General features: G+C 40.9%; 2 protein-coding genes and 1 long non-coding RNA gene across 3 annotated transcripts; 1 reads left to right on the forward strand and 2 right to left on the reverse strand.

Moving 5' to 3' along the window:
- Positions 1 to 1,064: 1,064 nt before the first annotated feature.
- LOC141570058 (uncharacterized) lies at positions 1,065 to 9,723 on the reverse strand. The gene is made up of 3 exons (XR_012493825.1): positions 9,366 to 9,723; positions 2,835 to 3,016; positions 1,065 to 2,693 (listed from the first exon to the last, which is right to left on the reverse strand). It is a non-coding gene; the product is annotated as an uncharacterized LOC141570058 (long non-coding RNA).
- A 48-nt stretch (positions 9,724 to 9,771) lies between these two features.
- Positions 9,772 to 32,409, forward strand: TIGAR (TP53 induced glycolysis regulatory phosphatase). Its single transcript, XM_019756943.2, has 6 exons — positions 9,772 to 9,927; positions 18,706 to 18,743; positions 22,808 to 22,929; positions 26,915 to 26,992; positions 29,364 to 29,474; positions 30,375 to 32,409. Exons 1-6 carry the CDS (start codon positions 9,896 to 9,898, stop codon positions 30,804 to 30,806), a joined length of 813 nt encoding a protein of 270 aa, XP_019612502.1. The 5' UTR covers positions 9,772 to 9,895; the 3' UTR covers positions 30,807 to 32,409.
- Positions 32,410 to 42,115: 9,706 nt separating this feature from the next.
- On the reverse strand, positions 42,116 to 51,629 carry FGF23 (fibroblast growth factor 23). The gene is made up of 3 exons (XM_019756923.2): positions 51,340 to 51,629; positions 45,567 to 45,670; positions 42,116 to 44,070 (listed from the first exon to the last, which is right to left on the reverse strand). Exons 1-3 carry the CDS (start codon positions 51,533 to 51,535, stop codon positions 43,627 to 43,629), a joined length of 744 nt encoding a protein of 247 aa, XP_019612482.1. The 5' UTR covers positions 51,536 to 51,629; the 3' UTR covers positions 42,116 to 43,626.
- Positions 51,630 to 71,853: the final 20,224 nt, after the last annotated feature.

The following is a 71,853-nucleotide window of genomic DNA, read 5'->3' on the forward strand; positions in this document are numbered from 1 at the left end:
GCGGAAAGGCCTGAGACCCTCCCTCCACTTTTCTACCCCAAATGTAAAAGACCCGCACTCCCCACTAGGCTTTGTAATCTCCTTTATCTCTTTATGGGTTTTCAGTCATTAGATAACTGGGGCCTGGGCCAGATTTTTGAAATTCCTTTGAGAGCAGAGTCGTCAGCCCACACTGAAGTCACCAGGTGGAATGGGTTAAAGACCAGTTTTTTTCCCTCTATTTGTTTGTTTTTGCAGTCGCTTTTAGTTCTCATGGCACCTAATAAGTCCATAAGACAAACCTGTGAGATTTTTGCATCTGTTGAAAAAAATGCAAGTCTCATGGCTATGCATCAATCATCCCATCTATCACAACGATGACTTCTCATTGTCCTCTTCCCCATATGGGGCTCCTGGGCTCCGCTCATTCACTCAACAGAAAAGGGCTGGTTGTATGCCAAGCACTCTGCACCAGACACCTCATTCAATAAATGTTTCTTCAGCGCCTGCTTTTCCAGGCACTCCTTGATTTCAATGGCTAATGGCAGAAACAGACAAGAAATCACACGACTGCTACTTAATGTGGTGGTAAAGAACACAAGGGCTCCAGTGGACTGCCTGCTCTAGACACGTTCCTTAGCCCCTCAGTGACTGGTTTCTTCATCTGTAAAATGGGGTTAAATAATAGCAGTACTGCCTGGGTTCTTTCATCTTAGCACTTCCACGTACCTGGACATAGCCAGAACTGGATAAATGTTACCTGTCGTCACGGCTAAAGCAGAGGGCCAGAGAGGCACCTAATTCAGTCTTTTTAAAAGTTAATTTTACGGACAGGTACCAGTCTTTTAACTACTCAGTACTGCCAGTTTAGGCATTGAGGTGAGGGAGACTTTTTAGATAATTAGCAGCTAAGTGCATTTTGTAGTGTTAAAAGAGTTTTTTCACAAGCGTTTCATGTAATGCAACCCCCTGATGAATTTGAGACCTCATTTTGTAACTGAGTGAATTGAGGGTCACCTAGCTCACAGTATGGAGTCAGGCTGGGACTGGAACCCAGATCTGGCTGACTTCAAATAATACGCATCTTGCACCACACAGGAGTGCTTGATTTATTTGTACTTTGTTTACTGAGAATTGAGTCAAAAGAGTGAGGCTTTCAGCCAAGGTGGGGCGAACTGGATGATGGTATCGTTGAAATCATCGGAAGAGGGAACATCACTTTCAATGTAGCCAAAGTCCAAGAAGAAAGAAAAGAGCCTCACAATCTAAGGAGAAGTTTTTCGGTGGGTTTATAGTCTGGAAGTAGCATTTTCTTTCCCGGCATTTTTTCCTTGCTTTTTTATTATTCTTCACAGTAATTCTGTTCAGGTTTCTTCCAGGACATGTGGCTTATAAATGTGTAGCCACTATGATTCGCAGCCTGATCTCACATGTGCAAGAATGTCACTGTGGGGACAGAGTCCCAGAGAGCAGTTTCCAGGCTCTCAGCCTCATGTGGAAAGGTGCTGGCTCAGGTAGTAGACGGCTGTCAGCTGTGACTGGTTGGCCATCAGCTATAACCAGTTAGCCATTGGCCACTGATATAACTACCACGGCTGCGGTGGTCGGTGAGTCGGTCGGTTGGCAGGCAGAGAAGCGGGCAGCAGGTTGCAGGTCGTGTGGATCCAGCCTCCAGTGAGACTATAGTGGTGTGACTCCCCTACCTATGGCTCCGTGGGTGTTCCTTTTTGGCCTCACCATATCCTGCGTTCTTATGAGGGGAGTGGGACCAGAGACCCCGCAGGCTGCCTCGCACGACAAATGGCGCAGCGAGCAGCATCCCCCACACGACAGTCACTCTTTTCCCCTGAAGTTCTTTTTGACTGGAAGAATCTGACTCTCAGGCCATTCACAGTTTGTTTTCCCTTCTCCCCAGGTCTGCATTCTAATTTGGGTTCGCCTGGCCAGAGCACTTGGAGTGGATGGAGGGGCTGGGGTGGGCATCCACTTCTCCTTGTGTCCTTTCTGTCATGTGAGATACAAGAGAAATAGGCAGCCTGCAACCGGAAGAGGGCTCTCACCGGAACCTGACCCTGCTGGCAGCCTGATCTTGACTTCCAGCCTCCAGAACTGGGAGAAATAAATGTTTGTTGTTTAAACTATGCAGTCTATGGCATTTTGTTATAGCGGCCAGAGCTGACTAAGGCAGAATGCTTGCAGCATTTGGGGTATAGGCTGTGTATTCTGACATAGTTTAAAGATTACAAATGTTGTAACTGTGGCTTTCTTGACTTTGTTTTTCCTCTTGGATGTAAAATGCATATTCTGCTGCCCCCACATCATGCTGGGACTGGGAGACCAAAGGTTGTCCCAGTCGAGGATGCTACACAGCCACCTTTTCTCTGGGGTCTTGCCATCTCCAGGGGAGTGCCATGTGGGAAAGGGACATGGGTTCTGATTTCCTCCCAAACCCCAACATATGCCATTTAAAAAAAAGTCTCCAGTTTTTCCCTGTTGCTCAGGGGCCCACCAACATCTATGCTCATATCAATTCTTTCCCAACACTCCCCCCCCCCCCATTCAGCCCAGAGAATTGTTCTGGTCCAGGGGGCAGGGAAGCCCCTTGTTCTTCTCATTCCAGTCCCTCAAGCCTTTGTTTATGTCAAGGTTCCTTTCATTATCTTCTGGGGAGACAGATTCTTTTCCTTGGCTCTTTTATTGTCACCGTCCCTTCCCTGAAAAAGGGGATACAGAATACAAGGGTGAAAAAATGCAGGGCAGACATACTGGAGGAAAAACACGGATTACTATTTCAAAAAGCATCCTACAGCAGATGCAATGTCCTGAGGCCCTGCAAGGGCTCATGCCATTCTTACTTTAGGATCGTCCTGTCCATGGAGGCATTAAAGTAGTTAGAGAACGCTTGGCTTCCGCAGGTTTCCATTCATGACTCAGTTCAATGAGACTCTGATTACCTTGGTCAATAGTTTCCTGGAAAGTCTCAATGCCGAAGATGTGTAATAATCAGCAAGCATTCACTTACATTTTCCGTATGTCTCTGTGAAATCAAAATGAAGGCACAATGGGAGATTTGCTTTGATACGGTACTTCCTACCACCTTACTTGCTTTATTCCCTAAATGTTTTCAGGAACTAGGGCCAAGGGATCAGGATTTTAAGGCCCTAAAGCTCTTCTCTTAGCATTCTGTCAGGGCTGTGGCAAAAGCAAGGGCTTTAGCCTTCCCAAGCAATATCCCCCAGTGCATGCTATCTGCTTGGAGTACTGCTGACTCTCTCATACATTTATGTATTACATACAAATTGTCACAAATACTGTGACAGGGAGAGTCAGGATGCTGTAGTGGAAAGAGAGTTTCACTTAAGCAAGATCTGGGTTTGAATCCCAGAGCTGCCACTTTCTGGCCTGAAGAGCTCTGAGCCTCTGTTTGTTCTTTTATAAAATACAAAACCTCGATGGATTATTAAAAGGATTAAATGAGGTAGTCTGTGCCTCATTCAGTAAAGTGCCTAATACATAGAAAGCTTCCACAAGAATATGTGCAAACACATCAAGTACTGTGTTAACTATTTTTAAAGGAGTTATGCATGCAAATGTTAACAAAAAGGCAGAGGTGGAGGGGACATCATTTGTCTGCGGATTCTGATGGAGGAGACTGCTTTTGATCCCATGGGAGTAAAACCATAGCATTTACTACTTTCATAGTATGCCCTTCATGCTCTGGCCATGCTTCCAAAAAGCAATGAACTTGGGCTTGGGGAGAGACCTTTTTTCCCACTAAGTGACAGGCTAAAAGGCAAGGCATGAAAAGGGATTAGGGGATGCATGTATTCAAATAAAGGGGAGTTCCCCAGAAGCGCGTCAGGCCGAGAAGGCATCCTTCGACAGTCCATCAGCAGAAAAGCTGTTTGACTGGCAGATATGAGTTTTTGGAAGTAGCAATAATGGGGAACTATGGGTGACAGATGTCAGATGTTGGCAGGGTGGCTGCCAAAACAAATCTCCCTCCACCTCAGACAAGAAGCTGATGGAGGGCTGGGCACAGTTGGACTGGCAGCCCCTTCTCGCTTGGATCATTGGTCACATTATTATTTCTGAGCTGCTGGACAAAGCAGATGGTTTACCATGTATTTGTGATTTTCTGTTGGCCGAGAAATTCTGTTCTTCCCTCAGGGTACAGCATGTAATCAATTATGACAGTAGGTAGAGCAAGAAAATCCCTGCCAGTAAAAGTCCAAGACTTTCCCTTTTGTTAAATTTGCATAAACCACTACAATTTCCAACTTAAAAGCAACAGAAGAAAAAAGCAGAGTAGCAGTGTTAGAAATAACTTGGGTAATTGCAAAATCACAATTCTCAGTTGGTCCCAAAGACTCTCGGTCGATACGAATATCTGATGTCAGTTTTGTCCATTTTTAGTCTTAAACTTAAAATCTCTCTGTCTCTATCCTTGTGAGTCTTAAAGAGCTTTACCTTTGGATCATAAAACAACATACTCAAAAGTAAATAGAACAAATGCCAAGAACACATACCCATCAACTAAGAGTGTTTTTGACTATTCAGAGTTGTACTCTATTAAATGGTAATAATAGTAAGTTGGCTTGTGTTAGTAGTTATGAGTGGTCACATACATAGAACAATATATGTATTCTCCCCTCTCCATCCTCTGGACAATTTTCTTTGTGAAAGAAATCTTGCTTAATTATATGCATATATCACTGGAAATAAACCCTTCAGTAATAAAACAGCACAAGCATTTTGAACATTACAAATATTATCAGAGAAATCCTTGACACAAGTGACGTTTTTTTCTTGTCTTTTAAAAAATGTATGCATGTTTTCTTATAAAATCAGGCTCATAGTGAATAGGTTTTTGTCCTACCTTTTATTTTTTCATTTAATCACATATCTGGGGAATGCTATCATATCATTAAATATTATTTAGAAACATGATTTGCAATGACGGCAAACACTGATTGGGCTCTTACAGTGTGTCTGGCTCTATTCCAGACACTGAAGACATAGAAGAGAACAAGACAGTCCCTACCCTCAAGGAACTCACATTCTAGCAGAGAGACTGGAAGTGAACCTGCGCAAATAGTAAGTAATTGGTATAATTTAAGATCTAAGTATATAAAACAGGAAGACAGTGACTGTGCAGGCTACTTTGCTTGAGGACAGGCCTTTTGAGGAAGTGACTTTTGAGTTAAGCTCTGAAGCCTGGCAGGAGATAACCATGCAAATACCTTGGGAAAGAGCTCTGTAAGCAGAAGGAACAGAAAATCCAAAGGCTCTGAGATAGGAATGATCATGACGTGTCTAGGGACAGAGAGAAGCATTATGTCTGGAGTTTGGTGAAGAGGAGACATGAAGAAGGAAATGGCACTGGAGACCTCGAGAGGCACCGTCACCGAGGCCTTACAGGAGTTGGGTAAGGGGTTGGGACTTTATTCTAGTTGGCAACAAGAATCCATCAGAGAATTTTCCAGCACGTAAGTGACATAATTATCGAGCTATCACTTTGGCGGCTGAGTAGAGGATGCTTTATAGAGCACGAGAATGTGGGCAGCAGAGCTGTGTTAACAGGCTGTCACAGTCATTCAGACAAGAGATGATGGAGGCTTAGCATAGGATGTGGTAAGGTCACAGGAGCAGTGGTGGATTCAAGACATAACTTGGTGATAGAGCCCACAGACGCTCTATTTTTTTTTTTCCAGTTTATTTATTTATGAACGAAGGTTTGAGCACCACAAGAAAAAAGCTTGGTTTTGGACATATATAGAACTCCGCACCCAATAATGAGTGAATCACACTTTTCCCACCCACATATGAAACATTTCTACAAAATGACCATGGACTAGCTCATACAAGAAGTCTCCACAAATTTCAAAGATATATCTTTAAAGATCTTTGAAGTCCTGGAGATATAAGTCTGTAATAACTATTTTAGTCTCATGATCAGAATAAGAAGAAAACTTTCAGTTAAAAATTATAAACAAGAAGGATAAAAATTTCACTGACTGTGATTAACCAATAGGCCAGAATTTGGTCACAATAGAGTTAATTTCACCCTTAATGCCATTGTTGAAAGTATTTAAATGCCTGGGGAACTAGTGCCAACCCACACTCTCCTCCCCAATCCCACATTCCAAGTAGATCAGGTATTTTCATACTTGGCTTATCTTCTGTGAAGACTATAATTAAATCTTTATTTGAAAACATGAGTAAAAGTCCAGCACTCACTGCATTATTGAACCTACAGAAATTTGTGATGAATTTGATGGGGAGTGTTAGGTTAAGGTGAAGAAGCAAGGATTACATGAGCAGAGAGGGAGATGGTTTTGCCATTTACCAAAATGAAGAGGACTTGAAGAGGAGTGAGCAGTCTTTGGAGGTAAAAACTGAAGTGTCTGCGTGGACACAGTTAGCTTGGGATGCCTACTAGAGACCCAAGTGAAGATACTGAGTAGGTAACTGAATAAATGAATGAGGGGATCAGAGGAAAGTTGCAGCCTTTGGATATAGACGAGGTCTATGCACTGGATAGGATCAGCTAGGAGACTGCATGACTGAGGAGAGAAGCGGGCCCAGGGCAGAATCCCGGGATGCTCCAACACACACAGTATTTGTGGCATTGTCTACTCACTGAACATGCGTATGTTCCCGCCACATGTCCCATCACTTTTGCAGTTAGGAAGGGCCATGTGAGTAGTTCTGGACCGCAAATAGAGGAAGCATCGAAGGACTGGTTCAAGACACTGAGTCATTCTCCTCTCCTGCCCCAGTAAGTATGAGTCTATGTATTGATGTCAATGTGTCTGTCAACCCTAGTCCCTGAGTGACTATGTGGAACAAAGCCCCTTTTTGATCCATGTCAGGCATGTAGCATGAAAGAGAAACAACATTTTATGTGTTAAGCCACAGAAATTTCAGGGTTAATTTGTTACCCCCGCATAACCTGGACTATCCTGACAAATTCAGATTTCCATCATATGAGGTACCACAACAAAGCACCGTTTTTCATTAAAAAAAAGAAAAAGGCATGTGATATGATACCTTGTCCACAAAAGTGTATCAGTGGTTATTTCTAGCTTCTATCTAAACAAAATTTAAATGACCTTCCTGGTCATTTTATAAGCTGAAAGAAATCCCTGAACCATTGTGAATAATGCAGGATAATGTTCACTCTTTCAAAGATCTGCATTTCTCAACTACCCACCCCTGTCCCCAATTTTTAAAGTTATGAAGACATTGTTTTTATATGTATTTCTTGGATAATTTTTAAAACAAATATTGGTGTTTGATAATTTCCCAAATTTCTCCTAAAGCAATCCTCTCTTATTTTATCAGCCCCTTTTAGATGTATGGTTCATTTGACAAATTGATCATAACAGATATTCTTCATTCATTCATTTAACAAATTTTAATTGAGTCCATCCGTACTATGTTTTAAAATTTTGGTTGGAGCCAGGGAAATAATGAAACAGAGCCAGTATTTAGCCTCATTGTTATAGTTTTGCTACCACCTGGAGCATACTTACCTGGGGCCAAACACAGTTCTGAGATCTTGAGAGATGGGAGATCAGTTAACCTTTGTGTGCCTAGTTTCTTCATCTGTAAAACTGAAATAATTCATACCTTGCAGAGTTATTGTACTAAGTAAGACAAAGTGGAAGGCTGTTTTTGGTTAGGCTTTAGAAATGCACTCAGACCACCTTAAATAGAAAGGTGTTTTATTGTAAAAACCAGAACTTACAAGTGTCTGGGCCTCTGGCATCTTGAGGGACCAGGGACCAGGTAGTCTCTGCATTACTCACTTGTATCTGTCTCTGTGTCTACTCAGATCTTCCGTTACCTTTGCTGGTCCTTACCCTCCACTCTACAAATCTATCCTCAAGCTTTTATTATTTGTGGTTTCTGTTTTTGAATTGCCTCAGTCTACACGCTCCCTCATAGCTCTAATATGTCGTGGTTTCTCTCTATGCCTTCTTTCTGTTTTAGACCTCACAGATAACTGCCTAATTAATTTCATTTTTCTAGGTCAAATTTCCAGGAGAATCTGTCGGTCTGGTTCAATCATGCAATCATTCAGAACATGTATATGGAGTCTCCACTATGTACAGGCAGTGTACCCCCATGGCAATCTGGGCCCTACTATTTAGGGGCCCCTGAATGATCCCTCCACGCGCATCCTGAAAACGCCTCATTTCCCTGGGAGGTTGTTAGAGATGCTAAATTTGGCCCGCACTCCAGACCTACTAAATCAGAATCAACATTTTAACAAGATCCCCAGGGGATTTGTGTGCGTGTTCAAGTTTGACAAGCACTGCTTCAAACTTCTAGCTCTTAAAACTGGCTGCACACTGGAAACAGCTGGGCATTTTAAAAAAATTGTTGATGTCTGGGTCCCTCCCATTGAGGTTCAGATTTAATTTTTCTGGGATATAGCCTGGAATTAATAAGGTCCCAGATGATTCCGGTGTGCAGGTAGGTTGGAGAACCTTTGAATTAGTCCTGTGTCACCACTGACCAGCTTCGAGCTTAGACAAATTGCTTAGTTTTACTCTAGGCCAGATTTCTCATGTCTTAAGTGAAGATAATATAGCCTGCACTGTCTTCCTCAAAGTTGTTCTGAGGGCTAAATGGGATTATAAACGTGCAACTGTTTTGAAATGTGTGCCTATTGAAATGTTCCATGCATCACTTAAATTCTCTAAACCCATCTTTGCATATATAATTGGGGATCCAAGGAAACAAATGTATTATTAAATATGAGAATCTAGGTAAAAAACAAATGCACGGAAGAGAATGTAAAGGTCGCATTAAGCTTTACCAATGTGCAGCGAACATTACTAAGCTTTACCTGTGTGGTGACTACTGTTATCCCACGTTACCTACCATGTAGTTGAGGGTGTGAGAGGTTAAGGAACTCTCTCAAGGCCCTGAAAGCTATTAAAGAGACCTTATTCACTAGATGCTCTTTAAAAAACAGGGGGAACAGGGAAGATTCTACTCAAGACCACTGCAGTAGGAGCAAGACTATTGCAATAGGGGCAAGAGAGTGAATTTAACTCCGGATACAACAGGGACCAGTGGAAATTTACAGCCAGGGGTCGCGGTGAGGAAGAAAATGGAAAATTACTAAGAGGAACTTGGTTAAAGATCATGGCGGAAAAGGAGTTTGATTACAAATCAAGGTTTGAAGAGGAGACCCAGTGTGAGGGGATTCTCAATAAGCTGGCTTCGCAGGATTCTTTGGGAGAAACCAGGCTCAGCAGGCCAAGAATGAGGCCTAGTATTCAGAAGAGGGCTCAGAAGGGCCAGACTGAAATTTGCTCCGGGGACATGCCTGTCAAGGTGGCTAGGGGACTGACACTGGGTCCACAGACCTTGCTGATCCGACGTCTCCCGTGTTACGGGTGAACAGCTACACCTCCTAGGACCCAGTTCGTCTGGCGCTGGATACCCACGAAGTAAGAGTACTGGCTGCGTCCCAGCCTCAAATCAGATCAACCCCAAATCCGAGGATTGGTTTCCATATCTCTACTGAGCCTCCAACACACAGGCTTGGCGGGGCAAGAGTCGCCTCCACCGCGGACTACAGGGCGGGCCCCGCACGCATCCGCCGCGCGCCAATCACAGGCCCGCGCGCAGGGGCGCAAGCGCTACGGCCCTGGGCGGGGCCTCAGCTCTCACCAGTCTCCGACCACCTGCCGGCCCCTCACCGCTCTGATTGGCCTTCCAGAGATGACGTCAGCGGGCGCCTCGGCCTATAGCAGCGGAGCCGGCTGGCTGGCGGGGGTTGGCGGAAGTGGTGTGGGCGAGGTGAGCCTGCAGTGCAGAGAAGCGGCGCGGCGTGGTGCAGGGTGTGCTGTCCCAGCTGTAGCCATTGCTTGTCCTCGCTCTGAGCTCCAAGAAGATGACGCGCTTTGCTCTGACCGTTGTCAGGCAGTGAGTATTGCTGTCGCCGGGTGCCTTTCTCTCTTGTGCGATGAGTGTGTTTTGGAGTCATCCCTGCCCCTTCGGAGACTTGGCTGGGACGGGCTATTTTCTAGGTGTTTTCGTCTGTGCTATTTCATTTCGACTCCCTCCTTTCCCCAGCGACGCTGAGCGTGGAAGGCATGTGTCAGATAACATCAGTCTCGTGTTCCAGATGAGGAGAGTGAGGTCTGGATAAGTAAATGATCAAGGTTCCTAGCCACTTGGTGGCAGAGCTGAAGTCCGGAGACTGCCTTGTCTCCGGACTTCTCGGTGCACCATTTTGGTTCTTAGCAGATTCCGAAGAGTTTGCAGAATACCTCGTCCAACGCTGATGGTGTTGATGCTGACTGCCTTCCACTATCCCCTTTCTCCGTCTCTGCTGTTCCCCCTCATTTTCCCCTCGTTTGCCAGGGCAGTCAGCCCCACAGACACGTATCTGAGATTAAACCTCCCTCCAGAGGTTACATTACTGGAAAAGAAAGAAAGGGCCTTCGCCCTCATCTCAGCCGACCGCATCACCCGGGACAAATAGTTTTTGTTATAACATTACACGGAGCTAAATGTGCATACGTCTTTATGTCTTTTTCCTTCTCAGCACTTACTTGCCTACTGTTAACGGGAAGTGAAATTAGGGTGGTTAGGAGCAGATTTTTCAAGCAAGATAGACCTGGGTGAGAATCGGGGCTCCAGGTAGGGCCTTGTAACCTGGCTCTCTGTTAACTGAATCTTTCCGACCTCAGTTTCCTGATATGTAAAACGGGGAAAATGATACATAAAACTCACTGAGTTAGTGTGAGAATTAAATGGAAGAAAGGTAAAGTGTATATAGCACAATGGCAGGGAAGAAATATCTGAGAATTAAATAACTTCTCTTTCTATAAGGACAGCTCTAATAAAAATATAGTTAATCCCCAAATATAGTTTAAATGGGGTGTAGTTTATCAGAGCAGCATTTTGAGTAGGTACTATGTACCAGTTGACTGGGTTACACAGGTAAATAAGATGCCATTTTTAATTTCATGGAGCTCACAAAAAACACTAATATGGTTTAATCTTGTCAAGCCGACTTTAACTGCGATCTTTTCTGTCCTGTTCTTCTTTTACAGGAAGATAATCTTGGGAATCATCTGAAATTGCCCCTTTAGGATTCACAGGATTTTAATGAGTAAACTAGAAATGGAGTTCCTCTGTATCCCCTCTTCCCATTCCTCTTCATTTTATAGAAGACTTTCCGACCATTTACCACCTACTTAAGGTCGTACAGCTAGTCAGTAGCAGAACAGGAACTAGAGTCCTGATTGCCCTTTCTCCCAAGGTTGGAGCACTTTCTGGCTCCTTTGGTCCAGGCAGCACAGTAGCTGGCGTATAACTGAAGCTCAGAAGTTGTAGGAAATCTAGGCTAAATCACCCCTTGAAAAATCAGGTGATCTCTGTTTAGATTTTTAAAGACAATACTTATATGAATGTAGATTTTATTGCCTCCCTGATTCTTAAAAGGGGCTTGATTTTTTTTTAATTGATTCATTGTAGGAGTTCTATAGAAACCAATTAAAAAATGCCTTAATAAATTATGTGCCAGGCACTGTTGTAATTAAAATTTGGCAACAATCCAGTGAGGTAAAGATTTCTACTCAATTTGCAGGTAAGGAAACAGGCACAGAAGGCATGTAATTTGCTTAAAGGCAGGATTTGAACCAAAATAACGTGACTACAGCCCATCCTTTTAACCACTGTACTCTTCTTCCTATTAAGTTAAAGACCAATATTTATAGATTACTTGAATATCACCAGCCATTTTAGAAGCTACTTTTTATTTCTCTTAATATAATTATAAAGGGTGATAAGAATAGTTTGTGTTGTTCTGTTTTATTTGTGGGAAAGTGGAACAAAAGTGTTGATATAACTAATAAGTTTATGGTAAGCTGCCTTCCTGTCTGGACCATCTCTCTTTTCTCCTGCAGAACGCTCAAAGCTAAAAATTGATGATTCTTTCAAGAAAAGATTATTTCAAACATGATTGATAATCACCATAGTTAAATATAATGACTCTTATTAGAATCAGCAAGATTGGGTCATTTAGCATAACATTGGGAATAGGCAGTTGAGTTTTCTGTCACCTGATTCTGTATAACTCTGTAAGATAAACACCTTGAAATATCATGATGGCATGGTCGATATTTTATAAGAGTTGGATAATTTTATTCAACAGTACCTCTTCAGGTAATGCAAGAAAGCTTTTTAAAAGCAATTTCTTTAAATTCAACCAAATCCTTTATGAATCTTGTGTTGTCCTGTATGTGTGTTTACCTTTCTTCATCATACTTGGAAGTGAAAGTACGTTGTGTGTTATTTTAGATATAGAATGCCCAAGATTGCAAACTTTTGGTCCACTAATATTAAACGGTAACTTCTCATGATCTTACAGCATGGCATTGTTGGAAACTCCAGTATGTAGGTTGGCATGTCTTCCATCACCTACACAATGTGTTGAAGGCCCTAGTTCCCTTGAAATGTTATTTGTAGGTGTTTGCAATCAGTTGCTTACAAACCATCCCATTTCACTTCCATGTTTAACTAGCTCTTAAAACTTAAAAATTTTTTACAAAAAAATTTAGTGACTTAAAGATGATGGATTAATAAACTTATTTATAGAAAGACAGATGTTTTCCTTACACTAGCATCAGTTCACTTACTTTTTGTTGAATGCTAATCATTGTTCTGGTCTTAATAAAGCAAGCAAAATAAATATTAGATCACCGGTAAACTTTTATAAAGATAAATTGTAGTTGTTATGTTACTGTGATATTTATTTCCTGGGAATGGGATTGATCCTAGTTTTTGCACTTAGGACCAATCTATATATAAACAAAAATATATCAACAAAAATATACCATGAGTTGGGTATTACGTTCTTTCCCCCCTTAAAATATCGAGGGAAAAAGGGCTAGTAACATGAAGATTTTTCCCTCGATATTTTAGGGGCGAAAAGAACATTTTTTATGTGTGTGTGTGTGTGTGTGTGTGTGTGTGTTTTGTTTTTGTTTATTTTAATTTTATTGGGGAACAGTGTGTTTCTCCAGGGCCCATCAGCTCTAAGTCGTCCTTCAAACTAGTTGTGGACGGTGCAGCTCAGCTCCAAGTCCAGTTGCTGTTTTCAATCTTTGGTTGCAGGGGGTGCAGCCCACCATCCCATAGAACCGGCAACCTTGTTGCTGAGAGCTTGCACTCTGACCAACTGAGCCATCCGGCCGCCCCTCGGACAGCTCAACAGCAGCTCGTTGTCTTCAATCTAGTGGTGGAGGGTGCAGCTCACTGGCCCATGTGGGAATCGAACCTACAACCCTGTTGTTTAGAACTCGCGTTCTAACCAACTGAGCCATCTGGCTGCCCCTAAACTTTCTGTATTTTCAAATGAATTACTTGGTGTAGAGGACTCAGGATAAAGCTGTTCATGATTAATATCAGGTGAGGTTTCACATTTCCATGTATGCTAATGAAAACTTGCCCCAAATATGCGCTAATTTCCCATGATTTGTCTCTTTTGGCACACTGAGTGCTTATCTGTTGAATTTGAATTCTTTAAAAGGATACACTTGGGAAATTAAGCTTTTTATACCATTTCTAAAGAAATGCCATAGAATATAAACCAGAGCTAACAAAATCAAATACCTTTTTAAGTGAAAAACAGTGTCATAATCTACAAAGTGAATGATATGTATTTGTAACCTATAAATGGCTGGTCATAAGACTTAACTTCTTGGCAGAAGCGTTGGATTCTTGCAGAGTCGGGCGTTCTGTTTTGGAAATGGATCACACTGCAGATTTTGAAAATGAGTGGTGTTATTCCTGACTCCTTCAAAACATATTCCTCTGACCTTTCAGCTCCCTCCACCTTCTCTGCCGCTGTCACAAGCCAAACTTTGGTTAAGGGAAACAGCTTAATAGTAAAGCTATTTTATCCACCTACTTTTCTTTCCCATTCCCAAAACAAACTAAACAGTTGCTTCAAGGATTTATATAAACCTGTTGATAAAGCTGATAAAAGCTGTAAAAGTAAACATTTGTGAACGTTTTTGGGAAAAAAATTCTATTTCTAGATTCCTACTCTGTCATATTTATAAAGTGATTTGAAGGCACCAGTGACCAGTAGAAATGCTAGTAATTGTTAAAAATGCAATAATGTCTGCAGCAGTCTCTATTGACTTATCGCTAAATGAAATCCTTCATTATATCATAAGTATTTTTTTTCCTTTTGCTAAAAATGGTTTGATGGTGGGGCAGTGCCATTGCAAAACTGTTAAAGTACTGGGACTCCATTTTTTTACAGGATGGCATTTTGATGATGGAATCTTTCATTCTGAGTTTTATCATATCAGCTCTTGGGATTAAATTAAAACCTTGAGCTATCTTTTCGGCAAGCATACAAAAAGTTATCTGAGTTTGTGATTTGTAAAGACATAGGCTGGCAAAATTATTAAATTTCTCCTCACCCTTGATTTTAAATTTATAAAATGAGTAAGAGAGTTTGTGATCCACATAAACTAGGCAAAACCTTTTGAGGTTCCTGTATAAAACGACATATGGGATGAGGGGGTTCTTTGAATTCTGCTGGAAATTGAATTTGGCTACAAAGCCACTGTCTAAAGAGGATGTCACTTGTGTTTAAACAGCAGTTCTCTTATTCTTGGTCTCAGCAAGATTACGAGGCTGGGACAGGAAGTGAATCCAATGTTTGAGAACCATTTTCTGTATTAGAAATGACAGTTTCTAATGGGATGTTTTATGCGTCTGAATGGTAGAGGTTAATATCCTCTTTCACATCCATTTCACATGGTTCTGAGTGAAGCATAAGAAATCTTTTGTTAGTATTAATAGCAATGCTAATGGCAAATCAGTGGTAAATCGTTCTGTGTAATTTCATTTACTTGTCATAACATTTTTTTTAAACTAATAAAATCCACATATTTGGAAATCCATACAATTCTCCCTAGTCTTCCTGTTCTCTCACTCCATAGACCACTACATTTATTAGTTCCTTGTGTAGCCTTCCAGTATTTCTTTATGCATATCCAAATGTTTATTCTTATTTCCCTCCTTTCTAAAAAGCTGGATTTTTAAAAATTCTGCACCTTGCTTTTTCCACCTAATATATCTTGGTGATCTTCCCATGCAGTCTTTCTCTCCTTAGGGGACACAGTTACATAGTATTCCATTATGTAGATATACCACTATTTATTTGTTAATGTAACCATCTCCCTGTTAATAGACACGTAGGTTGTTAGAAATAACACTGTAACAACTATTCTTTTAAGTATGGATGAATATAGGTATTCTCAGTAATAGGGTTGCTGGATCAAAGGGTAAACAGATTTGTTATTTTGATAGATATTTCCAGGTGACCCTCCAATGGCAGAGTACATTCACTGAGGTTCTGTTACTTCCCAGGATTTTCTCCGTATTAGGATGATATAACATCTGGCTGCGTCTTTAAGGAAATGGAGCCAGGTAGACAGAGAGGTAGAAAGTTCCTTATCATATAGATGACAAGTTACATTAGTAGTGCCACAGTAAAATGTGAGCATGGAGTTGGGCATTTAAATGGGATGGTAGGTGGGGGATGGGGCCGGAAGAGAAGCCCTAAAGAGCTGGCTGCCTGTGTTGGGTCTTGAAGAATGAGCACATGTGCACATATGCACACGCCAGGTCTGTGTTGTAGTAAGCGCGTCAGGGGGTTCTGTTACACACTCCAGTGTCAGAACCACTGCTCCTGGCAGAGGCTGGCAACTGTGTTTTTGTGAAGAAGGGACAAGGTTCCAGGCAGATCTCAGTTGTGATTGTGACTTTAAGGTCCGTTGGAGTTCCTCTCTGGATCTGAGTAGCTCAATCCCATGTGAGTTGATTTTTTTTTTTAAACTAGTGCTTCACTTAAAAACAAAGGAGTTACCAGCCGTCGTTAGTAATCGGAGAAGTATAAACTAAGTTTAAGGTGAGATCAACTCTTCTGGTGTCAGATTGGCACAAATTGAAAGCTCTTACAATATTAACAGATGGTGAGGATGGGGAATTCTGCAGAGTGAAATAAATGGGTGTAACCTCTTCAGCGTTAGCTACTGGAGCTGAGTATTGGCACACCCCATGGCCGAGCAATTCCAGTGCTAGGTATGTATCAGGCGTGGTTGAGCAAACTTTTAATTAAAGGACCAGGTAATAAATCATTTAGGCTTGGCAGGCTATGCAGTCTGTTTGAACTTAGCTGTTACAGTGTGAAAGTAGCCATAACCATACAGGTATATACAAATGGGTGTGACTGTATTCCAGTAAAACTTTATTTACAAACAGAGTTTTGTGCCAGTCTTTGAATGGTTCTCAAACATAAGCATGCATCAGAATCATTTGGTGCGTTTATTAAAATACGGATTGCTGGGCCCTAGCCTCCGAGTTTCTGGGTCATTGTGTTTGGCTGGGGCCTGACACTACATTTCCCACGAGTTTCCAGGCAGTGCCACTGATGCTGGTCATGGGACCACACTTGGAGAACCACTGCCCTAGAGAATCTGACGCACGGTGTACAAGCGTATTCCCAAACTGGAAACACTCCAAAGATCTATCAATAACCGACCATATAAAGGGATTGTGGTCAATTCTTACAGCGGAGGATTACACAGTAATGAAAATGTAAGGAGTATATAGTCACAGTCGGAAACATTGATGTATCTCAAAATGTTGAACAAAAGAAGCAACACACAGACAATATATAGTAAGAAGCAATTCATTATAAAGTTCAACAACAGCTAAGCTAATCTGTGTGCTACATGGGTGGGAAGGCTGTGAAGAAAGGCAAGCAAATGAGCAGACGTCCAGATAATGGATCCCCTGGGATTCCCTGGGGGTGGGAAGACGCTGTGATTGGAAAGAGGTCTAGGAGGCTGGCAGTGATCTGTTAGTTCGGGGGTGTTATGTGGGTGTTGGCTTTACAGTTATTTGTTCACTGTTTATTTCACGATTTTTAAAAGGTTAGAGAAATGCATTGTTAAATCTTTGATTTCTATGAAGCTCTGTGCAAAAGTGACTTATAAATATAACAATTGAGTACTTACCAGAAGCTAAGCAGTATTCTAAACACTTTACCTATATTCACTCAGTTATTACAAGAGTCCTGTGAGATAGAGACTATTACTCTCCTCGTTTGACAGACAAGGAAACTGAGGCACTTGACCTAAATCCAGCTCGTAAGTGTGGAGCCAAAGCGCTTTTGTTCCCGAGCCCAAATGAAGTTTACTTTAAAGATATTCACCTCTCATTGACATAGAAGGCTATAAATATGGGCTGTAGACATTTGATTCCAAATGAGGAAATAACTTGTCCTGAAGAAATCTGTCTCCTATTTTTACCACCCATTCCCAGTTCTGTGTCCAGTGTCTGCACAGAAGAAGCCAACTCCTTTCTCAAGGGCAGCCACGGACCATCTCGTCACAGTGCCTAGCTCTGTGCTTAGCGCATAGAAGAGCTCACTGAGGTTTCCGCGGAATTCTCCTTGACAGCTTTTTGTGTATTTGATGATGGCTTTTACTGTAGTTCCGCCTGTCATTCACTCTTGTCCAGGTACCCCTGCATTCCTCCCCTCCAGCCTCCATTGACTGATTTTGTGACAAAGTTTTCGGTCCTCTGACCCTTCTGGTTGTTTCAAAATTGGTTTGTTTTTTTAATTCTTAAAAATGTATTACCCAGGGCCGGCCCTGTGGCTCAGGCGGTTAGAGCTCCGTGCTCCTAACTCCGAAGGCTGCCGGTTCGATTCCCACATGGCCCAGTGGGCTCTCAACCACAAGGTTGCCAGTTCGATTCCTCGAGTCCCGCAAGGGATGGTGGGCAGCACCCCCTGCAACTAAAATTGAACACGGCACCTTGAGCTGAGCTGCCGCTGAGCTCCCAGATGGCTCAGTTGGTTGGAGCGTGTCCTCTCAACCACAAGGTTGCCGGTTCGACTCCCGCAAGGGATGGTGGGCTGTGCCCCCTGCAACTAGCAACGGGCAACTGGACCTGGAGCTGAGCTGCGCCCTCCACAACTAAGATTGAAACAACAACAACTTGAAGCTGAACAGAACCCTCCACAACTAAGCTTGAAAGGACAATAACTTGACTTGGAGAAAAGTCCTGGAAGTGCACACTGTTCCCCAATAAAGTCCTGTTCCCCTTCCCCAATAAAATCTTAAAAAAAAAAAAAAAAAAAAAAGTGTTACCCAAACCTCAGTTCTTCAGCGTGGCCTTCAAGATACAAAACGGACAACCTAGGCCCAGGAGGCGAGGAGGCAGGGGTCTGCAGGCTTCGGCGCTTCTTTCCCATGGCACTCACTGTCGCTGCGCATGCTCGCTTCCGTGTGTGGGTCCTGCGGCCTGTGAAGGTCCTTTTGGTCAACATACTTACTTTAACAAGGATATTTAACAAAATTAATATATATGTATATGTTTTTTAATAGACTATTCCACCTGCAAGCTACCTAAGATTGATTCATGGTCTATACATTTTAATTTCGGCAGTTTGAAATTCTTAGCTCATCAGTGAAGTACATTAAATGATTGTAAATACTAGTTCAGAATAAATTTCACAGGTTAGATTATGAAGTATGTTACAAGGTTCATCTCTATCTTTATGAATATCGTTAACGTTTCATTGCAGATCTTTTTTTCTCATCTCAAACCTAACCTAATTTGGTAATAAAGGTGTTTTTTTCCCCACCCTCTCTGTTTTAGTGGAGAAACAAGATTGAACAAGGAGAAAATAATTCAAGGTTGGTATACTGTTATTTTCAGTTCTGTACTTTAGTGTTAATGTGATATATGAGTTCATCAGATTTGATGGAGCAGGGAGCCCTGGGGGCTGCTCTGTGTGGTGAGTTGGGAATTATAGAAATAAAGCATCATAGTCACAGAAATACAGTCAGAGTAGATGGTAACCCAGAGAAATAAGACTTCTAAGTGAACGGATGTAAAAAGCAATACTCCAGGTTGATTATGGGTCGCTTCAGAATAGCCCAGGCAGCTGATTAAACCGTCTTAAAATATAAGTGCCGGCCTTTAAGATGATTTTATATTTGGAAACAAAGTTTACTGGCTGGTGTTAATGGTGTTCTTCTGCTAAGATGTTTTAATTTTAGTAGTAACAGGAGATTTAAAAAAGAGAACTCCTGTTCTCACATGGGATGGTTACTTTATTCTGAACAGATTCTCCCTCCCTTGTGTTAATTTGGGCTCAGATCTTTTAATCTCACTATGATCCAGCTAGTCTGGCTTTTAAAGAATATTTTGGTGAACTTTCAGCTAGACATGCTATTTCTGTGCTGTGATTATAAAAGCGGCTTTTGTTTTACTTTTTTGGTTAGGGACATCTGGGGTTTACAGAAACCATTTTCATATCCAGAGTGCCTGACTCCCTTTTCTGGAAGCTAATAATTACCTAAATGAACCTTTGTTTTCCAATGACCTGTGACCTTGCTGGCCCGTTATCCTTTAGACTTACATCCCTGACCACCTTGTCCTTAGGTACTGCTCACTTGTCTCATTTCTCTAGAAGTTGGTAACAAAACATGAGTAAAAGTTGTTGGGTTCACACTTGTATTTTTATTAGATTGGTGCAAAAGTAATTGCGGTTTTTTAAAAGGGTTAAAATAATTGCAAAAACTGCAATTACTTTTGCACCAACCTAATACGTTTGTTTTGTGTTCTTTTCCTAACATTGTAAGTTAGATGCTTAGTTCTTTAAGTTATAGGCTTTTTTTTTTTTTTTTTAAAGCATTCAATGCTGTATGTTTCTAAGTACCATTTTGGTTGCAGACCTACAGTTTTAATATGTAGTAATTTCATAAGTATTGAACACCAAGTATCTTAAATTTCCATTATGATTTCATTGTTGACCTGAGTTATTTAAAACTATTTTTTAAATTTCCCAATGACTGGGCTTGATTGTTATTGTTGTTCTTCATCTTTTATGATTGACTTCCAGGGTAATAGCTTGTATTCTGACAGTATGGTTTATTTGATAACGCTTCTTTGAAATTTCTTAACAGGGTCAGTTTTTATAAATCTACCTTTGTGTGCTTGAGAAAAAAAAAATCTGTTTTCTAATTGTTGGGCTTGAAGGTACATATCAAATAGTCAACGTTGATTTTTTTTTTTTTTTTTGGTTCAAATCTTTTATACTTTACTAATTTTGCAAATTTACTAATTTGCTTGCATGACCTAAATATCAATTTATGACTGAGGTATGTGGAATTTCTGACTGTGATGGCCAGTTTATCCTTTAATACCTGAAATTTCAGTAATTTGAGGTTTGCTTGTTCTGCTTTTACATTGTTAGAGGCTATTTTGTTAGGCAAATACATGTTTAAAGATTATTATATCTTCCTAGTAAGTTGGATCCCTCAGTATTTATAGTGATCCTCACATTCCTTGCTAAGATTTGGTCCTCAAGTCCTGCATTGCTGGGGGTCCAGCTGTTTTGGGGTTGGAATTTGCCTGGGATACATTTTTCCATCTCTTTCCTTTCAACCTTTCTGTGTACTGGTACTTAAGTGTTATTACTTCATACATACTAGGTAGGTGATTTGGGTTCTTCTTTTAAAAAATAGAGTCTGCATTTATTGGCAAGAATCGTCTATTTACTTTTGTCTGGTTACTGATATGTTTGGCCTTTTTCCTTTGGTGTTTTGTTCTCCCTTCTTTTTCTAGTTTTCCTTTTTCTTTTTACTTGCTTTTACTTCTTAAGTGCTTGGTTCTTTTCCTTATCCAACCACTTCTTATCTTCCCTACTGGCTTTGAAATAATAAACCATTTCTCTTCTTTTAAGGAGTACTTTCAAATTTTCACCAAAATTTAAGTATAACATTAATACCCACTCATGAAAAATACAGAGAACTATTGTTCAGTATCTTAGTCCTATGCTTTTTTAACCACAGGACTTAGCTCTTAATATTTAATTTGTTATTTAGACAGTGTTTGTTCACATTTACGTATATATTTTCCAGTTTCTCTTATCATTTCTTTTGTATCCCAGACCTTCATTCCTGAAGTATCTTCTTTGAAAGTGCCCCTAGTGTAGATCTGTTGATGGTAAAGATAGTTTCAATCATTTCTGTCCTACACAGTTCTGTTTTTATTCTCTTTAATCACTTTTAGTCTAGATAATTCTAGATTGACAGTTATCTTTGCACTTGGGAGATATTATTCTGTTTTTTGGCTTCTATTGTTCCTGTGAAGAAGTCTTGTCAGCCAAATGGTGTTCCATGGTAAGTAATTTGTCTTTTTCTGTAATTGCTTTTAAAATCTTGCCCTTGATTTTATTATTCTACAGTTTCCCTTAATATCTTTAAGAGGAATGAAAAAAAAAATTATCTTACTTGATGTATATTTTGTTACCTTTATCTGTAGATTTCTGGAAAATTCTCAACCATTATCTCTTCATATTTTCTCTCCTCCATTTTCTTTCATCTCTCTGGAATTCTAATTAGATGTAAGTTAGGAATGCTCATTCTTTCCATCGTGTCTCTAATATATCAGAGACATGTTCCATCTGTGTCCATGAAGCATTCTCGGTAATGACTTCAGGCCTGTCTTGGTGTTTATTAAGTTTCCCTGTGACTGGATCTCCTTTTATTCATTGAGGGAACTTTTTCTCCCTCAGCAATTCTGCTTTTCATTATTAAAAGATCTGTTTGGTTCTCTTGAAAGCTCTCTGGTTGTTTTTGATGAATTCTTGTTGTGTGCTTATTTTTGTGATTCTGCCTTTGTGTTTTATCCATAGTTATTTTATAGTCTGTATTTGCTGATTTCAATGTCTGAAGTGTTAATGGTTTGAAATTTGTTACTTATTGTTTGTGTGACTTTCATTCATGATGGATTAATTTCTTGTGTGTTCAATTTTTGAACTATTATTTGCTCTAAATCAGTAAAAAACTTGTTAGCCTTTATTGAGGATGATTTGCTCTGAAGAGGATTTGCATTTGTTTTTACCACTGACCTGAGACTACATTAGCCTCTTTACAGGATTCCTGGCTTCCAGGAATATTGGGTTTGGTTCTCCAGTTCTCTCACCTTGCTGTTTCATGCAGGCCCCAACCCCCACCCCCCACCCAGCAACTCCATTTTCTCATGGTGGTGTTCAGGTTTCAGCTCAGGTTTGGTTTTGGTTGCTTTGTTTTGTCTCTTGGAGATTTTCTTTATATCCTGTGAGCCCAGGAATGCAATACACACACACACACACACAGAGTTCTTTTATAGTAGGAGGAGCCTTCAGAGTATTCTGATCAGCCTTTCTCCTGGAAATAGTGGTTCCGAAGTGTGTTTTAAGTGAAAAATGAAAAGGAAGCAAAGAAAGAAGGAAGGAAGGAGGGAGGGAAAGTAATATAATACAGAATGTTTGGACAATGGAGATAAGGAAGGAAAAATTTTCTTAGGTAATGATCCTGCTACCCAAACATCACACCTGAGTTGAGAATATAAGATCAGAGCCAGCATAATAAAATATAGGTAATAAAGGGATGAGTAAATGTGAAAGGGGAAAGCCTAAGACAGTTGAATTCTTATTATCATCTAATTCCCATTAGGCAAACATTCTTTTGGGGAAACATTTGAATATATGAGCCTTTATAGGATTATAGCTTAATTTTACTTGTCAGTTCTCTAAAAAGTTATGTAGAAAAGCACCCAAGGAAATATTTCAGTAAAATATAGGTAAGTGCTATTTATATTGTCTTAAACATGATTTAATTTGCATATATGTACACACACACACATATATATATGTATATATACACATATATATATTTGAATGGTATTGTTCCTTCTCTTAATACCACAGGACAAGGAGTAGATGCACCTATTTCCGAAACTGGATTGAAACAAGCAGCTGCTGCTGGTTTGTTTCTTAATAATGTGAAGTTTACTCATATTTTCTCCAGTGATCTCACAAGGACAAAGCAGGTAAGTTTAGAGTCAAGGTTTAGGCTAATGAGTCAAAATTCTCAACACTTGTAACTTTGAAAAATCTGCTATCAGATTCTGTAGGGAATTAAATCACGTAAAGGCATCACCTCCAATCCTCTTCTCTTGACAGAACTTACTTCTTTTTTTTTTTTTTTTCATTTTACACTATTTTATTTTGGTAATTTTTAAATTAGAGTAGCTTGGGAAAAAATGTCTAATAAAATGTTTAAAGACAAAGAAGGTGTCATGAGACAGAGTCATCAGAAACAATAGCCAGGAGAATTTAACTTACAAAGACCCCAGGTATTAGAATTACTAGATACCGTTAAAACAAACAAATGATATTACTATCAAAAAATAAAATGCATGTTTGAAATATCTTGAGGAACAGAGATTTTAAAAAGAACTAAAGCAACTTCTAAAAGCTGAATGGGAGGAGACTTATGACAACTATGAGGGAATAATAGGGTTGGAGTTTAGCCTCCTGCCATAAACAACTAGAAAACAGGACAAAATTTGTGAAACAATTCTTTTCAGACGTTGGACTTCAGGTAGTGTGGGTATGATCGCCAAATGAAGTGAAGTGAATGAGGTGAGCCCTAGGGTTGTCCTGGATTTCTAACTGAAGCAACTTCCAGACTTTGGTAGGAGAAGCCAGACAGAGCCCAGTGGTCTCAGTGAGTTTAGGAGACAAAGCTTGCAATTTGGGAAGGTTAAATAACTAAGATTTGTGGGGCAGAGTACCAGAGAGAGCCTCATAGAGAAAGAACTCTAGAAATATGTACAGGTTCACCCTTAAATCTTTGGTGGACTATTCACCTGGCATATATGGGGTGAAACTGCATTAGTCCAGGCAAAACACAACTTCAGGGAAGAGAGTGATTGTTGGGAAATTGTAAGCTGAACAATTTTGGAAATCAATTTGAGTTCCCACCAGCAAAAGTAGAGAGATTTCATCAAATATGTAGAACATACAGTAGAGGTGTCACAAGGATTACACCTTAATTATGAGGCTAACCTATCCTAAGGGGAACATAATGAGGAGAGAAATAGAAGATATAAAAAAAGAACCAAATTCATTTTCCAGAGATGAAAAATACAATATTCTGAAATGAAAATTTCACAGGATTGGATTAACAGCAGATTAGACACTAGGAGAAGAGGTCAGTGAATACGAAGACATATTAGGTTGGTGCAAAAGAAATTGTGGTTTAACAGGTTAAAAATAATTGCAAAAATTACAATTACTTTTGCACTAACCTATTAGAAACCACAATACCCTAAAATGATAGGGGAAAAAAAGACTAAAAAAGGAAAAATGAAGAGTCTCAGTGAAGTATAGGACAATGTTATGCAATTTAATATACATGTAGTTGAAGTCCCAAAAGGGAAGTGGGGGTGGGGGCTGAGTATACAGATAAGTAGAGGGACCTAAAACAGACCCACAGTTACATGGTCAGTTGTTTTGGAGGGGTGTTTTTTGGCCAGTCGGGTTTTTCACAGTGGTGCCAGGGTAATTCAGTGATTTAAAGGGTAGCCTTTTAACAAAGGGTGCTGAAGCAATAGGCTACCCATATGGAAAAACATGAACTTTGACTCTTACCTCACATAATACACAAAAATTAACTTGTAGTTGATCATAGAACAAATCTGAAAGCTAAATCTATAAAATTTCTATAAGGAAAAACAGGAGAAAAATATTTATAAAGGTTTCTTGGGATGAAGCATATACATATACTCAATAATTAGACAAACACCTCACTTTAAATGGGCAAAGGATTTGAATTTGACCAGGCACTTCATAAAAAAAGATACATAAGAAGCCAATAAACAGATGAAATGATGCTTAGCTTAGCATAATTGATCATAACAAATATAAATTAAAACCACAATGAGATATTATTATACAAACATTTATATGGCTAAAATTAAAAAGGTAAAAGGATGTGGAAAAACTAGAACTCATACATTGCTAATGAGAATGTAAAATGGAACAACTACTTTGGAAAACAGTTTGACATAACATACACTAACTGTATGATCCAGCAATTTCAGTCTCAGTAGTTTATCCAAGAGACATAAGAACATATGTCCACACACAAAGACTTGTTCACAGCTGTTTAATATCAGCTTTGTTCATAATAGGCAAAGAGCAGAAACAACCCATGTCCCCATCAGTAGTGAGTGGATAAATGAGCTATGATATATTCACACAATGGAATACAACTTGGCAGCAACATGGAAGAATCTGAAAAATACTATGCTGAGCAAAAGAAGCCGGTCACAAAGGAGTACCTACTGTATGATTCCATTTACATGAAACTCTGAAAAAGACAAATCTAATCTACATGAAGCTGATTAGTGGTCGCGTGGGGCCAGGAATACTAAATTATAGGTTAGACATAGCTGAAATGATCATTAGCTTATAGATAAATATAAATAACCAAAATGTAGCACAGTGTGATAAATAAAAGTATGAGAGTTTAAAAGACATGCAGAACATAATAAGAAGGTCTAATATCTTTCAAGAGGAAGTATCAGAGAGACTGGGAAAGAGGCAATCTTCAGAGGTCACAGTTGATAATTCTACAGAATTGTTGGAAAATAAATGATCACATCCAGAAAGTGGCAAATCCATCAGGATAAATAAATAAACTCACTTCTATACTTATTATAGCATAATTGCAAAACTCCAAAGAATAAGAAGGAAAAACATCATCTACTAAAGCCCAATATCAACAAATTTGTCAGTATCAATAATAATTTCTTTAGTGTGCTGAGAGATAATAGGATTAACCTAGAGTTTTATACCCAGTAAAACATTTTCTAGAGTGTAGGTAAAAAGACATGTCAGATAAACAGGCTGTAAAGAGCTTTCAAAGGATAATTAAAGAAGGAAAATAATTCTAAAAGGAAGGTCTGAGTTTCTGAAAAGAATGGTGAGCAAAGAAACTGGTAAAGGTTTAGGTAAATAGAAACAACTATTAACATAAAACAGTAGTGATGATAATGTCTAATTTGTGGTGGGGGATTAAAAATAAGGCAAGTTGTGGACTTAAATAATTTCTACAGTTTTGCAAATACAATGTCTCTTGTCAATCAGCAATAACCACATAATGAGAGAAGGAAATGAGCACAAACAAAAGGCAGCAGAAACAGCCGTAGGAGTTATCTGATACCGGGAGTTATTAGATGTAGGCTTTAAAATAACCACTTAATGCATAGGTAAGACATTGAGAATTTCAGCAGATAACTAGAAACTATAAACAAGAATCAAATGCACATTCTAGAACTGAAAATATAACAAATTAAGACTCAGTGGATGCGTTTAACAGCAATTTAGACACACCTGAATGGAGAATTAGTGAAGAAGCTTCTCTGTAAAGGGCCAGATAGTAAATAGTTTAAGTTTTGTGGGCCGTATGGTCTCTGTCAGAGATCAACTCTGCTGTTGTACTGTGAATGCAACCATAAACAATACATAAATCGCTGTGTTCTAATAAAACTTCATTTACAAAAACTAGTCATGGTATGGATTTGGCTTGTAGGCTGTAGTTTGCTGACCTCCGAACTAGAAGATAGGGTAGAAGGAAATACCCTGTTTCCCCGAAAATAAGACCTAGCTGGACAATCAACTCTAATGCGTCTTTTGGAGCAAAAATTAATATAAGACCTGGTATATTATATTACATTATATTATATTACATTATATTATATCACACCAGGTCTTATATAAATTTTTGCTCCAAAAGATGCATTAGAGCTGATTGTACGGCTAGGTCTTATTTTCAGGGAAACACGGTATGAAAATCTGACAGGAAGAGAGAAAGGACGAGCAGTACAAAGAGGCAACTTCTGCAAAGCAAAATTATTTCCAGTTTGTTTGTTTTTTATTCACTAAGGAGGCATAAATGATTTTAACATTTTGGCCAGAATGATTATTTTTATGAAAAAAAAACAACAGTTGTCATTTGATTTCCAGACTGTGCATGGGATTTTGGAGAAGAACAAATTTTGCAGAGATATGACAGTAAAGTATGATTCAAGACTTCGAGAAAGAGTAAGTAACTTATTATTCTTTACCTTAAATTATCAATAACCACATCCGTTTATCACATGGCTAAAAATTAAATGCATTCCTGCTAGGGATATGGAAACAGCTAACATCTGTTAACAATCTATGATGTAACAGTCACTGTTATGTACTCTCATAGACAGTATCTTATTTAATTATTAAAATCATATGATATACATCTTAAATTATAAAAGCAGGTTTCCTTGTAAGAATTTAACACAGTATAGAAGAGTTTAAACTAAAAGTGAAAATTTCTGTGTCAATCCTACTCCCTGGTTTTAAGATAAATAGCCCTGGTCATTTAAGGATAAATAACCAGAAATGAATCTTTCTGAAACTGATTTAGTGAAAGCCATACAACAATTTACATCTGAGATTGAACTCCAAGTCTCTTCCTAGAGCAGTATTTTTACTATGCTCTAACGCTGACGTATAAGCTGGTAAATGTCCCTGCCAGCCCTGTGACTCCTTCTATACAGAATTGTAGCAGAATTGCTAGGACATCTTTAAAGAACAGCTTTTCTTAACTTGCATGTGTTCTCTGTTACAGTTCAACATATGTACTAGAGCTATAGCATAAATACTGCGTGGAAAGGCTCACTCTTCCTGAGAACGAATGCACAGATGTCAGACAAACACGTTCTGAGTTCAGTGGGACACTGAACCGCTCGTATCAGCACAGGAGTGTGTGACCAGCACCAGGCAGGGGCAACTCTCCCCACTGTGCACTCTCCCTGAGTGGTTTCGTCCTCTCTTAGGACTTCAGTTAAAGGACTGATGATTTCCAAATAGGCATTTTTAGCTTAGGTCTCTTACCCGATCTGCACACTCACATGTCACACTGCCTGCAGTTTCTATCCGTTAGAATGCCCACAGCTACTGCTCAGTGGATTGTACTCTCTTTTTCCACCTGGCTCCTGACAAGTTACCCAGATGCTCCAACTATTCATTCTTCATTGTCTCTCACACTGCACATCCTATCATCATCTCATCAGTTCTTCCTCCAAATAGTTCCTGAATCCTTCATTTCTCTGCAGGCCCACCACTGCCATCCTATTGCAGCTCAGTGTCATCTGTCACCTAGATCACTGGAGTAGGATTCTCCTGTTTTCACTGCGTGCCCTTTTCTAATCTAATCTCCACACCGCAGGCCAGAGTAATCTTTAGAAAATGTGGTCGCCACACCCCTGTATAAAACAGTTCACTAGTTTTCTTTGATCTTCAAAGGTTGTCCAGGCTCTTATGTGGCTCGTCTGTGCTGTGGGATCTGATTGGCTGCCTCCACCTCTCCCTCCTCTTCCCTTGTGCTTAGGGCTCAGCCTTAGTAATAGTGTTAACAAGCATTTACTCGGTGCTCACCACATTCTGGCACTGTCCCAAGCGCCGCAGGTTTATTCATCTTCACAACAGCCTGATGTTGCGGAGATTTAAAAACCTCATTTTTTAGCCCCCATTTTACAGATACAGAAACAAAGGCACAAAGAGGTCAAGTCCATGCTCAGGGTCACAGAGCTGGTTTGTGGCAGAGCTCAGATTATAGTTGAGGCTGTCGGGCTCTGCAGTCCATGCTCTGGACCACTGGTCACGTGCCTCTCAAGGATCTCCTTAGAGTTGCCCAAATACCCCATGCTCTTTCCTCACTGACCTTCTGAATCTGTACCCAGAAGAAGCTGGAATGCTTGCTCCCTAAACCTGGCCCACTTCCACTCAGCCTGAGGCTTTGGCCGTGTGTGATTCCCAAGTCCAGATTGGACATCTGCTGTGTGTGTGTGTGTGTCCAGGATTTCCCTCTGTCACGCCACTTTCCCACTACTGTTCCTCGGTTAGTACCCCCACCAGACGGCGATCTCAGCAGGGGCGGGAGACGGCCACCCTGCTGTCCTCCATTCTGGCCTCATTGCCTGACGTGCTGCTTCAGCCTAGCATTTGGATATTTAACCAATGGATGTTTTCATTCTTGAAAAAAAAGCAGGTGATGATTATTGATGTTTCTCTTTGTAATAGAGGTTGTTCCAGGTGTAGTTGAGGATGTAAGAATTTGGACTTGAGGATTTGTTAAGAGCACTGGGCAAAATGTGCACGCACTCATAAAAAATAATTTACTATTGGACTCTGTCTGCTGGTGGCGTTAGAATCTTCTGGTGTCATCGATGCAAACCGTAAATGATTTGTCTCTTTAAATATTTTATTATATAAGTAATCCATTATCATCATGGAGAATTTTCAGTTCAGAGGAGATATAATACAGTAAGTAGAAGGAAACCACACTGCTTTCTCGGGTGATTGTTCCAAACTTGTACTTAATTGTTGTATTGCAAATTCACTGGAGGCACTTTTATCTACTGAACCATTGCAGAAATACGGGGTTGCAGAGAGCCGGGCGCTGAGTGAGCTCAGAGCAATGGCCAAAGCAGCTGGGGAAGAATGTCCTGCATTCACGCCACCTGGAGGGGAGACCTTAGACCAGGTGCGTAGTCCTGGGGCAAGCTCCCAGGCCGATGAACTTGCCCACGTCACAGGAGCTGAAATCTGACTTGTTTTTTGGTAAAGTAGATGTTCGTAAATTTTAGCTAAGCAGTTTGAAAGTTGTTTGGTTCATAAAAGAACTCTGTATGACATCATTTTTAAAGAAGCTATCCTACCTTTCTCATTGACTGTTAGTTTGCAGTCGTAACTGATAATGGATTTAAACGATGTGTCATTAGATGTTACTGTTAAGAAAACTCTTGAATATGAAGCAATACTTCAGCAGTGGTATGATAGTCAGTAAAGCAAGTATGGTGCCATTCGAGGAGAATGATGAACAAAACACTTGAGAGGCCAAATAACTCAAGACCGGAAATTCTCTGGCCTCTCCTGCCCCCCCGCTGTTTGTGGCAGCATCCCCATGCTTCTTTCTTTGCAGCATTCTGCTTTTGAATTGCGTTCTTGGTGATTTTACCCCCTAGTCTTCATTTTCATAATTTTCTTGTAAAGACTTTCTATTCATTTATTAAAGGAAAGATCTTTTTTTGTCCTTGTCACTCTAACTGAACCAAGTATCAGATGTAGTTTCCTAGTTAACACTGTTTATGGGCTTCTGTTTACTTGTAGATTTCCCTAACTAGACTCTGAGTGCTTTGAAGTCAGAAATTAGGAATTGTATCTTACTCCTCTTTGTGCCCAGTGTGCTTCTGCAGTTCCAGAAATGTGGTGGGCACTTACCACTGTCCGTGGAACTACTCATTGAATGAATAGAAATACGGAGTTTCATCTGCTTATGTAGGACTTATGTTGACATATTAGAAAAATCCAATCATTTATGTTTATGTTTTAAGACAGCCATTAATGTCACTTTATTTCACCTTTTTTTTTTCTTTCATTGTAGGTGAAGATGCGTGGAAAAGACTTTTTTGAATTTCTTTGTCAACTGATCCTGAAGGAAGCAAGTCAAAAAGAACAGTTTTCCCCAGGAACTCCAAGCAACTGTCTGGAAACTTCTTTGGCAGAGATATTCCCTTTAGGAAAAAACTATGCCTCCAAATTTAATTCAGACAGTGGCGCTCCAGAATTAGTAGCCAGTGTCTTAGTTGTGAGTCATGGCGCTTACATGAAAAGCCTGTTCAATTATTTCCTCACTGACCTTAAGTGCTCTTTACCGGCAACCGTGAGCGAATCTGAGCTGATGTCAGTCAGCCCCAATACAGGGATTAGTCTGTTTATCATAAACTTTGAGAAAGGAGTGGAAGCTAAACCAACAATTCAGTGTGTTTGTATGAACCTACACGATCATCTGAGTGGAGTGACTGAAACTCACTAATTTTAAATCTACATCAAAATTAACAATTTTGAGCCTCTGAGGGAGGGCGTGCCTTTGACTCTGTTTATTTCCATCCTCTGCTAGCGCTGATTTGGAAACAGTTAAAAAGCTATGTGTTACAGCAGGTTATAAAGCTCGAATGGAATCATAGCCACATAAAACACTAATGGAAAATCATTTAGAAGTGACTTCTTTTGTCTGAGCTCCACAGTATTTTTACCACCCTGCTTAGATATATCTCTGGATTGTAAATGGATGAAGGAACTCAGTATTGCAAATTGGGGGATTAATAATCTGGTTACTCTGTTTTATTCCCTTTTTTATGTTGATATCTTTCTTTCATGTCTGAAAAATCTAGCATATTTTATTGGCTCTTGGTAAAATACTGTATGTTTTGTACTTTCTCAGTCCAGTGCTTGGAAGAAGGAGCTATTTATAATTCCACTGCATATTTATAGTGACAATATGTTATATTTTAAAAGTCCATTAAATGAAACATTCTTACCCTCTTAAGTTTAGGTAAAGCAAAATGACACTAAATTTTTAATATAGAAATCAACGGTTGGAATTGTTTACTCTAGAGGGATGAATGCAGATTATGATTGCAGAGTGGTCTGGGGAGGAAGTTAAAGCATCACTTAATTTAAAAACATTAAAGAAGGAATCTGAACAGAATATAAAGCCCTTTCTTATCTAACCTGTAGGCTGAAGAATTTAGTTTGAGGGAGGCTCTAAAGAAAGCAAACACTTACTAGTGTACTGCGCAGTAACCTCAGAGTAAAAGCTGGCGCTTCTTTAAAAAAAAAAAATGGTGCTCTGATAACCACAAGTGGGGGCGTGTTTTGTGGAAGGTACAGATGAGGTTGCCTCTTTTCTCCACCAGATGGCACTGGAGAAAAGGGATTTTGGCTAACGTAACTACATATGATTGGGCCTTCAAAAGTCCTTAGCTAAATGAAAAAGGGTTTTTACATGTGGCTTGCCTTTCAGTTCTCATGTTGATGAATGCTGTGAGTCTCAGCCTATAAGAGTATTAATGCTAAAGTTTGTCAGTGAAGGCTAAAATCACATATAGTCAACATTTACTTTGAACATGATTTAAATCATGTAAAGTTCGGCTTTATGCTGTTCTCAGTGTGTTTAGCACCACCAGTTTTCTTGCCAGTATTGGAACACAGTGTGTGGGTGAGCACAGGAAGTATGCTGTAGATGGAAATTTGAAAACATAACCGAAAAGGGCAATTGATAATAAATGTCCACATTCCCACCATCCAGAAGTAATACCACCCCCCTTTTATGAAATAACAGGTTGGGATGTAAGTAAAATTCCTTCAACCAGCTCTTGCAGTCCTGTCCCCCCATCTTGTACTTATAGAGGCAATCACCACAATGAGCCCGTATGTACAGGCATCCTTTGTTTGTTTTCATCTGGTATCGTAAGGAAACAGTATTGTTTTGGTGTTTTCAAAATGTACACAAGAATCATCAAGCTGTGTCTTTTATTTTTACTTATATCTTGGGGCTCTATGTATGCTGATATGTATACATCTGTTTACTGATAACCACTGTATTCTGTTGAATAAATATGGCAAATTTTGTTTAATTAGTCTCTTATTAGTGGACATTTAGGTATAGTCAACATTTTCCTACGCAAACAGTGCTGCAGGGAACAGCCTTTTGCATCTCTCCTTACGCTGTGTCATAAAAATGTACATCTTCAGTTTGAGCTAAATGGTTCTTCAGAATGGCTGTACTATTTTTCAGCCTCACCAGCAGTATTCAAAGTTCTTATTTTCTACATCTTTGTCAACATTTGATACTATCTGATGAGATTTTGTTAATCTGACGAGTGAACAAATACTGTCATTATTTTAATGAGCTTTTCTGTGATTGCTAATGAGTCTGGGCGTTTCTTTTTTTCATGTGTATATTGACAATTAGGATTTCTTCACTGGTAAATTACTAGTATATATTTTTTTGCCTGGTTTTCTCTTGGGCTGTTTGGCCTTTTCTTAGTTTACTTGCCTTTTACGTATGTTTATCATGTGTTTTTTTTTTCATATAAGTATTTTTAATTTTTAATTCCTTTATGGTTTGTGGGGTTTTGGTGTCTTTAAGAAGGCTTCTCTATGATGAGGTCATATAGTAATATCTTTTTCTTATAGCTTTAGATAATTTTTTGAAAGTTAAGTCTTTATTTAAATTATCTGGAATTTATTTTTGTATGGTAAAAGGTCAGGATTCAATTTTATATATTTTTTTCCATGTGGTGAAACAGTGACCACAATGCCATTAGGAGTCTTTCCCAGTTGATTGGTGATTCTACTCTGTCAGCCCCCCACGCACCCGTATTTGCTGGAGTCTGTCTGTGGACTTCGTTCTGTTTTAGTGATCTGTGTATTCCCGTAGCAGTATCAGATTTGGTTACTGTACCTTTGCAACTGACTATCTTGTCGGGTGAGCACCCCCTCTTTTTCATTTTTGTGGTACTCTAGCTATGGGTGCCCCTTTATTCTTCAATATATATTTAGAGTTGATCAATTTTCAGAAAAATTTTGTTGCATGTTAATTGGAATCGCATGCATTTGTTCATTTTATGTAGTCATTCAATAACTATTTTTCAAACATGGCATCCGCATGCCAGGCTGTTATAAGAACTATTATGAGAATTGCAAATATACTCGTATAGCAACAAACAAACAGATGAAGTCCCCATCCTTGTGGAACCCATATTCTGTCAGGCAAGACAGATAACTGTGTAACATGTCAGTGTGGTCAGTGCTGAGGAAAATGAAGCAGGGTAAGGGGACTTGAGGGAGGAGTGCTGGCTGCTTTGTTTAGGGCAAGAACAGAAGGGCTTTCTAAGGTGATAGTGGAGGGAGTGTGGAGGATCTGAGTGCACTGTGCTGAGCTCTGGGAGAAGAGCTCCCGGACAGGAGGAGAGAATGCAGAGGCCCTGCCAGAGGAGGGGTCATGCTTTGCATGTTTGACCTGTGCAAGAGGAGTCGGGAGAGTGACAAGGGGGAGGGCAGAGAGCTAAGGGAATGGGGAAGTGTTTGTGGTCTACATGTATGCATAAGACGGGTAATTTGTTGGTTGATTGTCTGATGGGAGTGGGCAGTGACACAGGAAAGGTTTATTGTCAGAAACCTGCATTCAAGTTCTAAGCCTGCCTCTTAAAAATTTTGTGGGGGCCCGGCCGGGTGGCTCAGGTGGGGGGAGCACTGTGCTCCTAACACAGAGGTCACCGGTTCGATTCCCACATGGGCCAGTGAGTTGCACCCTCTACAGCCAAGATTGTGAACAACAGCTCTCCCTGGAGCTGGGTTCTGAGCAGCGTGATGACGCCACAGGCCACCTTGTGCCGACTCCCGACCAACTGCCTCAGCCTCAGCCTCAGCTTCAATACGAGCATGGTCCAGGGAGCTGTGTCCTGCACAACTAGACTGAGAAACGATGGCTTGAACTGGAGGTTGGGGGCGAGGCAGAAGAAAGGGGAAAAATAGTTTTGTGGCTGAGAAAGTCTCAATAAGCCCAAGCTGTCGTTTCCTCATATTAAATAGAGAGTAATTACAATGATGTATGTGTGTGTGTGTTTTGGCAATCTTTTGGTTTTGATATATCAAAAGTCTACAGAGAACTTGCAAGAATAATATGAGGAACTCCTTTCTGTGCACCCTTTTACCTGGATTCACCACTTGCTTGCATTTTGCCTCATTTGCCTTGCTGTTTGCGCTCTGTCTTTCTATGTGTACGTATATGTATGTGTGTTGTATGTAGGTTTTCCCCGGAGACATTTGAAAGGAAGTTGGAGACACCTTGCCTTTTTTCCCTGCAAAATTTCAGTGTGTTTCCTAAGATCAAAGATGTTTAGTCACAGAATAAATACCAAAATTAGGAAATTTGACACTGATACAATCTATTATCAAATCTGGAGGATTTTTGTCAACATGATACTGTCTGATGAAATTTTTTAATTTTAAAAATTTGTCAGTTATTCCACTGATGTTATGGCTATTTTTCCCCCAGTCCAGCATCCAATCCAGGACCAGGTGTTGCATTTAATTATATTTCTTTATTCCCCTTCATTCTGGAACCATTTCTTAGCCTTTCTTTGTTTTTCTTGACCTTGTTATTAAAAAAAAAAAAAGTACAGGCTAGTTACTGGGTTTTTTTCCCTTGATACTCTTCATTATTAGATTCAGATGATTCATGTCTGAAGCGCCTCAGAAAAGATGTGTCTGGTGAATCTCGGCAGAAGGGACATGATGTTGTGTCACCATAAAACTCCTATTTATCTGGTTTCTCATGAAGTTTTCACCCACTCTTTTAGCCACCAGTGGTTATCTCCTAACTCTATTTGTGTATCCATGCTCATTAGTTAGCACTATGCTGTAAGGAAGCGTGTTCCCTTCTCCCCTACTTATTTATATTGTATGAACTCGGAGGTTCTCATTCAATGACTTCAAATCAGTACTATTATTATGTTATCCATCAGATTCGTCCTGTGGGAACCCTTTCAAGACGCTTCTTGTATTCTCTTGACATAGTCCCATCATTCTTTAAGCATTTTTTTACTTTCAGACATAACAAGATGCTCCAGACTTGTCTTATTCTTTCCCAGCCCCAGTCTCAGGAATCAGTTTTTTCCCCAAAGAGCCTGTTTCCTTTTAGTGGAAATGACATTCAGAAACCAAGATCTGGGTGCCAGGTGTGCTCATGGCTAATCTAGGTCTTCCTTGTTATCATTACACTGAATTCCAGTCTATGACTACACCACGTTTATTCTATTGGTGAACACATGCACTGCATCCAGTTTGGGGCTATCATGGAAAAAACGGCTATGAATCCTTTTTTTAACTAGTCTTGTGGGCATATGTTTTTCTTTCTCTTGGGTAACCACCTAGGAGTGCAAATGCTGGGTCATAGGGTAGGTGTGACTGTATGCTCAGTATACGAGAAACTGGTCAGATCTTTCTCCAGGGAGGTTGTACCTTTTTATGCTCACCAACAAAGTAAGAGAGTTCTGGGTGCTCCACAACCTCACCCACTTTTGATGTTATCAGCCTTTAATTTTAGCCCTTTGTTGCGTGTGTAGTCGTATGTCATGGTGTTTTTAATTTTTCATTTCCTTGTTAACTAATGATGCGGAGCATTTTTTCACATACTTATTGGCTATTTTATAGCTTCCTTTGTGAAATCTACTTTTTAAAATTGTATTTGTCTTTTTATTGTTGAGTTCGAGTTCTTTATACATTTTGGAGATACAGGTCTTTTGTCAGCTATATGTGTGAGAGTGTGTGTGTGTGTGTGTGTGTGTTTATATATATATGTATTATTTATAACTTTGTTTTAAAATAAACAATCTATTTGTTATCAAATATAATTTTCCCTTAATAGTGTTTTTTTAATGAGAAGTTGTTAATTTTCATAAGACTAATTTACTATTGTGTTGTTTTATGGTTATTGCTTTCTAGTCTATCTAAGAAATCTTTGCTACCCCCAGTTATGGAGATAATGTGTTTCCTTCTAGAAGCTTTATAATTTTACCTTTCATTTGATCTATCTGGGATTAATTGATTGTGTATGGTGTGAGGTAAATGGTTGAGTTTTGTGTTTTTTCACATGGATATTCAATTGTTCCAGCGGTATTTATTGAAAACACTTTCCTTTCCCCCAGAATTGCTTTGGTTCCTTTGTCAAAAATCAATTGATTATGTAAGTGTGGGTCTATTTCTGGACTCCTTATGTTGGTTTTCTTTTGCTGTTGAAGGTTTTTTTTTGTATATGTGTGTGTGTGTGTGTGTGTGTGTGTGTGTGTGTGTATTTAATAGACTTTATTTTTCAAAATAGTTTTTAGATTTACAAAAAAATTGAGACGATAAGAGTTCCCATATTCCCTGCACTAAATTTCCCCTATTATTGACCTCTTGCATTAGTGTGGCACACTTATTACAATTAATGAATCAATATTGATACATTATTAACTATAAAGTGCATGGTTTATTCAGACTTTCTTAGTTTTTAACCTAGTGTTCCTTTTCTGTTCCATAATGCCCAGTCCCATCCCATACCACATTATGTTTAGTTGTCATGGCTCCTTAAGCTCCTCTTAGCTGTGACAGTCTCTCAGACTTTTCTTTCTTTCTTTTTTTGAATACTGGTCAGTTGTTTCGTAGGATGCCTTCTTATTGGAATTTGACGTTTTTCTTCATGAGTAGGGTGGGATTATGGTTTTTCGGTAGGAAGCCCATAGAGCAAAGTATCGTTTTTATCACATCATATCAAGTACATACTATCAGCATGGCTTATTTGATTTGTTGATGTTGACCTTGATCACGTGGCTGAGGTAGTGTTTGTCACTTTTTCTACTGTAAAGATACACTTTTCCCCTCCTTTCCATGCTGTATCCTTTGGAAAGAAGTCACTGTGTACAGCTGGGATTTATGCTGCCCTCTCTGAGAACAAAGTATCTACATAAATTATTTGGAATTCTTCTGCCTGAGAGATTAGACTCTTCTCCCCCACTTATTTATTTACTCAATTACTTAGGTTTCTCGATAAGATTTTGAACTTTTGAGTTCATTGAGACTTATTTGTTGGCCCAGCATATGATCTATATTGATGGACATTCCAGTTGTATTTGGAAAGAGACTATTTTTCAGTTGTTGGGTTTAGTGTTCTATTAATGTAAATCATATAAAGTTCATTACTAGTGTTGCTCAGCTATCTCTAGCCTCACTGTTTCTTTAACTATTTACTTAATTAATTACTGAGAGGGGTGTTCACATTTCCAACGATGATTTGCACTTGTCTTTTTCTCCCTTCAGTTTTGTCAGTTTTAGTTTATTTGTTTTGTTGCTCTGTTTTTAGAAACATAAACATTTATGACTTTTATGTTTCCCTTATGAATTGGCCCCTTCATCAGTATTAATGTTCCTCTTTACCTATGGCAATATTCCTTAATATAAGGCTTATTTTGTATGGTATTATTTCTTATGCTTACCGTTTTCACTGTATATATCTGTTATGGATTGAATTGTGGGTCCCCCTCCCCAAATTCATTGAAAGGCTAGCCCCCAGTTGAAGCCCTAGCCCCAGTAACTCAGAATGTGACTGTTTTTGGAGATAGGGCCTTTAAAGAGGCGATTACGTGAAAATGAGGCCAATGAGGTCCCTAATCCAATCCGACTGGTGTCCTTATAAGAGGAATTAGGAAATTTGGACAGACTGACAGATACAGGGATGCACGTGCACAGAGAAAAGACTGTGAAGACACATTGAGAAGGCAGCCACCTGCAAGCCACGGAAAGAGACCTAAGGAGGAACAAAACCTGCTGACATGTTGCTTTTGGACTTCTGCCCTTCAGAACTCTATCGTTTAAGCCACTCAATCTGTGGTATTTTGTTAAGACAGCCTGAGTGAACTAATGCAACATCTTTCCAGCCTTTTCTTTCCAGTGCATCTTTTATAGACAATATATAGTTGGATATTTTTACTTATTCCAGTCTGTCCATTCCTGGCTTTAGTTGTAGTGTTCATTTATCTATAATGTAGTTATTGATATGATTGGTATTAGTTGGTCATTTTACTATTTGTCCCGTTTGATATTTGTTCTACTGTTTTTTCTTTTCTGCCTTCTTTGGAGATAATTGAATATTTTCCAGTATTCTCTTTTAATATTTTTATCGTCTTTTTGCCCATATCTCTTTGTATTATTATTATTTTGGTGGTTACTTTATGAATTACAATATGCAATATCCTTAACTTGTCACAGTTTACTTAGAGTTAGTATTGCATGACTTTCACGTACAGTGTTAGAATCTTGCAGCCATGTTGTTTCATTTACCCTTCCCATCCTGTGTGGTAGTTTTTCATGTGTATGACACCTACATATATTACTAACCCCACACTACAGTGTTCTAACTTTTGCTTTAAGCAATATTTTAAAGAAATCAAGGGAAGAAAGTATTATTTATATATATTTTATATATATTATATGTATTTCAATAATTGTTGTTTAAATTTACCCACATTTTTCCTATTTCTGATGCTCTTCTTTCTTTCCTGTAGTTTTTCCATATGATGTTACTTCTTTTCAGCCTGAGAGGTTCTCTCAGTTTTTATTTCACCTTCATTATCTTCCACCTTCATTTCATTCACGTTTTTGCTGAATATGTAATTCTGAGTAGGTAGCTTTTACTTTCTCTCAACTTTTACAATGTGCCATCCCATTGTTTCATGGCTTCTGTTGTTTATGATGACATTACTGAGCAAGGGCTCTCTGCCTGACGCCCACAGAAGCCAATGCTACGGGACTGGCTTTTGAGGAAAAAAAAAAAAAAAAAAGCTTTTTTGTAGGCTCGACTGGCAAGGAGACAGGAGGCAAGGCTCAAATTTGTCTCCCTAGTCCAGAGTTTAGGGCAAGATTTAAGGGGTTCAATACCAGACCTTCCTGGACAATGGACCCTTCACTTCTGAAATGGTTCAGTGTTTAGGTTCCAGTAATGTCCCAGTCCTTTGGGTCCATTGGCGGGAACAGTTAAGAGTTCAAAAGTGTTACTCGTAAGTGCTATATCCAAGGTTTAAACTTTGGTTCCAGGTTTTGTTAGAAATAAAATAGGACCAGTTGGAGCTGGTTCTGTGGTTACAATGAGAAATCAGCCATAATTCTTATACATGTTCACCTATGTGTAAAGTGTCATTTTTTTCTGCAGCAGCTTTCAAGATTTTATCTTCGTTTTCAACAGCTTGACTTAAATATTTTTAAATGTGGTTTTCTTTGTATTTATCTTGCTTTAGGTTTGCTGAGCTTCTTGTATCAGTACATTAGTTTTTCACGAGTTTGAGGAAAATTTCAGCCATTATATTTTCAAATAGTTCTTATTCCTAAATCTTTTCTGCTCCTATCCTTTTGGTGTAGGCGGTAGCCATCTAGCCAAAACCTGCACTGGGGAAGCAACCTTGAGTCATACTTTTCCACCAATAAAAAACAAGAACGGTTGGAGCGGTAACTGCAAAAGAGATATAATCAGATTTAGGAAAGGTCCTCATAACAGCACCCAAACACCAGTAAAGGAGCTGTCCTCTGGGTGACCTGTCCTCATTACATACTAAATAACACACACAGCAGCGCCATGACAGACCTGGAGCGGCCCATATAAGACCAAAAAGAGGGTAGCAATCTAATTCTCGGAATGCCCTGCCCCATTCCTGGAAAACTCATGAATATTCCTCCCCTCAATCAAAGCTAACCCAGCCCCTAACCTGAGGGCACCTAAAAAACGCTCTGCCCATAGACCTCAGGGAGCCACATCTATTCTCTTTTGGAGTGTGCTCCCTCGGTGCATCAAGCTTTTGCTTTAAGAAACTTTTCTATCTGCAAACTGTTTCACCCACTCTCTTGATTTCTATCCTGAGAGGGGCAAGGACCCCTGCGTGGGAAACACGGGGACTCCACTTACACATATTTTGGATGGTTTGATATTGTCCCACAGATCACTGACATTCTGGTCATTGATTTTCAAACTTATTTTTTTCTCTTCAGATTAGATAACTTTCTTTATATTAAATGGCTATATTTCTTCTTTCATCTCCAACCTGCTATTAAGCCCATTTAATACATTTTTCATTTCAAGTATTGTATTTTTCAATTCTGGATTTCTATTTGGCTCTTCTCTATTATTTGCTTTCTCTCTTGAGATACCTAATTTGTTTGTTCATTATGATCAAACTTGCCTTTAAAATCCTTAAATTTAGTTATAATAGCTGCTTTAAAATTCTTGCCTGTTAATTCCAACATATGGGTCATCTTATGGTTGGTTTCTAGTGACTGTGTTTTCTCTTGATTGTGGGCCATTTTCCCTTATTTCTTCTCATAAAATGTGGATGATACCATGTATTGAGTCTGGATGGTGTCATCTTCTTTTAAAGGAAGTTCAGTTTTGTTCTGGCAGACAGTTAAACTAGTGGAAGATTGTCGTGGTCATGTCAGGCTTCCTTATCCATAATTCTCTGTTAGAGCAGGTCAACTTCAGTTTTGAATTTAGTTTTAGGGTGCATTACTTTTTCTGGGGCTTAAGCCTTCCTTCTAGGATGTGGCCTTTCTGCAGTCTCAACTAAATGCTGATGCACTCAGTGAGTCTCTTCACCCTGGCTTAGTTGGATTTCTAATGTTTCTCAGCATTTCATGGCCTCTAGCATCACTCCCTGTTCATCTCCCAGTTCTGTAGCAGATGATCTTTGTTAGGTCTTGCTGACTCCTTCCCTGTGCATGTGCAGCCCAGTCCTTGGCCAAAGGCCTGCAGTGAAGGCTCACGTAGACTTTTGAAATCTCCCCTTTGCACAGCTTCTCTTTCTCAGCTACCCTACCCCACAAAGCCCAGCTGCTTTCTCAGCTGGACAGGGAAATGTCTATAGAATACCTTTTCTTCTCTACAGTGTTTTATTCTCCTTCTACAATGGAATGAAGTCTTGTTTATTCCCAAATGATGATTTTGGTATTGTTCCATTCCTAGGGATTATCGATTTTAAAGTCCTCTGGGTGAGAAAACTGAAATGCTAAGGATGGATGAAACTTACAAGCAGAGGCCAAGTTATCTGTTAAAAAGATAAAAAAAAAAAAAAGACTGGATAGAACTTTTAAAACAATAATCTTCCTTTGTTAAGTCTGTTTTGGGTGATCAAAGAAATATAGCATTTGACCGGCACTCCTATATATAGCATGATGGCTATCCATCCCCTTTCTCTATAGTACAGTGGACTTTGTTATTCAGACTCTTAAAGGGACATAATCAGAAGACAATCCCCTTTGTAGATTTTGTCAGAAGGTCATTTGAACAGCAGTCAAAATAGTGAGTCTTATACTAAGTTCTTTTACATTAATTGTTGAAAGGGAGACGCTGATGGCTAAAGTCAGGTAATGAAAAATTGTAAGCTTGACTGATGTAAATTTGAATGCAGAGAGATGTAAATGTGTAATAGGCATCTTTGCTTCCTGTGTTTTGGTAACTGAGCAGATAGAGATTAAAGAAGGGCTTCTGGGGACACCAATTTCAAAAAAGAGAAGACATGTCTATTCATTATTTTGTTCTGCTATCAAGTCTCACAGGGCAGTAACGTTGTGCTAAGTACAGAGCATCCGGTTTACTGGGATTGTGTGGTTGTGTCTGGGTAGTCGTCAAATAAAAATAAATTCTCTCTTTCAAGGAAACACTTTAGAGGTAAAATGATCAGAAAGCCAATAGCAATGAAAAAAATCTTTATTTTTAATAATTCATTAAAATTGTCTACTTATAAATGGAAAAAACTGAATATCTTAAACTGCTGATATTCTTTTACAACTTTGCCTTCTCTGCATTTTCCCAATATAACCCCTTTTATTCTCACATTCTGACATGCTTTGATGCAGTGATACAGAGAGGAGAAGCTAACAGAAGTTGAGGTGAATTTTATTTTTCTTTTAAACAGAAGAAAGGAAAAAGGTGAGCTTACATTTTTATAAATATATATAAATATAGAGCGATAGGCAAAATCTTCCAAATAAATAAATAAATATTGCCACATGCTAAGGGCCATAGGAAATTGTGGGGGCTACTTTGGCTCTGACAAACAGAAAACCCCTGATAAATGGTGCTGAGTTTGTTCGGAAAACCAGTTTTCTACCTAAATCCTTTGGGAATTTTGCATCTAGTTATCAGTATTGAGGAGCTTCCAATAGCTTTTGTACAGTATTACACTCCAACGGGAAATGAAAACTATATGAAGAAAATATTTGCCATGCACTGCTATATAATATTAGAATCTTAGTGTTTCAGAATAGGAACTAGTCCTTCAAGTTCAGCGTAAAACCATCAGGTGAAAACAGTTGCCGGACGTTTCTCTCATAAGTAAAAAGAATGGATCAGTTTCTGAGGTTGTATATATGGTAGCACTGGGGGGAAGGTGACTGGGGAGAAGCCGCCGTTTAAATCTACTTTGCTTCTTAATATCCTGCTCAAATAGAGGTAGGAAAATGGGTCCCCTTGTGGGAAGACCCTAAGTCACAGGGTAAGGGGAGGGTGAGGCCTGAGCAACACTCCCACCTGTCTGGTGCTCCTCAGCTATGTGGCAAATGAGCTTTGGTTTTCCTCAGGGTAGTACTGGGGCTCCTGGGCCTGAAAGCTCTCTTCATTTAACGCCCCCAGAATTTCCAAGTGGATTAAGACTCAGACCCACTGGCCTAGGAATGTTTTAACTAATCCCCTAGCCACTGCGGCAAGGTAGTAAAGAAATCACAGTGAAGAGCTGACAGTGTGGTCTTTGCATCAGTCCTACCATGTGGTGCCCTGGTTACCCAGCTGTTACTGCCCCAGGTCAAGGTCATACGCTCAAATGTCACCAGGGCCAAGGTAACCACTGCAAGGACAGTGGAGAAGCTGCTGGCATTGGCTCTTCCTTCACTTCACAAGTGGTGAGCTCACTAAGCCCTTGCTTTGTTTTCAGTGCTACACTGATTAAGAAGAGAGGCACATAGAGGGAAATAAGGGAAGGAGAAATTCCACCTCCCTTCCTTAGTGCAGGGGAAATGCCTAGTTTACCTATGGGGGCTTCTCAGTTCAGAAAGGTGGTATAAGTGGGTTGAGGAAGGCAGTGAAACTCTCATTTCTCAGGCCTCAAAGGCAGATTCTCAGGGGCTTTCCTGGGAAAGGAAATGGAGAGAGGCAGCTAATTCCACACATAAACCCACCTTCCCTTCCTTGGTGTGTAAAGGGAGCTGGTCCCTTTCAAAACAGTTTACTTTTCTGAAAGGTGGTGGGAAAGGATTTCTGTCTGGTGTCCCTAGATAAACTTGGGGAAGGGGCGGCACCTCACCACTCCCAGCCCCCCGCCGTGTGCGTTGCCCCTGCTGCCTCTGAGCACCCCTAAGGGGTCACTGGCCACCAGGCTGTTGTCCTCGGCGCTGGGGAGCTCCTGGGAGCAGGAGGCCGGGGCGGGGGTCATCCGGGGCCGGGGCTTCAGCACGCTCAGCGGGTCGGGCTCCGAGTCGTCGTCCTCGGCGCTGCGCGTGTGCCGCCGCGGCCGCGGGGTGTTGAAGTGGAACAGGGGGATCTCGTTCCTCCGGGACAGGAACTGGGAATAGGGCGGGGGGTTGGTGCCCGGCAGGAAGGCCCTCTTCGCCCGGCCCAAGCTGACGAGGAAGCGGTGCTGGGGCGAGTGGTACACGTCGTAGCCGTTCTCCAGCGTCCGCTGGCGGAACTTGCAACTCTCGGGACTGAAGTGATGCTGAAAGGGCAAAACGAGCCAGGTGAGGGCCCGTGAGGGCGGCGAGTGCGGCCCCGCGCCCCCGGCCCTGGGCCCCTGCTCCGTGCGGACCAGCCTGAAACGCTGCGGGTAAGTTGGTGATGGCAGCAGCTTCATCTCTCCCGACAACGCTATTAGGTCGGTCGGTGTAGTTAACCCCACTGTGCCCTGCTGGGGAAACGTGATTTTGACTAGTGCTTTCCAAATCGCCCACTGCCCCGGGAGTAGCAACCCCAGGGGCCGCAGGCTGCCCGGACGCCTGCTGGGTGGGCGCGCGGCTCTCGGGCTCTCGGGCTAGACATGGACAGAGCCGCGTTTCCTGTGCCTGGTTGCTGGACAGAGGGCTAACGTAAACGTAGCCTTGTCCTTCCGATTTTCTGCCTTTTGAACGCTCTTTTGGCTGGAAGGTGGCTTGGCTCTGTCTACTTACCTGGAGAAAGGAGGTGGGATGGAGTTTGCAGGACCAAACATAAGTGAGGGTGCTCACATCAGAGAGGTAAGACAGTCTGGGAATCAGGGACATGAACTTTGGCAACAGATTGTCCTAGTTCTGAGCCCTTAGTCTGCCACTAATTAGTGCCAGCTTTTATCGAGTGCCTGCTAGGATCTTTGCATATTAATTACTTCCCTTAATCCTCAAACTCCATGAAGCAGTGTTTCACAGGTGAGATCTATATGCCTGTATCTGGTCAACAGGTCTGTCTGTATGTACATATGTACGTATTTATTGTCCATATTTATTTCTTCAACAGGTATTTATCTGCTCTGGGCCAGATACCACTACAGATGCTGGGACACAGCAGTAAGCAAAACAGAAAGGCATTGCTCCTGGAACTTCTAGTCGGTCTGTCTGGTGTAAAAGGCTCCTGAGATAAGCAGTCCTACTACTGTACTATCTCAAAATCCTTTGGGATGTGCTCTGCAACCTGTAGTGTGGGAAATCCTTTGCTTACCAATCTGAAGGACCAGTCATTGCAGTTGGGGCAGATAATTAATTAGAGATCTCTAAGTGGGGGGTTGAGGGAGACCCACAGGGCCCGGGGTCCATCGCACTTCACTTTTTCCAGGTGAGGAAAGTTTAGAGACGTGAGGGGACTTATCCAAGGTCAAGGACATGTAATAACCGAATCCAGAAGAGGCCAGGGCTTCTCACCCTTTCTAACGCACTTTGCAACATGCATTTACCAGACTAAAGGACACACCGGCTACATACAAGGTGCTGTGCTAGACACAAAAATGGGTCCTAACGGGCAGTTTATAATAGAGGTTAAGAATCTGGGCTCCAAAACCAGACTGCCTGGATTCAAACCCCAGTGGTGTAAACCTGAGCGTTTAATACTTATACTGAAAAAAGTACTCAGTGAAAACAATCATCAAAGTATAATGCAAATGGAATCTTCAAGCTATAAGCATCTATGAGCTGTCAAAAAAAATAGATAATTATTTGCAAATGGTGACCAGCACAAAAAGAAACTCACTGATCCAAAAATGTTGCCCCTGAAGTCCATGCAGAGGTATCTTCTACTCATCACACCTGTTATCACCACAAAGCCAGCATCCTCTGAGCTGATCATCAGGGCACCTGTGGAGAAAATCATTCAGGTCACGTCTTTGCTGCACGCCCAGTTCTCACCTTCAAGCACTTCCTGAAAACCTACCTTCATGAATCCTCCGTTGATTTATTTTAATGGTGGTGATGATTTCATATAACCCTCCCCTTGCACTTACTTGTTCAGCATCACTTCTTCTGATTCCCCCTCCTCTCCCTCCAGTTGCCTCCTTCCTCATCCTCTTGCTGCATGGAGCACTCTGAACTCCTAATGTTCTTTTACCTGCATTGTACATGTTTCTTGGACTATTTCTCCCTTGCCTGGCTAATTCCCCTTCATGTTTGTGGTGGTGGTCATGTTCTCCCAAGCCTTCTGCCTTTGTGATTTTACAACCTGTACCGAGATGTCTTTCAAGGGTCCAGCTTGCACACAGAGGCTGATTTTCCACCGAGATAGCTGTGCAATAGTCACTGATACATCAGTCAACACCCATCATACACGCATGTCAAGAACCGTATTAGAATTGTTCTTCCCCTCCCTCCCGGTTCTGCTTGTTGAAGTGACTCACCCTTCAGGGCTCGGCTCAGATGTCATTATGTCTATGGAAACTTTCCTAATATCCCTAATCAGCTCCCTCAGAACCAGGCCTACCCCTCTGTTGTATAATAACATGCATTTCATTCACCTTGCTTAATTAAGTTCACATACCTAGTACTTTCCCTAGAGGGAGCTACTTAGAAGCAGAGGGTTTATGTTTCCGTGTTGAATAGATACCAGGGATGGATGGAATTTATTCTTGGGTCTTTATCGCTGTTCTTTGTCTTTTTTTCACTTAGTGGTGTCCCCTCCAGGTTCAGTCCCTCCTGGTCTTTCAATGCCTCTCTCAAAAATAGTTTCCTAAAAGGGCTTGAAACCCATTCATACTACTTACACCTTAAATAATCGATAATAGCTTTAAGTATGACCCCCCTCACCCACCCCCATGGAAAAGTGTGAGTTTAACAAGTGCCAATGACCAGTTAAATAAAGTCTAAAGCTCTCTCTTTTTGTGGCAAGGGTACAATTCAGCAAGACTTCTGCTCCCACCCCCCACCCCCCCAGCGCTGTTTAATTACCTGACATTTTCTGTGGAAAATCATTTCCTAAAGACTTTGGGACCACTTCCATTTGCCTACCACAGAACTTCCCCTTGCATCTCATTTGGCCTCACAGCCTCAAGTAAGGAGCCCAGGTAGGGGTTTGAATCCCTTTTCTAGAAATGTCTTGTGCTCAGTAAGTGGTGGAGCGTCGTGGGGTGACTTACAGCCTGTCTCCTCCCTCACCCCATGTAGGCTCAATACTGGACCTCTTAGGAGAGCAGCTGGCAATACTTAGACGTGAGCTGAGTACAGGTCTTGATATGGACTGAATGAGGCCTGAATGCTGTGGGGCAGAGGGAATGAAGCGGGAGCAAGCCCAGGAAGAAGAGAAAGGGAGCGGCCAAAGAGAAAAGTTCATTTGTTTCTAAGTTTGGATGAGGGTTAGCTTTTTGGGAAGCTTCTGGAAGTGGGATGGGGCATGGGTGGTGTAGAGGATATTTAAATTACTCCATAATGGGGTCTGCCTATATATCTCATATATGTGGCTAATTTTGTGGTGACATAAGCCCTGAGAAAAACATCAGAAACGTGTGGGAAGTAGTTTCTGTCCTAATAAATTTTCAATCTAATCAGGAAAAAATGGCACTGAGTAGCTGTTTTTGAGTGATTGTGCTCTAAGTACTTTACGTATTTTAAATTCTCAAAACAACTATTGTACTGTTAATATTAATAGTGATAGTAGCAGCATCCCCATTTAAGTGATACGGAAACTTAGGCAGGATTCAAACTCAGGTCAGTGAGTCTAACATCCTCTTCCTGCGACCCTTCAGCTTGCCTCCAACAGAAATTATTCCCAGTGTGAGAAGACAAAATCCAGTGCCAGAAAACATGCTGCAGGCCACGAGAACCCCGTCACCATGCCCCGCGTCCGTCAGGGAGAGGGCACTGACCCGGGAACAGGAAACCGGGGTACCTGGATTCTGGTCCCAGATATGCCCTTTACTAACTTTGTAGCCTTGGGCAAGTCATTGCTCTAGTGTCAGTTTCGTCAGATGTGAAAAGAGAATAATAATAGCTGTCCTTCCAACGTTATAGGGTTATGATTAGAATCAAATGGGATGGTGTAAAAATGACTCGAAAGTGTTGAGCAGCTGGAAGGCATTATGCGGTAGGTGCTGAGCTGCCACTATGACCAGCCCATACTTTGCCAGTCACGCTGCCTGATGCTCAGGGTCACTAGACAGCGTGCAGGGTGCACACACTCCTGGTCTCCAGGGCCAGTCCCCACAGAAAACAGCCTGCGGAGGAGCAGTGAGCAGGTGCTATGGAGCACACCCAGGCTTGCATCAAACCAACATAAGCCAATGTGAAAGTTCAGGAAATGTAAGAGACAGAGTTCCTTCCTTCTGCAATTTCAGAAGACATGTTTTCACAGTCTGCACAGATTCAAGGGCAGAATTCAGCGGAAGGAAGGAACAAATCACAGGCTGCTTGAGCTACAACCTGTTGGAGCAAGGCAGATTTAATGGTTGTTCCTTTCAGTGACAGCAGGTGGTGCATTAGAAGAAGCAGAGGTTTGGGGTCAAGGTGTCCTCTACGTCATTTACTACCTATGTGACCTTGAGCCAGTTATTTAAATCATTTAACCTTCATTTTCTCATAGTATAGAGTAGAATCATCTACCTCATTTGGTTGTCTTGAGGATGTAATAAGATAATATTTTATCCACCATAAGAGCACTTTCTAAATACTGGTAATTGTTATATTACCACTTTATCTCCATCTCTGCTGTCAAAGTGGAAAATTATCTGCTCCTGTTCAAGTGTCACAGTCAGTCAATGACAAATGAGATGATGGATGTAAAGTGCTTCGAACTCTCCAAAAGAAAGATAAAATTTTGAAGGATTAAATAGCTTGAGGACAATTCAGCTTCAAGTAAAGGAAAAGCTATGGGGAAGCTGGAGGAAGTAAAAGTACTAGGCCCGAGGAAGTGACATTAACCAGGGGTGAGAAGCATCTCTTTTCTGCTGCCTCCACAAAGTGGGGATAGTGGGCAGTGGGAGGCTGGTGCTGTTCGCAGTAGGACAGCACATGGGGACACGGGAGAGGCTCCCAGACAGGAGCGCTGTGAGTCTGAAAGGACATTACAGAATCTTGTCGGCAGATAATTTCACAGTGACCAGCAACGCAAAGATCGGTTGGGCTCTTGACTATTAATCAAGACTTTACTAAAAAGCACAATAATCAAATGAAACATTTCACTGGAACTTTATAAATAATTAGGAGGGGAGAAAACTATTCCACACCTTCCCGTTGGTTTAAAAGTATTGCTTTATGCTCACTGAGGAGGTAATTATAAATCCTCTGTTAATTAGTTGTGCTACCTATCTACATGCACCAATGTTTCCTCTCTCCTTTTTGATAACTCTTTATTTCAGTACATATATATAAAATTTTTGGTAATGCACATGATAACTGATTTTAATAGCACAAAAGAGTATATAAACTAAGAAACTGTCTCCCTCCACCACCCTGACCTGAGTTCCCCTTCCTAGGTTTGTGTTGATATCTAGAGGCATAGTGCTTAGCTAGTAGCTATATCTGACCAAAAAAAAAAATCACTTCTCTGTCAAAAAAAAAAAAATCTGAAATCAGTTCAATTCATTTTGCTTCTTTTCAGTCATTTTATTAGGTTGGTGCAAAAATAATTGCAGTTTAAATGTTTAAAATAATTGCAAAAACACAATTATTTTTGCACCAACCTAATAATTAATTCCAACTAGTACTCAGTGCCTCCTGTGGGCCTGATGTCCATGGATATTTGAGGGAAAGTTCTATAATTCTGCTTGCCTGCTCCCCAGTGCTTGCCTGGGCCCCACACTGGAGCAGTGAGCCCATCACAACTGGTACACACTGTTCCTCTCTATGTCGTGTTCAGGAGGACATGTCTTTGGGGGGTTTCTTTCAGTGAAGGGAGTCCATGATTCTGGACAGTTTCATCAGCATTCTCTAGTTGTATGAAGTCTTTTCCATCTATGGGAATCAAGATAATTTACCATAATTTACTGTCATGCATTTTAAATCACCTATCACCTTGCAGTGGAAGTAAGGGTGGCCCGCTATGTTGTGTCTCCCTTTGTAGTCACAGAGCTTTGTATGATGCCACACACATTGTAGGTTCCGTTAAATATCCACTGGATAATATGACTAGCACTCTGGGTGCATCAAGTGTATCCAGATTTATTGCAGATTTTTGCCGTTAGACTCAAACTTGGCTTTCAAGATGTTGACTCCTGAATCCTACTATATCTGTGTGAGTTCTGGAATCTGTTTGGTATTTGGACAGACCTTTTCTCCTTCCTCTCACCTCCTATCACCACCCATTGAACACTTGCAAAAGTTTGAACTGTTGGCTTTCATGTGCATGTATCTTGCTACCAAGTTTAAGGACCTTTGATTCTTAGCAAAATTAGTGTCTTGCATACAGCAAGGTCACAGCAAAGTTACTGAGTAATTTAGTATAATAATGAAGAGCAAATTGTTATTCCTATAAGAAGTTTTCTTTAAGTAAATAGAGACTGTGATTACTCTTTCATTCCTTTAATTTGATCTATATTGAATCAGTGTGCATTTTTCTGTATGCTTAGAATAATTTTTACATATTTTCATAAAATAGAAGACCTTGTCTTTTTCAATATCCATCCTCCCTCCTACCCTGTTATCTTTTATAAAGGTGCACACCAAGAGACCCTCATTTGAATAATAAATAATTGACCATTGTGGATGGGTGAAACAACTTTCCAAAACCTAATCTTTAAAAACATTCCAGTTGTCTTGTGTGGGCGAAGGGTTCCCAACTAGCTCAATCTGCTACTGAATGGACCTGTCAGCTCCACAGAGAAGAATCAGCAATTCATACCAAATGGGGTACCTCGAAGCTCCCAGTAAACCTGTTGGATGGATGGATGGATAGATGGATGGATGGATGTATGCATGCACAGACAGATGAGTGCATGAATAGCTTGTATACTTGATCAGACTCACCAAGACAATATACCTGGATAGCAGGTCTTTAATACATTTTTTTCTGATAACTTTTATAAGGCCAGAATACAAGAAGCTCAGAGTTGGAGTTGGAAAGACCCGCTGAGTTCATCTATCCCAAACCTTAGTCTGGAATTTTCTTCACAACCTCCATTGCTAACCCAGTCCAAAGTTCATGAGCTAAAACTCAGTGTTTATTGACCTATCTGGCTTTTTCCTCTTAGCCTTCTTGCTGCTCTTTCTGTACATTTTTTGACTCTTTGGACAGGACAAAGAGAAAGTGGCTGCTATTGTGGGAAGAGGGATTTTAGTTAAGACAAATTATTCATGTTGGGAGAAACTAGTAAATACTAATTAGGGAGGTGGCAGAATCTTCTCCCAAGGTTTAAACACAGACACACAGACACACACACACACACACACACACACACACACACACACACACACACATATCCTGGGCAAGAAGCTAGGAGGTTGGATTAGCCCTCTGACCTAGCGCAAGGTCTCCCCAAGTCCCTTGTAGGTGGATGGACAGAAGAACCCCCCTTCTCCACAGCCAGAATGAAGCCCCTACTCACTGTAGATGGTCTGATGTGGTGTGCCATCCACATGGCCGTCCTTGTGGATCTGCAGGTGGTAGCTGTTCCTCGCTGTGGCCGTGTACAGGTGGGTCAGGCCACCCAAGCTGGAGCCGAGCAGCGGGGAGGCATCGGGAAAGGCTCTGACTGCACTGCACAGGATGCAGACCAGGAGCCCCAGGCTGGGCCCCGACATCACTGCTCTCTGAATGGCTGGCACGGAATTGAAACCTGACACTGCCCCCTGACTGTGGGCTGGCCTCCCTGGCCTTTTTCTCCTCTTCTTCTTTGTGGGTGTGAGGATCCCAGGCTGGGTTCCCTCCTTTTTTCCCTCGGACTTTTAAAGGGTAGCAGTGTGACATCAAACAGGAAAAACTCCACTGTCCACATCCTCTGTGTTGTAATCAGCCCATTTGAAGAAAGTGCAGAGACCTCTAGGGCTCACGGAAGGCACGTCGGTTCCAGAAACACAGGCACACAAACCCCTCAATTTCAAGCCAACGCTCCAAAAAGTGAATGATGTGTGGGCAAAAGTTATCTACGACTCTGGGTTGTCTGTTGTTGACCTGTCCCACTTCCAGCAGGAAATGTGAAGGCAGCCAGTGGTTCCGAAAAAATCCATCTTCAGTCATGCGGTCAACAGACTCCTGTGCAATTAATCTCCCATTGAGTTTATTCATTTTGGTTTTCTCAGTTCTTTTAATCCAATCAGCAACTATGAGTCCAGGGCTTTCTCTGTGCACAGCACTAAGTGGGTGTTTTGAAGAATACAGAAATAACACAGGGCACCATCAGGCAAATGGTACCCTTTGAGACCCATCTCCTCCTGAAGACTTGGGAGCTGTGAGTAGAGGTGCAAAAACCAAAGTTGCCATCTTGGGAAGAGTTCAAAATGGGAAGAAAGAAACAACGCCTAGAAGTCACTGCTGCTCTAAAAAATGCTGAGGTTTGATTTCTCAGTGTCCATGGTTTGGACTGTCTAGGGCAAGTATTATGGTCTCTCCAATAGTTTGGAGACTAATTCAGAGACCTCACGAAGATTGGAAGACTGCTGGCTGAGCACAGGAGGTCAGAGCCCAGGAAGGACCCAGGAGTGCAGTGGCAGGCCAGGCTGTCCCCACAGTTAGTGTCTTCTGGGTGCCTGGCTCCTGGGACTGGACCCTTTCTCACAGATGCTGCTCACAGGTGTGTCCTCTGGGAAGCTACATCTGATGTGGGGGGGTAGTCCTAGCACATGCAGTCCAGTGGGGAGCAAGCTACTGGAATGCATACTCGAAAAACATACACAAAAAAAAGTTGCGGCTCTTCCAATTTCCCATTTGATGCGTTCATACCATGTGCAGGCATCAGGCTAGACATCGTGGTTGGTAGAAGAGAGAGCAAGATATGATACCCGCATACAGGACCTCACAGGCTAATGGAAGAGGCAGATAAAAATAAGTAAACACATAGAAAACATGATGGGTTGTGCAATGACATAGGTGCAGGCAAAAGGAGGTGTCATTTGTCATAGAGTTTTTATAATTTACAAAGCATTTTCACTGTATTAACTCATTTGAATCTTACTGCCATTCTGTGAGACAGGCACACCCGGCATTACCAATATTTTAATTTTATTCATAAAGAAATGGAGATCTTGGGGTTCCTATGTCCAAAGTCACAAAGCAAATAAATGGGGGAACTAGGACAATGTCTTCTGATTCCCAAAGCTGTTTCTCCAATAATAACCATGGTTGCTACTAACACGTATCGAGCACTTAACTAAGTGCTTTATTGTAGTAACTCATTTAATCTTCATAATAACCCTTTAAAGAGATGCTGCCACTTCCTTTGTAGAGATGAGGAAACTGGTGCACGTCGTTTAAGTCATGTGACCCAAGGTTACAGCTGACATGTGGAAGAGGTCTAATTGGAATCTGGGCAGTCTGACTCCAGACCGTCTAAGCACTTTGCTAGAAGATGTATAAACCCCACAACATGTTAAGAAAAAAGCCTGAGAGCTAAGGGCTTGGTAAGAAAGTGCAAGAAACAAAGAGGCATAGTATGCTTCAGTTTTTCTCTAGCAAACCCAAGCCTTTACCCAGGATGTGTCTCTACGGGGCAGGGTGCAGTCTTCTCAGGTTAGATAGGAGATTTAGGACATTTAAATGCTCATGGCTGTGACAGTCTTCTTTAAAGATGTTCACAGAACGGTTCTAGGGGTAGGACATTGTCTTGTCTTCCAGCCCCTCCCCCCCCCCAAGTGTTTGCTTTGTCACTTGCTACACTTGATCACCCACCTCACAGTTACCCAGCTGTGAGTGGTGCCTGGAAGTGTTTAAATTCTCTTCTGGCTGGCTCGGGTCTCTTCCCCTGCCTTGTTCATAATGTACACACTGGATTAGGGATAAACTCAAGTAAGGCAGATGCCTTTAATATAATATTTAATATCATGTATATAATTATATATTTTGTAATTTAATATTATAGGTCATTATAACATCAGTGTCAGCCCAACAAATGTAGTCAAAAGTAAATCTAAACATATAAATAGAGCCCTTATTATACAGTCCGAAGTGAAATACAAATGACTTCTGCAATATTACAGGATCTGTGCCACTGCTATCTTGCCTCTGGTGCCATAACCAGAAGCATATTTTGCCGGACACAGAGGGGTTAGAGCACTGCAGATGCTTTCACTGGGGAACCCCAATAAACTAAAGGTCATGGAAGAGCTGGAGGGCAGAGAACACAGGAGAAGTCCAAGCGATTGATCCCTAGCTGCAGCCCCAAACCCCTTTCCTTCCCTTCCCACTCCTCACTCCCCCCCCCCCCATTCTCCACTAACACCCTTCTCACTGGAAACCCTCTCCTGGCCTCCACCTCTACAGCTTGGGGGAGATAAGGCGATATGTGTCCCAGGCTGGGGAAGGACAGGCCCATGTGAATGATTTCACAAAAGTTTCACTTGGGTTATGCTTGTTTCCCTCAGAAGAAAACCACACGTGGGGTGGAGGCAGTGTGCGAGACACAGCTTTTGAATTAATGATTCTCAGTGTAAAGTTTATGAGTTTGTACCTCCTTCCTCAAACCCTACACATACTCACATTTCCAGAGGGCTCCTTGACTCTCCTTTGTTTTTCTTCAACACTATTTACCTTCCAAGAAAATTTTTTTTACTTTATAGAAATAGCACTTTTTAATTTTTCAAAATACGTTCATAACGATCATTTCACACGTCCCTTACAGAAATGGTCTACTTGGAGGGGGACTGCTCCCAAACTGTTATTCCTGCACATATGCCTTTGGCTTGCCAGACCTCATAGCCTGGGCACTTCATGGCCCTTGCTGGGGTAACTGAGGTCCCAGCTTTCCCTACCCAGTACCCCCTCAGCCCCCATCTCCTCTTTGTTCCTTTCTGAATCAGAACCCCACCTGGAGTTTTCCGAGCTTGGGAGACTTATGAATTGTGAATCCATTCCCTTTCCCCTTCATTTTCTTCCTCTTCCTCCCCTGCTAACTCTCCCAACCAGCGTGATCAAAAGGTCTCTTTTTCCCTCACTTTTCTCTTTGTGTGGGTCATAGAAACATAGAATCTCATAATTGGATGTTGGGAACTTAAGAGATCCTCATTATTTTCTGTTTTTACAATGAGGGAAAACTGAGGACCAGAGGTGACAGCCAAGGTGACTTAGTATCAGAATCAGGCTTCTCACTGTCAGCAGGAGTCCCCCCACCACACCACAGTGACGTTTATTCATTGGAAGGGAATCAGGCCACCTGGATTCCGAGCCTGCCTCAGGACCAGCTGGGTGACTCTTTTCACCTGCTTTGCACGGTTCGCTCCTGCCTCGTCTGTAACACTTGGAACATGGGGTGCTGTGGAGAGAAAGGAAATGCCATGTGGGCATTGCATGAGCCCTTTGCACACACGTGCCTCCCTGCCTCCCTAGGCCTAGCACTGGCCCAGCGATGGGAATGTTTGGCTTCCCATAGTGTTATTTTCTCCACCTCGGGATGTTAACTCCTCTAAGTGCCTACAGTGAAGGTGTTGGAATCATTCCTGGCACAATTATTTTGTCTCCGGTCTGGGTCTTACCCTTCCCAACTCATGTCGTGTAGTGGAAGAGCAGACCCTGGTGGCAAAAGTCCTGGAAGCCACCTTTGGCAAGCTCATCTTCAGCTGTATGGATCTCATTTCTGTTCTGTGTTGAAGAAAGGGACTCAACTAGAAGATACCTGCTTTCTTCTAGGTGGGGGAAGAAGGAGCAATGTCTGATTGCTCTGCCTGAAGTTTTGTCAGGCTGCTTCTCCCATTATCCCGCTCTGTGCCTTTGACCAAAACGAGAGTGAAGACAGTGATGGTTCCAAAGCTGGATTCTGCCCAAGGAAGGAACAATAGACACTTTGGATACACACGGTCTGTCTGACCTGATTGGTGCTCTAAGGCTGCCCATCGGAACCCAGCCCGCCCTCTCAGGATGCCTGGGGCTTGTCACGCTGCCCACGTCAGGGAGCAGACATCCTGGTTCCCACTCACCTCCTTGGAGCCTGTGACCCAGGCCAGCCCACCATGTTTGGAACTCTGCACATCCGGACCATGTTATCTCAGGATCCTGGGACTCCTTGGCTCCCCTGCCCTGCCTCCTCCCCTCCCTGTGGACACGTAGCCACCACACACTTCTCGGAGGGCTATTTCTAGCTGAAGGGCCGGTAATTCAGCCCCAGCCTGTCAGGTCAGGCCGGCTGTGTTCTGCAGCTGGAATGGGCGGCCTGACACATTGTGGGTTCAGCAGAGTGCAGGATGTTGGGGCTTCCGGAGGCAGGCATCCCCCAGCCTGCTGGAGGTCATGGTTGCTGAGACGTGGGGGTGGGGGGTGGACAGGATGCTCCTGCCACATGATTGGGAGGAGCAGGTTGTCTAAGGAGAGAGGCGAGAACTCAGCCTCCTCACACCTCCAGCAGTTTGCTGTACTCTGAACCAATCTAGCCTTTTCCCTGGCATGAATCATTTTTCTTTAGCACAGCTCAGAGTTAATGCAGTCCTGTGGTTGAATACAGGTCCTGGGTTAGACAGACTGGGTCAGAAACCAAGTTATGCCCCATATCAGCTACGCTCTCTTTATCACGTTGCCTCACCTCTTTGAGACTCCGTTTCCTCATCTTCAAAAATGGAGAATATACTTGTGCCTGTGTCAATGTAAGAAACGTTCAAACCTACAGATAATTTTTATGAGTTTATTTGAGCCAAACTGGCAACAATTGCTGCGAAGCAAAATCTCAACGGATTGAGAAAATGCTCCAGAGAATGGCAATTTATTAGCTTATTTTATACATTAGAATCAAAGGAGGAAATATAAGGAGGGTTACATGAAATCCATGGCTGGTAGATTAAAGGGGCAGGAAAAAGCAAAGTGGGGATATCTCTGGGGTTGGATAAAAAGTAAAATGGAGAGATACGTCCTTCTTTTACATTGGTGGGTACAGGAGAGTTAACAATTAACATTTACAGCACATGGAGATGCTATGTAAGGAACAAGATAACAAGGAGGGGTTCCTGTGGTCTGTTACCCACGGTTGTGCCCTGAGGGGTCTGGAAAAGATGACTCTGACATTTCAAAGGTATGTTATCTTAGATACAAAAAGACAATGGAGGGGCGCACTTAAAGTAAAGATTGACCTTTGTCAGGGAAGTTACAGGCCTAGGACGCAGCCAGGACCTGTCTTTTGTTAGGAAATTTTATGCTCAGACCATCCTATGTGGTTACATTCGGTCTCTGAGTTTGTAGGGCCTGCCAGGCTGGCCTCCCCTGAGCTTGTCAGGTTTAGTGTATGGCTCCTTTTTGGTCCACACTTGACTCATTAGATTGTTGACAGAATCTAATAATATGCGCATGTAATATTAATAGTTCATCTCTTGTGAAGGGGTCATGTGGTTCTGCTTGGCACATGGTAAATGCTTATTGTTGTCGTTCATGTTCCTTTTCCAAACTCCCACCTCCTCCCACAGCTTCAGGTAATTTCAACATGGCTCTCACCTACCATCAGCACTCCTTACGGGGGACTTTTAGAGTTGTTGTTTTTGATGCTGGCACATTTTAGGTGCTTAATAAGTTTTTACTGACTGGAGGAATGAATTCTTCCCTTAGCTTGATATGATGGAAGAACACTGAACTTGGAATGGAAACAAAAACAAAACTAAAAACCTGGGTTCAAATCCCAGCTGCACCCCATGGCTAGTGTTGTGACCTGACCAAGTAAGCTTGGACACTCCCCAGCGTCCTCCAGTCTCCTGTCAAGGAGGGATAATGGCTCCTGCCCAATCTTCTCACAAGGTTGTGGGGATAAATGTGCAAAGGGTCTGACACTGCTTTGGAAGCTGTGAGGGTCTGTATCGTTCTAGGCAGATTATTCTTTACCTCCAGTTGTTTCAGGTTTCCTACTCCAGAGGATAGATCTGTTCTGTTTAGTCCCCTTTTCATGTTTGCCTTAGCTGTGCCACCGTCTCTTCCTTCCTTTTCCCTTCTCTCCCTCAAAACATGGGACTCACTTCCTTCAGAACTGAGCCAACTCACCTCATAAAGGAAGCCGTCCCCATCCACCTCACCCAAACTCAGGGGTTCCATTCAACCCATCACTGCAACATTCCCTGCACATAGTTTTTCCTTTGGGTATGTTCTCATATTTTTGAGGAATTCGTCCATTCGCCATGATTTTATGGCAACCTTGGTGTCTTTCAAAGGTCACATTATCTCACTTGACTTGACTTCAGCTCCCAGCTTTATGAGGGAGGTGAGACAGGTTATTACCTTCATTTTATAGATGAGAAAATTGAAAGCTAAAAAGTTATTCACTGACTCAAGGTCTCATAGCCAATGGGTTGTACCCAGTTCTTCATTCTTTTTTGTGTCACAGCTGAGGAATCTTGCAAATGAGGTGGTATAACTACGGTTCTTCTAATTGACCACATGGCCTGGGAGTTTTGACTTCATGTCTAATAGACCTGGGGTTTCCAATCTTTGCTTGCCCTCTTACTAGCTGTCATCTGGAAAAAGTTACTTGGAATCTCTGAACTTAGCCAACATGTCTGTAAAATGGGGACATACTATCTACCTCATATGCAAATACTTGACCCATAGTAGGTACCCAACATTCCCTTCCATTCCTTATATTTCCTCAAAGCACCCAACAGCCTCTAATGAGTGCGTGCACATTATATTATGTTTCCATTCCTCTCCCCATAAAGGTCTCTCAAGGTGAGGGAAATTAATATTTATACAATTATTCAATGAATATACATTAAGTGACTAATATATGATAATTAGTGTCTAATCTACGATAATTAAGGTTGGACAATTAAGTTCGTGAACTCATCCTAGAAAAAGTGCTACATACCTCACTGCTGAATATCACTATGGTCCCCTTCAAGTACTCCCCTTGGGAAGCTATGCATCGACGCCAGTGCCTAGTCTACCCTTCAAAGCAATTTTGGAACTCTTTTTCTGGAATGGCCATCAGAGCTGTTGTCATATTACCCTTGATGTCCTGAATGTCATCCAAATGTCTTCCTTTCAATATTTTCTTTCTCTTCAGGTAAAGAAAGAAGTCATTGGGGGCCAGATCAGGTGAGTAGGGAGGGTGTTCTACTACAGTTATTTGTTTACTGGCTAAAAACTCCTTCACAGACAGTGCCATGTGAGCTGGTACATTGTCATGATGCAAGAGCCATGAATTGTTGGTGAAAAGGTCAGGTCGTCTAACTTTTTCATGCAGCCTTTTCAGCACTTCCAAATAGTAAACTTGGTTAACTGTTTGTCCAGTTGGTACAAATTCATAATGAATAATCTTTCTGATATCAAAAAAAGTTAGCAACATCGTTGCAACAAGTTTGTGAACTTAATTGTCAGAACTCATATACCAGACACTGTGCTAGATTCAGAGATAAATGTGCGAAAAGACATGATTCTTGCCTTCTAGAGTCTTATTATGTGTAGAGTGTAGTGAGGACAGGCACCTGCTACAGAGTGTGATTTGTGCCATGAAGGCTCTGTGTTGAAAGGGCTCTGTGAGCCAGCAGGAAGACTCTCCCACTGGCCGGGGAAGTCAAGTTGGGCTTCACAGAGGGGTTGACAGCTGAGCAGAGCTTTCAAGAAGTAAGAGTTAGCCATGGGAGCAAAGTGTGATATAAGGGAGATTATTTTAAAAGGTAACATGTAGAAATACAGAGTCATAAAAGAAAATGATGTCCTTGGAGAGCTGTAAGAATTTCAATATAACCACAGTATACGACGTGGTGTGAAGTACTGAGAAATGAGGGGGGAAAGGTGGGCAGAGCTGGACCACAGACGGACTTGTATAGCATGTTAAGTAATTTAGATAATAATCTCAGCTGGTGGAGATACCCTGGGAATTCTGAGCAGAGAATCAACATGATTAAACTTGTGTTTCAGGATGACCACTAGTAGCAGTGTGGTGCATAAATTTGAGGAGGAATAAGACTATACACGTAGGAAGACCAGTTAGACAAATTTCAAAATATTGAGATGAGAGATGTTAATAAGCTGAACTAAGGCAGGGGCCATTTGGGGCTAGGGAAAAAAAAGCATTATGACAAATATTTAGAAAGCACTCACAGAAATAAATGACTGATTGTACGTGGAGATCAGAAGGAGGAATGAAGGATGATTCCGGGTTTCTGAGATGAGTACCTTCAGAGGCTGATGATACCATCACGAGCCAGAGAACAGCAGAAAGAGATAGGTTTGGTTGGAGAGATTACGAGTTCAGTTTGTTGGGTTTGCAGAGCATTAGGGCATGTGTAGTTCTTGGGAGAGAGACCAGGCCTGGTGGTAGAGAAATGGCAGTTGTTTTCATACAAGTGATAGTTGAAGTAATCTTAAGAATGGATCATCCAGGGAGAGCACATGGACTGACAAAGAAGGGTCCTGGATATCCAGGGGAATATCAGCATTTAAGAAGAGAGTGGAGGAAGAGGAGCCCTAAAAGGACATCGAAAAATGTTGTTCATCGAGTTTTGGCTGAGCCCCTCAGTGCTTGATTCCTGGTTAACTACCGTTGATTGCAGTGGATGCCTTTTAGAAGACATACAGAAGATACAACTGGCAAATGCACCATCTTTGTAATGTGCCAGAACTTCTACCCTAGTAATCTGTGCTAGGTAGTGTGTGACCCCTAAAGGCCACAGAGGAAGCTTCTTTTTGGCCTCTTTCCTCTAAACTTCCAAACTTCTCTTGATTCTTGGGGTCTTACTCCTCCAATTCCCAAAGGAGGAAATAAATAAAGACATTTAAATAAAGAGAAGAATTGAAGGCTCCTTTCCAAAAGGCTGGAGCAGAGTTGGTGCTGAGCTAGTCTCTTCTCCATCCAGCCCTACCTTAGAAAACCATTGGGTTTTTCAGGAGGCAGAGAGAGAAGGAAAGGAATAAAAGGGATCTTAGTGGCTGAGAAGAGGGCATGGTGAGATTTTCCCCCATGCTGCTTCCACATATAATTTATTTATTCCTCCTGCTTCAAAGCCTCAGCCTCTCATATCAGGACCCCAGTGTATACCCCTCAGAGGAAGAAGCCCATTTTGTTATTGACTCATATCCGAGATTCCCTTCCCAGGGGCGCAGTGAAGAGGAAGTTGTAAGGTCCCTATCGAGATCAGAGTGTGTTCTCAATTATCAGGAATGGAAAAAAAAAAAAAAAAAGGGGGGGAGAGTGGGGTCTTAGTGAAGGCAGAGGCAGCAACATTTCCAGAAAGAGGACCTGATTAACCTTGTCAAATGCTGCAGAGAGGAGACATAAGATAAGGAACCAGAATTTGCAATTTTTCATTCATGATTTTGCAAAGAGCCATTTTGATGAAGTATAATTGGGGATCAGATTGTGTGGATTGAGGACAGAACAAGGAATGAGGAAATGAAAAGAGAGGGCATGGACACTCTTTTAAAGTATGGAGAGACAGTAATAGGAAGGGATACAGATGATGATGTTCCAAGCTAAGTAATTAAGAATCTCAAAATGAAAATGCTGTTATTCAGACCACAAGAAAAATCTTAGAGAAACATTATTGTTACTCCTTTTTTGTTTTATTTGTTCTAATCATAAAACTTTTAGATTTGGGAGGACATACAGCACTAATATGTGACTGACTTCTCCAATCAGGGAAATTAGAAATCAGAAACTGCATTGTGAATTTAAAAATCAATTCCTCTGCAAAACTCTACCACTCCTAGAAGATAACATAGGAGAAAACCTAGAATGGTCTTGGGTGTGGTGATGATTTTTTAGATACAACATCAAAGGCTCGATCCATGATGGAAATAATTGACAAACTGGACTTCCTTAAATTTAAAAACTGTTCTAAGAAAGACAAAGTCAACAGAATGAGAGGACAAGTCACAGACTAGGAGAAAATATTTTCAAAAGACCCATCTGATAAAGGACTATTATCCAAAATATACGAAGAACTCTTAAAACTCATCAATAAGAAAACAAACAAGTTGATTAAAAAATGAGCACAAGACCTGAACAGACACCTCACCAAGGAAGATATACAGATGGCAAATAAGCATATGAAAAGATGTCCGCATTATAAGTCATCAGGGAAATGCAAATAGCAACAACAATGAGACACCACTACACATCTGTTAGAATGACCAAAATCCAGAACACTGACAACACCAAAGGCTGGTGAGGATGTGGAACAACAGGAACTCTCACTCATTGCTGGTGGGAATATGAAATGGTATAGCCATTTTAGAAGACACTTTGGTAGTTTCTTAGAAAACTAAACATAATTTTACCATACAATCCAGCATTTGTGTTCCTTGATATTATTTATCCTAAGAAGTTGAAAACTTATGTCCCACAAAAACTCGAACATGGATGTTTATGGCAGTTTTACTCATAATTGCTAAAATTTGGAACCAACCAAGATATCCTTTAGTAGGTGAATGGATAAACTGTGTTTTATCTACACAATGGGATATTACTCAGTGCTAAGAAGAAATGAGCTATCAAGTTATGAAAAGACATGGAAAAATCTTAAATGCATATTACTAAGTGAAAGAAACCAATCTGAAAATGTTATCTGGTGTGTGATTCCAACTCTGTGACATTCTGGAAAAGGCAAAACTATGGAGACAATAAAAAGATCAGTGGTTGGCAGGGATTGGGTGGAAGGTGGAGCACAGCAAACCTTTAGGGCAGTGAAAATACTTTATATGATACTGTTATGATGGATACGTGTCATCTGATACATTTTTCCAAACCCGTATACGACACCAAGAGTGAACCCTAGAGTAAACTATGAACTTTGGGTGATTATGATCTATCAGTGTAGGTTCCTCTGTTGCAAAATATGTGTCACTCTAGTAAGGAATGTTGATAATGGGAGAGGCTGCACATGGGTAAGGGCTGAGGAGTGTATAGGAAATCTCTGTATCTTCTTAATTTTTCTGTGCACCTAAAACTGCTCTAACAATTTTTAATTCTTTAAAAAAGAAAGATTTCCTCCTTAAAATGTCCATGTACCTTATAGCTTGATAAGTTTGGCAAAAACAGAGGATTCATTTTAGAGAATAAAAAGGCAATTTCTGGGTGCTGCTGTAATATTTGTTCTGGGATACAACTTCAGCATATATATTTACCTAATAAATATTTATGGGGTAGAGTTGTTATGTGATACTTTAGCAATAAAAAATGTCAGACATGGCCTCTTCTCTCAAAGCAGGTAGTATCTAGCAGGGGGAAAAAGGCAGTTATATAAGTAATGTTAAAATCTGATAAATGTTACAATAGGGGTAGGTCACAGACCCATGAGAAGGTGTGGCAATGGGTCCCCTATCCAGGCATAGGGTCAGTGAATAGCCAGGAAGAAATAATGATGGCTAAATTGAGATCTGAAAGAGCAACTTTGGAAACTAAAGAACAGTAGAGGTAAAAAATATTTATAATCTCTCTGAACATAATTAATTATTTGATAACAACTTAGTATATTTTCTTCTGAACTTTCTTTCTTTCTTGAATAATACTTTTGATTTGTGAAAATAAGTTACTCATAAATAATTTAAGAAAATAAAAAAGAACAAAGTTAAAAAAACTCTCACCCCCAAATATTCAGCCTTCAATGAGCATTATTCTGGACATACCTATATTTGTTTTTATGAATAGAAGAAAAAGTAGAAATGTTAACAGAAGTACTTTTGTAAAAATGAAATCATACCACATATTTTACTTTTTAAGCAAAAATGTTTTAATTAGATATTACTTGGATTTAACAGAAGAAAAGAAATGGAAGTGAAACTAGTGAAAGAATTGGTGAACAGTTAAATGTGACATTTGCATGAGTTACTGTTTTGATAAAATCCTTCCACATTGAAGAAAACAGATTACGAAAGTATTAAAAGCATTAAAAGATAAGAATCCTTGCCTATCTATATTTTTTGATTACTGATTTAAGGCAGGCAGTTCAAATTGGGTAAATGTTATAAAAAATAAGGTAATTAGCACCTCACACGTGTCCTCTCTCTCCTCACAACTCCCTAATCTTGTTAATTATATTAATTTTACATCATCGATATTTATCAAAAATTTGTTAAAGCTTACATCGTCAAACTTTGTACTATAACCATAATTTCTACAACTGTCTAGTTTTCATTCAGTATCTAATGGTTTCGGTGCTTACTGCAGTACATTTTCAGCTGTTTCTCATTTCCTGAATTTTTATTTGGACTCACATTGTAATATATAAAATTTTATTCAAATAGTTATCTCCTCCCCAAGTAGGATTCCTATCTTCCTAATTGCTATCTTCCTAAGTTTATTTAGGTTTGAGAAATTCTGTTTTTTTTTCCTTACATTGAATGACTTGGTGGTTATAATTTCAGGTGTCATTTTATTTTTTCTCAAAATTTTGCAAATATTGTTTTATTATTTTCTGGCATTAAATATTGCTCTTAGAAGTCTGAGTTCAGCTTGACTTTTCTTCCTGTAGGTTAATTGCTTTTTTATGCCTAGGTTTTTTATTTGGAAGGACTTACTAAGTGTCAAACACTGTTTAACCATTTTTAGTACTTGAGTTATATTAATTTAAAGTTGTATATCTTCACAATGCCTGAAGAATTCCTAAATTTCAATAAGTTAAGAGAACGTATCTTGGTGTTGAATCTTTTATGTCAGTTTTCTTTTCTTTTTCAGAATCACTGGAGGTGCTGATTAAAAATGCAGAATACTGAACCCCATTCCAGCCTCACTAATTCCAGATCTCTGAGTGTGGGGACTCAGTAATGTGCATTTCCTTCCTCTTTTTTAATTTTTCAATTGCAGTTGACATTCAATATTATTTTATATTAATTTTGGGTGTACAGCATAGTACATAGATATTTGTATAATTTAAGAAGTGATCCCCTGACTAGTCTAGTACCCACCTGGCACTATACATAGTTATTACCATATCATTGACTATATTCCCTGTGCTTTACTTTACATCCCCTTCACCATTTTGTAACTATCAGTTTGTACTTCTTAATCCCTTCACCATTTCACCCTGCTCCCCAACCGACCTCCCATCTATCTCCCCAATAAATCTAGTACCCATCTGCACCATACATAGTTATTACAATATTATTGACTATATTCCTTATGCTATACCCTACATCCCCATGATCACCATGTAACAACCAATTTATACTTCTTAATCCCTTCCCCTTTTTTTCTCACCCCAAACCCCTTCCCAGCTGGCAACCATCAATATACTCTCTGTATCTACGAGATTGCTTCTGTTTTGTTTCTTTATTTTGTTCTTTAGAGTCCACATATAAGCAAAATCACATTGCATCTGTCTTTGTCTGTCTGACACACCACTAAACACAATACCCCCCAGGTCCATCCATGCTGCCTCAGATGGCAAGAACACATTCCCTGTCATGGCTGACCAATATTCCATTGTACATATGTACCACCTTTATTCATTCATCCATTGACAGACACCCAGGCTGCCTCCACATCTTGGCCATTGTAAATAATGTTGCAATGAACATATGGATGCACATGTCCCCTCCAAGTAGCTTTTGGATTTCTTCAAATAAATACCCTGAAGTGGGGTTACCAGGTCCTTCTTTGTCTTCTTGTTATAGCCTATGTTTTAAAGCCTATTTTGTTTGGTGTAAGTATTGCTACCCCATCTTTTTGTTTTATTTTGTTTCATTTCCATTTTCATGAAATATCTTCTTGCATCTGTTTCCATTTGTATGTGTCTTTCAATCTGAAGTGAGTCTCTTGTAGGCAGAATATGTAAGGTCTTGTTTTCTTGTCCATTCAGCCCTCCTATGTCTTTTGATTGGAGCATTTAATCCATTTACATTGAAAGTTATTGTTGATAGATATGTAGCTATTGACATTTTGTTATTCATAATTTTGATTATTTTTCATGTTAAAGAAATACCTCTAACATTCCTTGTAATACTGGTGGTGATTAACCCCTTCAGCTTTTTCTTGTCTGCAAAGCTCTTTATCTGTCCTTTGATTCTAAATGAGAGCCTTGCTGGGTAGAGCAATCTTGATTGTAGGTCCTTGCTTTTTATCACTTTGAATATTTTGTATCATGATCTTCTGACCTGCAAAGTTTCTGTTGAGAAATCAGCTGACAATCTTATGGGAGTTTTCTTATAAGTTACTAGTTGCCTTTCCCTTACTACTTTTAGTATTCTCGCTTTGTCTTCAACCTTTGCCATTCTAATTATAATGTGTTTTGGTGAGGCACTGTTTTGCTTCATCTTATTTGGGACTCTCCGCACTTCCTGGACTTGTATATCTATTTCGTTTGCCAGGTTAGGAAAGTTTTCAGTCATTATTTCTTCAAATAGGTTCTCAATCCCTTGCTCTCTCTCTCTTCTTCTGGTACCCCTATGATGCGAATGTTGTTACATTTGATGTTGTCCCAGAGGTCTCTTAAACTATCCTCATTTTTTAAAATTCTTTTTGCTTTTTGCTGTTCTGATTGGGTGTTTTCTACTACCTTGCTAACCCTGGAAGAGCATGGGAGAGGCCACGTGGCAAGCTAAGGATGGCTGCCACTAATACCAGGCTGGGGTAGCTCAGCAAAATGCCAGGATACCCCAAGGCCTGCTGTCACCTGCCAGCTCCCTTAATGTTCAGCTGCTGATAAAGCCTCATGTGGTATGCAAGTTGGATGAGGCAGGGTCTCAGGGAGTCACTAGAATGGGAAGAGTTGTGGTCACGACGTTAATGTAAATTCTGGCTTGGTGCCAGTGCTGAGCCAAAAGTCTCAAAAAAGTCTTACTTTTGCTACTCAGCAAAAGTCTGGGAGCACACTGAGGCCAGTTGCCACCCACCTGGGGTCTGTAGGACTCTGATAGTTTTCCAAGAAAGAGTGCAATGATGATGGGGCTGGCTGCTCTTGGAGAAAGTGCCTCCCGCACTGGGGAAGTTGGGTGGGTTGGGGTCCCAGTGAGTCAACAGGGCGGAGGAGTAGAGCTCACCAGACCAATTAGATTCAGATTTGGCCGTGAGCTTAGGGGGTGGGCTCAACAAAGGAAAGATGGCGTTCGCCTGCTGGCTGCATGGGAGGAGCACCTCCTTTCAAGGAAATGGCAACTGTCCTCCAGCCTTTAACCAGATGAAACACAACTCAGTTTGCCCACTGTATGTCTCCAACACTCTTCGAGTTACTGTGCCCTCCACTGGAGCCCAAGGTGAGTGCCTGTGAGTGAGTCTGTGTGTGGGCCCTTTAAGATGATGCCTGGGTTTCCTTCCATCTTCCGTCCCACCCGGATGGTTGGAATCCCACTGTTTTTCACAGCCAGATGTTGTGGGGTCTCCTCTTCCTGGCATCAGTACCCTGGACAGCGAGGCCGGTATGGGGCTGGGGTCTCTCGCTCCTCTGGGGGGAACCTCCATGGCTGAGATATCGCTCCCAGTTCTCAACCGCCACAGGGAGATTTGGGGTTAGCCAGTTCCACATCTCTGCCCCTCCTACCAGTCTCAATGTGGGTTCTTTTTTATATTATTAGTTATAAAACTTCTCTTCAGCCAGACTTCAGATGGTTCTCCAGTTTGATTGTTCTATAATTTAGTTGTAATTTTAATGTGTTCATGGAAGGACACAGGCACAGTGTTTATCTACTCCACCATCTTGGATCTCCAGGTCTGTATCAGTTTCCACGGAACCAGTGTGGTCTTTCAATCTGCAGATTTGATTCTTTCTGCATTTCAGGGAAAATTCTTGGCTTCTCTACCTCAGGAACACTAAATATCTTGTTGAATTGTCTTTCACCTTCATTCATATTTGTTATTTTCTCTCTAATTGCTTTTAGTTCTTATCTTTGTCTTTTGTATTCACTGGCACTAGCTCAGGCCTTTTCACTAACAAATATTCTCACAGTATATTCTAGTCTGTTTCTTATCTACTTATTACTTCTATAATGACCTTGCTTTGTTTCTCTGTTTCCTTAGTGCTACAATATCTCACTCTTCTTTTCTTTTATTCTATTGTTTTATCATCTCATCTTTGAGTTTTTGTTTTTATTGAATTCATGCTCTTTTTAGTTTTTTTCTTCTTCTTTTTTTAGTGTGAAACACTTGTGGAGAATTCTTTTCCTTGGGTTATTTTTCTCCCAAACTGGGTTCTTTTTTTTATCTTTTGCATGCTATGATCTTTCTTTGCTTTTACTTTACTTTCTATTTTCTTTTCACCCTCCCTCCCTCTCTGACTGCCTCCCTCCCTCCCATCATCTCCTTCTTTCTTTCCAATTTTGTAGTACATTTGCATAATTTCCATGCTGTTTCTTTTTATCTTGCTTATAAGCCTGAGCAACTTATCCAGACCTGTTTCCTCTGGGTTTGGAGATGAGGCTAAGGATAAATCTGAAAAACCTGTATAGGTTTTTGTTCGATTATTTTGACTCTTTTTCTTTCTGAGATTTGGCTCACTGTTTTATTTTGGGGATAATCTATTTTCTGGTCTTTTCTCAATGCATATGGAATATTTTAAAAATTGGGATAACATTGCAGTGGATTAAATATGGCTCAAATTCTTTGCTATTCCTCCTATTGAGAGGCAAAGCCTATATCCTTTCCTCTTGAATCTAGGTTGGCACTGTGAATTGTTCTGATCAGTAGCTTATGGCTGAAGTAACCTTGTATAACTTCTCAGGCTTAGCCTCAAGAGGTATGAAGCTTCTGCTTTTGTATGCTTGGAATTGCTCCTTCTTGGAAGCCAGCTGTCATGTAAATAGTCTGAATGCCATGAGACCACCATGCTGTAAGGAAGTCTAAGCTAATTATATGGAGAAAGAGAGAGAGAGAGATTGAGAGAGAGAGAGAAAAGCTTTTCAGAGGAACACTGTGGTGCCAGAGATGTGAGTGAAACCTTCTTCGACCTTTTTTAAAACAGTAATTTAAAAAATTTTTCAATTACAGTTGACATACAATATTATATTATTTTCAGGTGTATAACATAGTGATTAGACATTGTGGGGGCTTATGAGGTGATCACCCCAATAAATCCAGTAGCCATCTGACACCATACATAGTTATTACAATGTTATTGATTATATTCCTTATGTTAAACCATACGTCCCCGAACTCTTTTGTAACCACCAATTTCTATTTCTTAATCCCTTTCCATTTCCACCCATCCTCCAATGCCCCTTCCATCAGGCAACCATCAAATTGTTCTCTGTATGTAGGAGTTTGTTTCTGTTTTTTTTTTTTCTCTTTAAATTCCACATATAAGTGCAATCATATGGCATTTGTTTTTCTCTGCCTGACTGACGCCACTCACCGTAATACCATGGTCTATCCATGTTGTTGCACATGGCAAGATTTCATATTTTTTATGGCTGATTTATATTCCATTCTATATATGTACTACCTCTTTATCCATTCTTCCATTGCTGGACACCCAGGTTGCCTCCAAATCTCGGCCATTGTAAATAATGCTGCAATGAACATACGGATGCACATGTCCCTTCAAAGTAGTGTTTTAGGCTTCTTCAGATAAATACCCAGAAATGGGATTACTAGGTCCTTCTTTGACTCTTGTTATAATCTTTGTTTTAAAGTCATATTGTTTGGTATATGTATTGCTACCCCACTTTAATTTTTTTCATGAAATACTTTTTTCCATTTTTTTACTTTCAGTCTGTCTGTGTGTTTTGATCTGAAGTGAGTCTCTTGTAGGATATGTAAAGGTCTTGCTTTCTTATCCATTCAGCCATGCTATGTCTTTTGATTAAAATATTTAATCCATTTACATTGAAAGTCATTGTTGATAGGTATGTAGTTATTGCCACTTTATTGTTAGTATTTTTAAATCTTTTCTTCCTTCTTCTTAAAGAAGTCTCTTTACTATTTCTTGTAACATTGGTTTGGTGGTGATAAACTCCTTTAGCTTTTCTTGTCTGGGAAGCTCTTTATCTGTCCTTCAATTTTAAATGATAGTTTTGCTGGGTAGAGTAATCTTAGTTGTAGGTCCTTGCTTTTTATCACTTTGAATATTTCATGCCAATCTCTTCTGGCCTATAAAGTTCCAGGTGAGAGTCTTATGGGAGCTCCCTGGTAGGTAACTAACTGCTTTTCTCTTGCTGCTTTTTAAGATTCTCTTTTTGTCTTTAACATTTGGCATTTTAACTATGATGTGTCTTGGTGTGGGCCTCTTTGCGTTCATCTTGGTGGGATTCTGTGCACTTCCTGGTCTTGTATGTCTATTTCCTTTGCCAGGTTAGGAAAGTTTTTCATCATTATTTCTTCAAATTTGTTTTTAATTCCTTGCTATCTCTCTTCTCTTCCTGGTACCCCTATGATGTGAATGTCGGTATGCTTGATATTGTCTCAGAGGCCCCTTAAACTAGTCTTATTTTTTTGGATTCTTTCTTATTTTTGATGTTTGGGTGGTTTGATGTTTGATGGTTGGGTGTTTTCTGCTACCTTATCTTCTAAATCATTGATTCTATCCTCTGCTTAATCTAATCTACTGTTGATTCCCTCTAATGTATTCTTCATTTCAGTTGTTATATTCATTTCTGACTGGTTCTTTACTATGTTTCCTATCTCTTTGTTGAAGTTTGTCACTGAGATCATTGAGCATTTTTATAACCAGTGTTTTCAACTCTATATCTGGTATATTGCTTGTCTCCATTTTGTTTAGTTCTTTTTCTGGAGCTTTGCTCTGTTCTTTCATTTTGGACATGTTTCTTTGTCTCCCCATTTTGGTTTTCTCCCTCTGTATGTTTCTATGTATTAGATAGAGCTGCTATGTCTCCTGGTCTTAGTAGAGTGGCCTTATATAGTTAGTAGGTGTCCTGTGGGGCTCAGTGGCACAGTCTCCCTGGACAACTGAGCCAGGTGCTCCAGGTGTGTCCTTTGTGTGGGTTGTGTGTGCCCTACTATTGTAGTTGAGCCTAGGTTGCTCTTTGCATGTCAGTGGGAAGGACTGACCCTCCAGCTGATTGGTTGGGAGGACTGGCTTTGACTACAGTGGAGGAGCTGTGGTGCAGGGGCTGACTCTACAAAGCAGGATTCACTTTAGTGGAGCTCGGGTCCTACCCAGTCTGCCCTTTGGGTGTGTCATCCATGGAGGCAGCCAGGTAGAGCTCTGGCTCTGTCCAAAACCAGCCACTGGGCATGCTGGCCCCGAGGCCACTTGTGAAGGTCCCCACTCAGGCTAAGTTCAGCTGTTGCCTGTGCCCTGCCCAGGGCCACCTGGAATGAGCCACAAAGCAATCCATACTGTGCTGGGCTTGGGGGTGATTGGAAGAGGCTAAGCTGCAATCTGAGGCCAACTGCCTCTAATGCTGGGCTTGAGACTTCTTAGCAAGAGGTATGGGACACAGTGAGACCAGATGCTGCTTGTTTGGGGTTTGGGAACCTTTGAGAGATTTTTGGAAAGTCTGCAGTATGAACTAAGACAGGCCAATTGTATGGAAAAGCCACTGGAAGCCCCTTTGTTAGGCCTGTAAGTTTGGTGGGGCAGGTTCTCAGAGAATCACCAGGACAGGAACAGTGTTAGCCAGGTTGATGGAGATTTAGATATGGCAGCTGCCTGTATCTACACTGGGTGTGGGGAGGGCTCAATAAAGGAACAGTGGCTTCTACAGCACTACTTTCTGGAAGAAAGCTGTCCCACCAGCCCTCACTCTGAGCAAGACAACTCAGCTTCTCCCCGTATGTCCCTGGCACCATTTGAGCTGTTGTCCCAGTGCTGGAGGTCAGAGTGAGTGAGTAAGTCTGTGCATGGGCCCTTTAAGAGGAGGGCCTGGGACTGCAGCTGCCTTCCATCTCACTCAGCCACAATCTCTGCTGGTTTCACAGCCAGAAGTTGTGAGGTCTTCTCTTCCCAGCACTGGAACCCTGGGCTGGGGAGCACAGTGTGGGGCTGGGATCCCTTGCTCTTCACAGGTCATCTCCACAACCAAGATACCCTCCTGATTTTTAATTGCCACACGCAGGTATGAGACCTGCACATTCCACATCCCTGCCCCTCCTACCAGTCTTAACGTGGCTTTT

This window comes from Rhinolophus sinicus, linkage group LG02 (genome assembly GCF_036562045.2).
Source record: "Rhinolophus sinicus isolate RSC01 linkage group LG02, ASM3656204v1, whole genome shotgun sequence".
NCBI lineage: Eukaryota > Metazoa > Chordata > Mammalia > Chiroptera > Rhinolophidae > Rhinolophus > Rhinolophus sinicus.

Bases quoted from the DNA above. Each gene is read 5' to 3' on its own strand.
- FGF23 (XM_019756923.2), bottom strand. From the start codon at position 51,535: ATGTCGGGGCCCAGCCTGGGGCTCCTGGTCTGCATCCTGTGCAGTGCA. The intron at 45,671-51,339 runs GTGAGTAGGGGC...TTTTCTCCACAG, and splicing joins ACCACATCAGACCATCTACA to GTGCCCTGATGATCAGCTCA. The intron at 44,071-45,566 runs GTGAGTTTCTTT...TTGCCCTTTCAG, and splicing joins GGGGCAACATTTTTGGATCA to CATCACTTCAGTCCCGAGAG.
- TIGAR (XM_019756943.2), top strand. From the start codon at position 9,896: ATGACGCGCTTTGCTCTGACCGTTGTCAGGCA. The intron at 18,744-22,807 runs GTTGGTATACTG...TTAATACCACAG, and splicing joins CAAGGAGAAAATAATTCAAG to GACAAGGAGTAGATGCACCT. The intron at 22,930-26,914 runs GTAAGTTTAGAG...TTTGATTTCCAG, and splicing joins ATCTCACAAGGACAAAGCAG to ACTGTGCATGGGATTTTGGA.